Source organism: Rhinolophus sinicus, chromosome 4 (genome assembly GCF_057876585.1).
Source record: "Rhinolophus sinicus isolate RSI-liver-muscle chromosome 4, RSI-T2T, whole genome shotgun sequence".
NCBI lineage: Eukaryota > Metazoa > Chordata > Mammalia > Chiroptera > Rhinolophidae > Rhinolophus > Rhinolophus sinicus.
In genome coordinates this window covers 48,873,982-48,926,278 of record NC_142504.1, presented here as the reverse complement: position 1 = coordinate 48,926,278, position 52,297 = coordinate 48,873,982, and the positions used below count along the sequence as shown (strand labels likewise).

General features: G+C 40.1%; 1 protein-coding gene across 3 annotated transcripts; it reads left to right on the top strand.

Annotated features, from left to right (window-relative positions):
• The first annotated feature begins 254 nt into the window (after positions 1-254).
• On the top strand, positions 255-51,600 carry PUS7 (pseudouridine synthase 7). Of its 3 annotated transcripts, XM_074340599.2 has the most exons (18): positions 362-495; positions 6,217-6,368; positions 8,514-8,946; positions 14,441-14,525; positions 14,657-14,758; positions 17,146-17,290; positions 21,918-21,935; positions 23,418-23,529; positions 25,328-25,405; positions 37,234-37,362; positions 38,031-38,156; positions 42,499-42,560; positions 43,446-43,606; positions 44,593-44,719; positions 46,483-46,584; positions 48,788-48,917; positions 49,818-49,909; positions 50,530-51,600. In XM_074340599.2, exons 2-18 carry the CDS (start codon positions 6,296-6,298, stop codon positions 50,664-50,666), a joined length of 2,112 nt encoding a protein of 703 aa, XP_074196700.2. In that variant the 5' UTR covers positions 362-495; positions 6,217-6,295; the 3' UTR covers positions 50,667-51,600. The 3 variants fall into 3 exon arrangements, with proteins under 3 accessions (XP_019600946.1, XP_019600947.1, XP_074196700.2); XM_019745387.3 differs by lacking the exon at positions 6,217-6,368 and having other exon boundaries at positions 255-495; XM_019745388.3 differs by lacking the exons at positions 6,217-6,368; positions 21,918-21,935 and having other exon boundaries at positions 256-495.
• The last annotated feature ends 697 nt before the right edge of the window (positions 51,601-52,297 follow it).

Sequence of the window (52,297 nt, the reverse complement as noted above, 5' to 3'; positions counted from 1 at the left end):
TGCTTTAGAAGTCGTCTAAAAGACTCCTTGATGCTTGTAAATTCACTTTTTGCCCTCGCCAAAACCCAGACGCGACCGCCTGGCAGGTCCCGGAGTGAAAAAGGTGCCACCTAGAGCTCCCCACCGGGCAGCTGCGCAGGACAGGAGCGCAAGCGCAATGCTTCCTGACACGCCGCTCACTGCACTCCGCGCACAAAGTGGGCGGGGTTTCGCCTCTGGGCAGGGGGCGGGACCGGCGGCAGAGGGTGGGCTCCGCCCCGGGGGAGGGGTCGGCCGACAGCCGCGCGTCGGTGCGCCGCACGTGTGAGAGCCCGGCGGCTGGCGAGTCTGCTCAACGCTGCGGGCCCCAGGCCTGGACAGAGCTGCGTATGTTCGGCTGCCGTCGCAGCTGGTTCTTCCGAGTGACCCTCGCAGCCGCCTCCCTCCAGCGCCCGGAGCAGCGCCCCCGCCCCCTCGCCGCCCGGCCCGCGCCGCGCCCGCGCTCTCAGGCCCTTGGTAAGTGCGCAGCCTCCCGGCAGTTGCCCGGGCTCCGCCACCAGCCCTCGTCCTGGCCTGGCCCGAGCCCCGGCCCCCAGGTCCCGCCCGGAGGAGCAGTGAGAACTGGGAAGGCGTCCAGCAGTGGTCTGAGCCCACGGCGCGCCCGCGGAGCCTCCATTACTAATTGTACCCGCGGGAGCGCGGCTGCAGCCCGGCGGGTCCTGCGCTTCGGTAGTGCCAGCCCCGCCTCCCGCTCCTGGGGTGGGTGGTAACCGGGAGCCGCTACTGCCCTCCTCCCCGCGGCACTGTCAGGCAGAGGGTCCCATTCCCACTCCTCCCTTTCTTTGCCCCAGGCTCTCCCCTAAACAATTCTCTCTCCTGGAAGAGAAAACCAGCCTTTATCCCGAAGCCCTTTACAGTTCCCATGCGTCGCTGGGCCAGTCTAATGCAGGCTCCGACCCACGTGCTTCGTCCTCGTATTCATCCATCATTACTTATTGCAAGCCGGCTACGGGCCAGGCAGACACTCAGGGGACTGCTTGTTTTGTAGACCTTTCCCTGAGTAGGAGCGAACAGGTTGGGGACCAGGAGTGTTTTCTCGAGCCCTCTGCCGGCTCAGTGTTGAACGAGTGGATGGAGGAGGTGCTGCTGTGCGTGTTTAAACTCGTCCGCACGGAGTCCTTACCCGCAGCCTCGTACTGAGGTTAAAGGTACATCCTCATTGCCTAGCGCCTGCCAGGAAATAGGATTTGAAGTTTAGTTTTTCAAATGTTTGGTCCCGTTGTCAGACCACTTTTTTCATTCCGACAATATAGGATTGCTAAGGGTTTTTGTTTCAAATCACTAGTCATCTGTGACTCAGGCATGCCCCATTGGCCCGCGGTTGCTTTGACAATGGAGGGGTCTGTCAAATATCCAACTGTACACTCATACTGAAAAGGGGATGGATAGGCAGTGATTTTGTTCAGTCATTAAGCAAATAGCCAACAGTCTGTATTTATTAATTTAATAAACTCCTTTTGAACATAGTTTTGATAGAGGCTAGGGCCATACAGGTATTAATAAAACATAGCTTTTGCCCCGAGTAGATAAGAGAAATTACAATCCAGCTGGGCTTACTGTTGACTAAGTTTGCACCAGCCTCAGCTCCTTTACACGTGCTTTTTCTGCTGCCTGGAACTCTCCTCATGCACATCTTTTCCGTGTCTAGTTCTTCTTTCAAGTCTTTGCTTAAAAGGCACCTCCTTAGAGAGGTTTCACTAAAGAGCACCCCTCTTACTCATTCCCCTTACTCTACTTTATTTGTAGCTCTTATGCTTGCATGCTTTTTATTCTCCAATGTATCCTTAAATACCGTAGATGTAAGCTCAATGAGGGTGTGGAATTTTCCCTTTTTCCTCAGTGCCTAACACAGTGCCAGACACTTAAAAGGTGCTCAGTAAATACTTGTGGAATGAATGAATGTAATGAACTTAATGATTTTGCATATTAAAGTGTAGTGTGTGCTCTGCCCTGAGAATGTGCTTGTTATTGTGTGCTAGAGGGATTTCTGACAGTTTCCAGGGGGTGGAGGATAGAAGCATTTACAAAGGGGAAGTCATGGAGAGTTTTGAAATATAGATAAGATTAGAACTAATATAGCTCTTTTTTTTAGATGTTTATTTGCAGGAAATAATGGGACGGTCAATGTATTAAAATTTTGAAAATTCTAAATTTTTGTTGTGAGTGGAGAGGAAACTTATTGGTGAATCTAATATCTTAGTGAAAAAGATTTTAAATAGTGTTAAAATTGTAGTATTCCTAATCTCATCTGGCTCATTTAGAGTATAAGAGAAACAAAATCCATTATTTTAATATTCCCTCCAAAGAACTGTGCAGGACTTTAAGTTCATGGGTGAGTATCAGATTTCATTCTCTTCCCAGTCATAGAATCAAGGTTCTGGTGTATAGAGATTTTACTTAACATTTGAGATGCTGTCATTACTATCATGGATAGTGTATTTGTGCAGTGTAACATTTAAAAAATTTTTCTTTAAACATTAAAACAAAAAAGCTCACAAAGCTAGGCTCTTCACGCCGCCCCCCCCAGCCCTGTTTTGTTTTGTTTTCGTTTTAAGCCAGTCACTTTATTACTTTGACGTAGAATGCTTAAATATGTATATTTGGATTTTCCTGAATTTTCCTTAGGAAAAGTTTTGAATTTTCCATAGGGAAATCACATTGGGGCAGTCAGGGTTGTTTTATCTTTCTGATTGAATTTTTTTTGCCCTCTTTCAGCCTCACAGGATCCCCCCATCCCCTCTTCTCATTTAAAAGTTATATTGCATTTCAATCTTCCCTTTTATTTAGTTCCTGCTTATGAAAACGACACTAATTTGAATTCTGCCTCTCCTAGTTCAGAAGTTTGCACAGCTGTTCTAGTTAAGTATGTTCTCAGCTTCTAGGCCAACAGACAGAACTTAGCTCGCTCTCTCTCTATATATATATATGTATATATATGTGTATATATACATATATATATATATATATAGTGATTTATAATTACTGCTGCTATACATACATATACTTTAGTAATTAATGTCTGTGATAGGGCCATCAGCTAAAACGAATGAAAACTATAATTTCATTTGAATCACAAAAGATCAGTTAATAAGATTGTCTTTGCAATTAAATATAACAAGAAGAAGATCAGGCAAGTGTCCACAAGAATCAAGAAAAGGCTGCCAAAAAATACTATAAAGGGCTGTTTATTTGGTGCTGTTGGCAGTGCTTTGAGGGTCTCTTAAAATTAAATGGCATTTGAAGGGAAATACCATGTTTAATCATTAGCCCAGGGAACAAAACAAGCATAAGAAGCTTTGTTTTCCCCCAACTCAGCAATCCAGTTCTGTGTAAACCATCCATAATATTAATGACCAACAGTTGAATAGGAATAATTATTACAGACTTTTTATCACTTTTCAGCTTTTCAAAGAAATAAACTGAAGCTTAGAGAGGCTAAGGGACCTGCTTAGTAAATGGCAAAACCTAGATCCGGTTCCAAGTTACATTCCACAAACTGCCGTTCACCAAGTAAGAGTTGAAACCCATCGTTGATACTTCAGATCCATGGTCTGCTAATATTCTCATTCCATTCCAAGGATGTTAAGTATAACAGTGCTGTCCTAACCTTCTAGAATTTCATTCACAAAATCATTGATGTAGCCATAGCAGAGAGTGAGGCGTTGGGTTCATGCCCATATTCTGACACAGGTGACTGGTAGGTAGTTGGTGTTAACATTTCCTACCATTTAACAGAAGTGCGTTTGTGGTGGGAAATGATGAGATCGATTTAGGGCATGTTGAATTTGAGCATTTGATTTTGCCTTGTACTAGCTGTGTAAACTGAGGCAAGGTACTTTGTCTCTGGGCCTCAGTTTTTTAAGGCTAAGATGGGGATGATAACAACCCTACTGTGATAGGGTTCAAGCAAGACTTGAATGAGCTCACCACATGTGCTGTATCATTGTTTTTCTGTCTTTACGATTGCACCCCGAGTAAACCAGGGAGTTGGAGATGGAGGGGTCTGGGCTGGAAAACTTGGGAGTGAGAAGGGCACAAGACTGGAAAAGGAACCTAGAGAAGCCCAAATTTAAGTGGCAGACAGAGAGGAGGGGAAAAGAGCATCTCGAGGGCAGGAGATAAACAAGGGATAGGAGAGTTTCACGGGAGGAAAGCGGTGAACCATGTCCTGCTGGGTAAAGGTGTCAGGTAGGGCCAGGATTGAATGGCTGTGGTTTTGGCAGGGAAGCCAGTGCTGGCAGGGCGTTTGATTCACTGCGGTGTCTTGTGGCGATACCAGGAATAATGCCTGGCACAGGGGTGCATGGGAGTGTTTGTTGAGGGGATGAAGTGCAGTGCTGAGGAGTGAGTGAGTGTTAAAGTAAGTGTGGACTTCCCATAAGATTTTGCCATATTAACAGGAATGGTTACAATGTGAATATGCTGCAGAGAGGTGTGTCTTGTCAGAAGAGCCCTGTTCTTGTGAATGGCAGACAGGACTGGCAGGAGGCGGCCAGGCTGTGTGGACTGCTGTCAGGAGAGGGACTCCCTTGACTTAACAAGGTTTTCTCCCGCAGCTGCCAGGAGCACAGACGCAGACAGCAGGATAGGCACTTGGTTGATGTTTAACAAGGATCATGGAGCAAATGAACTAGTGAGCAAGAGTGTTGAGTCGTGGCTAAGAGTTGCTGAGGTTTGGGGCACTTGAAGTAAAGGTGCAAGAGGTGGTCACGTCTTGGGACTGGATATCTCACTATGTTTGAAAAACAGGTAATGGAAGAGAGGCAGCAGTAGAACTGAAAAGATTGGTCATTTGATCAGAGTAGAATAGTTTGTATATCATTTTTATACTTTGCACTTTTATTTTTTGTCATAAAAAAATCCAAACATACAAAGTAAAGAGAATGATGTGGTGACCTCCCTGTATTCCTGTCACCCAGTTTCATCAATTACCAACTCATGGCAAATCTTGTTTCAAATCTACACCCGCTCCACTTCCATTCACCACTGGTAAATTATTTTGAAGCAAATTCCAGACTTCCTATCTTTTCAACTATACGTAGCCGAGCTTGTATCTCTACAACATAAGGATTCTGTTTTTAAATGTAACCACAATAACATTATTTTACCTTAAAAAGTTGACAGTACTACCTAATGTCATCAGATATCCCCAGTGTTTCAATATTCCTGATTGTCTCATAAAAGCTTTTTTTTAACAGTTGGTTTGTTTAAATCAGAATCCACCCATTGCATTTCTTTGTAGGTTTCCCCCTTCCTCTTTTTTCCTTTGCTGTTTATTAGTTAAAGGAACTGTGTCTTTGCCATTGTGATTTCCAGTCAGGATTTTGCTGATTGCTTCCCATTGTGCTGTTTAACATCTATGCCTTCTAAACTAGTAGTTAGACGCAGAGTTTCGATCCATAAGAATACTTCATAAATAATAGCATGTGCTTTCAGGGGCACACAGTGTCTGGTTGTCTCTTTTTAGTGATGTTAGTGGCCACTGAGGGTCATTGTCCAGCTCCACTATTCCATTCGGGATTTGCTACTTAGTGTGTCTTTGATCTCTGTAGATGGGGAACCGCTTCAGCACCTATTTCAAGAATTCTGCAAAGTATCTATTGATACCAGTTACACCATGCTGGATTCTCTGGCATGTACAAAAGAAATATCCTCAAAGAATCTGCAGACTTCTTGAAGGAGGAAAGGGGACTAGCATTTATTTAGTTTCTACTGTGCTAGTCACTTGTGTTCGTCATCTCATTTAATCTTCACGACTGTCCTGTGAAGCACATATCATTCCTATTTTACACCTGAAGAACGGGGTTGGAGAAGTTAAGTAATTTACTTGGACCAGTTACACAGCTAGAAAATGGTGGGGGGAAAACACAGTGCTACATGGGTAACATAGAGAAGGGAAGTAAAATGGGAAGACATGGAGTCAATAGAGAGGAAGGCATAGGAGCAGGGCTTGTGGCCCTAAAGGACAAATGAGACCAGGGTAATCTGAGCTGGGTGTAGAGGACCTGCCGTTGGAGAGAGCGTGGGAGCTGTCAGACTGGGAATGCGCGCATGAAAGACCTGAGGCATTGGAAGCCTGCAGAAGATAAGGGTACGTGACACTGGGTGACGGACAGGACTGAGGTGCAAGGATGGAGCAGATTTTCTGCAGAGGAAATAACTGGTGTTTCCATTCAGGCTTCTGGCTGCTATCTGGTTGTTGAGAAGGAGCGCACTGGGGAGGAGGTAGAGCAGGAAGTCCCTGAGCCAAGCGCGGATGTGGCCGTTACTGCTCATGCTTCTCTCCCTGTGGGGCGCTCTGGCTGCTGGAAGGGTATCAGGAGCTCCTGGTAGGTCTTGCCATGCCAGCTGGAGACCTTGTATCATGTTGGGGAGCCATCGTGGGCTGTTGGGGAAGAGTATGTGTGACAGTGTAATGACTGGTTGTGTGACACATCCTCTCGGATGTCCCCCAGGTACCTGCAACACCATAGGATGATAAGTGGGCTTGTCTTCTCCCACCACCTTTTCCTCTTCCTGGGGTTCCCATGTCCTCTCAGATCCCCAAGGCAGAAAACCCAAGTCATCCTGGAGTATTTCTTTTCTTCCGTATTTGTCACCAAGTCTATCCCCACTACCTCCTAATTGTCCCTGAATCCACCCCTCCTTTCTGACACTTTGCCTCAGCCTTAGATCAGGTTGTACTGATCTCTTGCCTCAGTTACGCCTGTATCCTCGCATCTAGTCTTCCAGCCTAACCCCAGTTTCTCTTCAAAGGGTGCCAGGAAGTCTTTCTAACTTACGACTCTAGTGGTGGTTTGATTCTTCAGGACGTCATTCCCTCCATTCAGCCTCATGTGGCTTCCACCCACTCCCCAGCTTAACACTCTCCTGTATGTTATACCCTCCACGATTGTGATGAGTTTCTTGGGGTTCTTCCAGCTGTCCATGCTCTCCCATGCCTTGGCATAGTGGTACCCTCTTCCCCCAAACAGCTTCCTCCCCCTTTTCCATGACTTTATTCACCTCAAATCTTGGCTCGGGTGTTCATTTCTCATCTTCCGTTAGGAAAGGTGTCTTCTCTGACACGGGCCCCTCCGATGCCTTCTGAAGTATTCTGTGTGTTTCCATAGTCCCCAACCAAGTAAGCCCTTTTTTAAAAGAAAACAATTTTTCTTTAATTTTTCTGTCTTTTGAAGGAATTTGTTTTTACTACATTTTTCTATATCTTTTCTCCTGTTTTTTTGTAGCCATCATGATCCTATTTCCTTTCACTTTTTGCATGTCGTACTTGTCTTTTTCTCTACTTTTCTTTACGTTCTTGATTTTTGACACAATTTTAAAAACACAAGACCAAATATGGATTTTTAAAATTTAGTCCATCATTATTATTCTGCTGTACATGTTTCTGTAGGTAGATTTCTTGTTAACCAAGCCTTGGATAATTAGCATATTACTTTCCTGCTCATTTACGTTCTTTATGAATAGTTTAAGTTTGTTAGTATGTTAATTTTAGCATCTCCCTATATAATTAACATAGGAAAAACCTTTATTCTTATTTCACCAAGAGCATCAAATAAGATCAAATTAGACAGGCACTTGTGGTGTTAGATAAAAGCATTGATTTTGATTGCCACATGTCATCCCTCTCTATGCTCTGTACTGGAAAGTATGAGTGGCTTCTTAGGCTTTTCCTTAGTACGTTGTGTGCAGGCCAGTTAAATGATAATCTGTATTTTTTAAAATAGTGGCAAAATGCGCATAACATAACCATATTTCAGTGTACAGTTCAGTAGTGTGAAGTACATTCACATTGCTGTGTGACCGATATTCAGAACTCTTTCATCTTGCAAAATTGCAACTCCATACCCGTTAATCAACTCCACACTCTCCCTGCTTTCTTTTTTTTTTTTAATATGGTGTGGTATGCTTTCATGTCAGTAAATGTATTTACACACTTTTTATGTAATCCACTTCTCAGAAGGATAAAAATATACATGAAACCAAATCCAGATGATACATCCATGGTACTCAGTAAAAACATCAAGTCCCCCTGCTGTCCCCAGCCACCTATACCCTCTCCTAGAAATAACCACCTTTCCCAGTTTCTATTCACATGGTTTCTACATATTGTTCCGTTTATGTACCCAGCATTATTGTTCTTGAGTTTGGGATAATGTAAAAACACTGAGATGAGTATCCTTACTGCTAAAACTTTAACCACTTTCTTAATCATTATCTTACGATACTCCCTGAAAATAGTATTTCTGGGGCAAAGGGCGTACATGTTTTTAAGGCTTTTGATGCACGCTGTCCATGCAGAAGTGTTGTGCCATTTTTCTATGCCACCAAAGGTATACACCAACATCGGGAAGAATTATTTTATAAATGATTTTTAGACCCTAGGAACAAAGTTAACTGTGACTCCGTTGGCTAAAACCCACTTCTTTGTAAAAGTGATTGTCACCTCCCTACTCTCTCTTCCTTCCTAAAAGGTTCTCTTAAATGTTTTCTTGGAGCCTTAAAAATGGAGATAACAGAAATGACTGGTGTGTCACTGAAACGTGGGTCCCTTGCTGTTGAAGATAATGACAGTGTGGCCCCAGCAGAGGCGGCAAAAAGGCAGAAGGTCTCCGAGTGCTGTCTGACCAAAGGTCAAGATGGGCTAGAGAATGACTCTCCACCCAGCAGCGAAAACGTGCCTGGGCTGCCTGAAGCTGTACACACCAGAGAGGGTAAAAAGAATTCTGCTGCTCAGTTGGAAGTAGAGGAAGAGGAGGAGGAAGATGGCCTTTCAGAGGAGGGAGACGAGGAGGAGGAAGCTGAGAGTTTTGCAGCCATGATGAAGCATGGACTCACCGAACTTGATGTAGGCATCACCAAGTTTGTAAGTTCTCATCAAGGATTCTCAGGAATCTTAAAAGAAAGGTATGTCTAGTTTATGTACGAAGTTATTTTAGTTATAGTAGTTCATTTCTTTAAAAGAAATCAGCAATACAGTCTTCCATTTAGCTTTCTATCCCCAAGGGTTGATTACACAGATGGTCACAAAGGAAAAGGATGAAGGAGGGCTGCCTAAATGAGTAAATGGAACCATTTAAAGATAAAATGAGTAAATAAAAATAATTTTCCAGTGGCATGCATTGTTAATATGTGAATGGGTGCTGTTCATTTCTTTAGAGTAAATTCTTTTAAATGGTTTCAAGTTTTCTCCTGAATTAGCCTTAAAATCTTAAACTCACTCACTTGAATGTGCTGCGTCTACAGTAGGAAGGTAGTGGTCTTTGGAGCCGAATGGACCTGGGTGTGAATCCAGTGTGGCCGCTTCATAGTTACTTAACTACTCTGAGCCTCAGTGTCCTCATCTAGAAAATGGGTCGTAACACCACCTTGGGTTGTTGAAACAATTTTAAATAATGTGTGTAAAATACTTAGCATAAAAGTAAGCTTCAGGATGATTCATGGTGGACTTACTGGGTTCTGATTTCATTAACCATTTACTGTATTTTACGATTAGTATGGACTGTCTGTATAATCACAGGGTAACAATAATAAGCTTTGATTTATGCATTTCTCTGGAGGAATATTCTAGAAGCTCAGAGGGTCTTTTCTTATTTTTTCTTTATTTTTGTATTAAGGTAACATTGGTTAATAACATATACATTTCAGGTATACAACATTATAATTCAGTATCTGTATACTGAATTACATGCTCACCACCAAAAGTCTAGTTTCCATCCATTACCATATATTTGACCCCCTTTACCCAGTTTGCCCTCCCCCCCACCTCCGTTCCCCTCTGGTAACCACCATTCTATTCTTTTGTCTATACCTATGAGTTTGTTTTTGTTTTGTTAGTTCATTTGTTAACTTTTGTTTTATAGTCCACATATGAGTCAAACCATATGGTTTTTGTCCTTTTCTGTCTGACTTATTTCGCTTAGCATAATATCATCAAGATCCATCCATGTTGTCACAAATGGCAATATTTCATCTGTTTTTATGGCTGAGTAGTACTCCATTTTGTGTGTGTGAGTGTGTGTGTGTGTCTGTGTGTGTCTGTGTGTGTGTATCACATCTTTATGCATTCATCCATCGATGGTCATGTATGTTTCCATGACTTATCTATTGTAAATAATGCTGCTGTGAACAAAGGGGTACATATATCTCTTCACATTTGTGTTTTCTTATTCTTCAGATGAATACCCAGAAGAGGAATTGTTGGATTATATGGTAGTTATATTCTTAACTTTTTGAGGAACCGGCATACTGTTTTCCATAGTGGCTGCACCAGTTTACATCCTACCAACAGTGTGCTACCGTGTTTCCCTGAAAATAAGACCTAACTGGACCATCAGCTCTACGGCGTCTTTTGGAGCAAAAATTAATATAAAACTCGGTCTTATTTTACTATAATATAAGACCTGGTCTCATATATATAATATATATACTATAATATAAGACCGGGTCTTATATACTATAATATAATAAAAGACCGGGTCTTATATACTGTAATATAATATAAGACTGGGTCTTATATACTATAATATAGTATAAAACCGGGTCTTATATTAATTTTGGCTCCAAAAGATGCATTCGAGCTGATTGTCCTGCTAGGCCTTATTTTCAGGGAAACGTGATAGGGTTTCCTTTTCTCCACATCGTCGCCAGCACTTGTTATTTCCTTTTTTTTCTTTTTTAATTTTATGTTTTTTATTTTTTATTGAGGATGCAGCTCACAGTGACCCATGCGAGGATCGAACCGGCAACATTGGTGCTATCAGCACCACACTCTAACCAACTGAGCTAACCGCCACCCGCATTTCTTGTCTTTGTGATAATAGCCATTCTAACAGGTGTGAGATGATTTATCTCATTATGGGTTTGATTTGCATTTCCCTAATAGTGAAATTGAACATCTTTTCATATGCCTATTGGCCATATGTATGTCTTCCTTGGAAAAATGTCTATTCAGATCCTCTGCCCATTTTTTAATCAGGTTGTTTGATTTTTTTGTTATTGAGTTATATGAGTTCTTTATATATTTTGGATATTAACCCCTTATTGAAAATATCATTTGTAGATATCTCCTTCCATTTTGATGGTTGCCTTTTTGCTTTGTTGATGGTTTCCTTTGCTGTGCAGAAGCCTTTTAGTTTCATGTCCCATTTGTTTACTTTCAGTTTTGTTTCCCTTGCCTTTGGAGTCAAATTCACAAAAACACCACTGAGGCCAATGTCCAGAAGCTTAGTGCCTGTGTTTTCTTCTATGTATTTTATTGGTTTAGGTTTTATATTCCAGACTTTAATCCATTTCTAGTTAATTTTTTGTGTGGTATAAGATAGTGGTCTAGTTTAATCTCTTGCATATGGCTGTCCAGTTTTCCCAGCACCATTTATTAAAGAGACATTCCTTTCGCCATTGTATATTCTTGGCTCATTTGTGATAAGTTAGTTGCCTATATAAGTGTGGGTTTATTTCTGGGTTCTCAATTCTGTTCCGTTGGTCTTGTGTCTGTTTTTGGTCTTGTGTCTGCCAATACCATACTATTATGATTACGGTGGCGTTGTAGTATGTTTGAATCAGAGAGTCTGATAACCTCTGGCTTTGTTTTTTTTCCTCAGGATTGCTTTGGCTAGTCAGGGTTTTTGTGGTTCCACATAAATTTTAAGGGTTTTTTTTGTTGTATTTCTGTGAAAAAAATGCCATTGGGATTTTGATGGGGATTTCACTGAATCTATAGATTGCTTTAGGTAATATGGACATTTTAACAATGTTAATTCTTCCAATCCATGAGCACAGGGTATCTTTCTATTTCTTTGTTTCTTCTTCAATTTCTTCAACAGTGTCTTACAGTTTTCAGTGTACAAGTCTTTCACCTCCTTCTTTGACCTCCCTTGTTAAGTTTATTCCTAGGTATTTTAGTCTTTCTTTATTTTGTAAATGGGGTTGTTTTCTTCATTTCTCTTTCTGGTAGTTTGTTGTTAGTGTATAGAAGCACAACATATTTTTGTATATTGACTTTGTAAACAAATACGTACTGTATTTGTTTATTATTTCTAACAGTTTTTGGTGAAGTCTTTAGGGTTTTCTATATATAAAATATGTCATCCGCAAATAGTGACAGTTTTATTTCTTCCTTTCCAATTCAGATGCGTTTTATTTCTTTTTCGTGCCTAATTGCTCGGCTAGGACTTCCAGTACTACACTGAATAAAAGTGGCAAGAGTGAACATCCTTGTCTTGTTCCTGATTTTAGAGGAAAAGCTTTCAGTTTTTCACTGTTGCATATGATGGTACCTGTGGGTTTGTCATAGATGGCCTTTATTATGTTGAGGTACTTTCCTTCTATATCCATTTTATTGAGACTTTTTTTCATAAATGGATGTTGTATCTTGCCAAACGCTTTTTCTGTATCTGAGATGATCACCTGATTTTTATCCTTCATTTTGTTAATGTGGTATATCATCTTTATTGATTTGCAGATGTTGGACCATCCTTGCATCAGAATAAATCCTATTTCTTTGTGATGTATGATCCTTTTGATGTATAGTATTTGACTTGCTAGTATTTTGTTGAGGATTTTTACATCTATATGGTCATCAGAGATACTGGCCTGTAGTTTTCTTTTGTGTGTGTGTTCTTGCCTGGGTTTGGTATCAGGGTAATGCTGGGCTTATAAAATGAGTTAGGAAGTATTCCCTCCTCTTGTGATCATTTGGTTGAGATCACTAGTAAAGCTATCTGGTTCTGGACTTTTGTTTAATCGGAGGGTTTTGATTGCTGATTCGGTTTCCTTACTAGTGATCAGTTTATTCAGGTTTTCTGTTTCTTCATGATTCAGTCTAAGAAGGTTGTATGATTCTAAGAATTTGTCCATTTCTTCTAGGTTGTCCAAATTGGTGGCACATAGCCTTTTATGTATTCTTGTATGATCCTTTGTAGTTCTGTGGCATTCCTTGTAATTTTTCCACGTGCATTTCTGATTTTATTTACTTGAGTCTTCTCTTTTTTACTTAGTGAATCTAGCTAAAGATTGGTCAGTTTTGTTTATCTTTTCCAAGAACCAGCTCTCCATTGCATTGGTCTTTTTCTATTGTCTTTTTAGTCTCCATTTCATTTATTTCCATTCTAATTTTTATTATTTCCTTCCTTCTGACTTTGGGGTTTACTTGTTCTTCTTTTTCTAGTTCATTCAAGTATAATGTTAGGTGTTTATTCGAGATTTTTCTTGTTTCTTGAGATAGGCCTGTACTGCTATAAACTTTTCTCTTAATACCACTTTTGATGCATCACAAAGATTTTTGGAATGTCATTTTTCATTTGTCTCTATGTATATTTTGATTTCTTCTTTTATGTCTTCATTGGCCCAATAGTTATTTGGTAGCATATTATTTATTTAATCTCCATATAGTTGTTATTTTTTCCAGCTTTCTTCTTGTAATTGATTTCTATACAGCTGTGGTCAGAAAAGATGTTTGACATGATTTTAGTCTTCTTTAATTTATTGAGGTTTTGGTGTCCCAACATATGGTCTGTCCTTGAGTATATTTCCTGTGCACTTGAGAAGAATGTATATTCTGGTTTGGGGATGAAAAGTTCTGTAAATATTAAGTCCATCTGGTCCCGTGTGTCTTTTCTTTTTTTTTTAATTGGGGAAGGGGAACAGGACTTTATTGGGAAACAGTGTGTACTTCCAGAATGTTCTTCCAAGTCAAGTTGTTGTCCTTTCAATCTTAGTTGTGGAGGGTGCCGTTCAGCTTCAAGTTGTTGTCCTTTCAGTCTTAGTTGTGGAGGGTGCAGCTCAGCTCCAGGTCCATTTGCTGTTTTCTAGTTGCAGGGGGCACAGCCCACCATCCCTTGCGGTAGTCGAACAGGCAACCTTGTGGTTGAGAGGGCATGCTCCAACCAACTGACCCATCCGGGAGCTCAGCGGCAGCTCAGCTCAAGATGCCGTGTTCAATCATAGTTGCAGGGGGCTCTGCCCACCATCCCTGTGGGAGTTGAGGAATCGAACTGGCAACCTTGTGGTTGAGAGCCCACTGGCCCATGTGGGAATCGAACCGGCAGCCTTCGGAGTTAGGAGCATGGAGCTCTAACTGCCTGAGCCACCGGGCCGGCCCCCAATATATCTTTTAAGGCTAGTGTTTCCTTGTTGACTTTCCGACTGGATGATCTATCCATTGGTGTAAGTGGGGTGTTAGTCTCGGAAGACATTTTACATACATTCTGATACAAAGCCAGGGTGTGGCTCAGAATTCATTGAGAAACAAGAAACAATAACTCTAAAGACTTTGCACTGAAACTTTTTTTAAGAATCCTTTGTTTTGCACAATAGTAAGGCTTACTATTGATAAAGTTTTTCCTAAAATGCAGGAAACAAAATGGTAATGCTCTGAAAGTTTGTGTTTTCTTTTCATCAGATACTCTGACTTCGTTGTTCATGAAATAGGAAAAGATGGACGGATCAGCCATTTGGATGACTTGTCCGTCCCAGTGGATGACGAGGTAGGAGCCAACACTCCAGCAAAAGTCACCTTCTGTATAAAAATCACATTTCCTAGAGATCATAGAAATATAGAGGTTTAATAGCCTTGAATTCTGTGTGTGATTCACTGGGAGTTCTTATTATTTTAAAGGATCCTTCAGAAGATGTATTTACAGTTTTGACAGATGAAGAAAAGCAGCGTTTAGAAGAGCTCCAGCTTTTTAAAAATAAGGAAACCAGTGTTGCCATTGAGGTAAATAGTACGAAAATACATGAAAAGGTTTTAGTATAGCATTTTGATTGCTTCTTTTTGGGTGGATGTTCATAAGTGTCTATTGGGAAAATTACAGCAGTTAATGAAAGGGTGATGTCCTATTTGATCTAAAATGCCATTACACTAATAAATGTTTTTATAAGTGACAGATAACCAGTATCCAGATAAACTGTGGCCAAAAAAAGTTATGTTTTTATTTTTAAAATGTTTCCTATGACCACAAATCAACAAAGAAATTTGTTGTGTGAACCTCATGGTGACCGTTGTATCATACAATGTGTCCTGGAAAAGGGCTCCGCAGCCTGACTGTCAGACGTGTGGCCCTGATGGCAGGCCCTGGCCCTGGCTCCAACTCTCACAGCCTCTTGGTCTCCAATGGGGCTCTGGGAGGGAAAGGAATGGGGGGAAGGAAGTAAGGGAATGTTTCTTTGCTCAACCTAAGTCTACTTCTAGTCAAGGAAAGGCGAACTCACTACTAAATAGAATCATAAGTGCCTTTTCTACAGCTTTTTGTTATGAAAATTTTATTCTCCATTAATGCTGTCCAGTGGAATTATAATGTGAGCCATGTTTCTAATTTTAAATCTTCTAAAAATTTGAAAGTAAAAAGAAACAAGTGAAACTAATTTTAATATATTTTCTTTATTCTAATCCATTCAAAATATTTCAGTATGTAATCAGTATTTTAAAAATTACTTAGGAGATGTTCTACATTCTATTTTTGCTACTAAGTCCTTAAATCCTTTGTTAAACTGGTAGCACATCTCAGTTTAGACGAGCCACATCGCAAGTGCTCAGTTGCCCATGTGGCCAGTGGCTACTGCATGGGACAGAGCAGCTCTGGGCGATATCTGTGCAAGGTGATGTGTTACAAGATTTTGAGACTGTTGTGGGAGATTTGTAGAATTTTATGTTAAATTCATTTTGTAGCATATTTTAACAACCTACTGGATTTGGGGGGTATCGGAAATTCCCCGTTCCATCACCCCTGTTAAAGTAACAATTTAACTTTTCAGAAATAATCTGCCTCCAATTCTCCTCTCCTTCTGTTTCCCCCACCAAAACTTCCCCAAAGTATGTAATACCACAACAACTTTAGGGATCTCCAATTACTGAATTTCCTCATAGACAAAATCTTCAGCAATGTCAAGGAGAAAATTCCTAAGAATTGGTTTTGAGAGTAGTCCAGAAGGATGGACCAGGTTTCCCTTGCTTGTACAATGCAGTGGTATGTTTCAGCCCCATAATACTCATTTTTCTACCTAGGTGGCAAGATTTATTATCATCTTGCAAACTATAGTTATGCCATGTACTGAAAATGTTTACCTTTAAAGGGCGTAAACCATGGACAAGTGTCCTCATCTGTAAAATGAGGACAGACTTTTTGAATTTTTGAGATCCAAATAAGTATTCACCCATACAGTGTACAAACCATGATTCCAGCTCAGTGCTTTCAGTAAATTCTAGATCTAGACTCACTTTTTATATGAAAATGTCACTTGTCTATAATTGTGACGTAGTTTGTTTTCTTTTACGTTTTTCCTTTTGCTAAAATATTAAGTTTAGCTAGTAGTGGTTGCAGTATATCTCTGTTTTTTAGGTTGCAGTCCATTAATAGGTTATGAAATCAATTTAGTGGATTTTAAGCAACATGTTTTAATGTAGTAAAATAAAATAGAAAATAACAGTACATTGCACATAGTAAGGGTAAGTATTCTTTTGTAAATTTTTTTGGATTTTTAGTAAGATATGTGTGTGTGTGTGTGTGTGTGTGTGTGTGTGTGTGTGTGTGTACACATATATACATATATACAACACATATGTATTTCTGGCTATTGAATCCGGATATGAAATGATTTCTTAGTGTGAGACACATTCAAAAATTGAAAAACAGTCATGTAATTAGTAAGTTTACATTTTCTTGATGTTAGTTTTTTTAAATTGTGAACAGATGTGCTAGAACATCATTATAAAATATTTTAGTATAGAATAGAATTCATCAAGAGGTAGTTGGAGATTGGACTACTCGAGGGAGTTGAGTTTCCGATGTCTCAAAGACCCAGACTGCCTGCATTTCCTTCTGTGAGCCCTGAAGTATTAGTCCAGCAGCATCCCCGAGAGGGGGGCGTTGTGAAGTTCCTGGGCCTGGGCCTGGGCCTGGGCCTGGCCGATAGACATACCCTGCAAACAGGCAAGTCTTAGGGTTTGCGCATTGTGAAGCTCTGAAAGATTTCTAAAATCGTACCCATCTGCTTGTGTTATTTCACATAGTTAATAAGATGAGTAGTGTTTTTACTCATTCATTAGTATGATTTCCCTGTTTAATGTTTGTTAAATTAGTAGTACATTATCTATGTTTTCAATAGGTTGCTGAGGACACCAAAGAGAAAAGAACCGTCATCCATCAAGCGATTAAATCTCTATATCCAGGATTAGAGACAAAAACAGAGGACAGAGAAGGAAAGAAATATATTGTAGCCTACCATGCTGCTGGACAAAAGGCTCTGGCAAGTAAGTGTGTGAGTGACCTGGCATTTATTTCTCGGTTGGGAGGTCGTGAGAAACAGGTCCCACTACTCCTTCTCCTTGCCTGTTCATATTCAAGGGCTACTTTGCTATTGTTCAGAGAAGGATATTGATCATATGTCCTTCAAAGAAGGTGAATAATATTTCAGATGCCAGAGCAATCCTATAGACTGCCTGAGAGGGGGCATCAGGTCTTGTGTGAGTAAAGATTAACTGTAATTATACTGGTGCCTGAGACAGCGCCTTAGGAATTTGATATGTCCCCTGAAGAGCAGAGTGGGCTAAGTGGCAATTCAAGAAGAAAATGCTAGAGTATTGCTCAGTCTTTCTTCTTAATGGCAGAGAGAAAGCTTTCAGGTGAACAGAAAACGCTCGTCACCTGTCCCAGCAGCATGTTTTCTGCAAAGTCCCGAAATTGAAAGAGCTGCTGCTTTCCAACTGTAAATATCTTCTTCACTCACACATAAAAAACATGGACTATATAGAAAAACACCCTTTTGTCCAAGCCTGTCTTTGTTTGTGTATCATTCATTTGAAATGAGTGTGTTGTCGGTGAATCTCTTTGATATTTATGTTCTGATACGTTTTCTACAGCCATGAAAATTTCTATTTGCATATAACCTTAAAGAATATTAATTTTTCTTCTTTTACCTGTCAAATTAGCAGATAAAATTTTAATGAAATGACAGTTGGGAAAAGTTATTTCTTCTCCCTTCTCCCCTACCAGTGATGGCCCCTGTTAATGAAGAGTTATTTCCACATATATTAGAGCAAAACAAGAATGTATAACAAAAGGCTCTTCAAATCAGTAATGCTTTGTCAGTATTCTCTTAGGTTAATGCTGTGAATGGATGAAGCCTTAATTGTTTATAACTGTTCTTCTAGTGAAATGAGAGAGTATAGGAAAAATGGGAGCAGAAGTAAGGTTTAGCTGTGGCTAAGAAAAGATAATGAAATCAGTAAGTCTGGATAGTAACATAGAAACGAGAAACCTTGAGCAGTTAGGGAGAAGGTGGAGATTGGAGGCCACTTCTCAGTGGAAAGCAAAAAGAAAAGAGATATGTTTTAGAACGACCTGAGGGTACGAGTTAATCACTTCTCAATCCACAGACTAATGAATGGCTTGGGTGCTGTATGCTTCTGTGACGTCAGAGTCACAGTATAAACATTACCTTAACAGCCATTCTTCAGCTGGGTTCTTCAAGAGAATTGAGCCCCATGGAAAATGATTGAGTGACTATTTTTTCTATTCTCCCAAGACTGGCACATAACTGGTAACTATTCTGATGTCCAGGAGAGAAGGTGACTTGCTACCTACAGCAAGAAGCCTTGGTGCAGTTTTAATTCTCTCAAGGGAGCCAGGTGGAGAAGGGCTGCTAGGGAGATGTTCTAGAGAGGCCATCCGTGGTAGCCAGCCACCCTCTTGCAAAGACAAGAAGAAAAGGCAGGGTCTTGTTCTGCTAAGTGTGGTCGTGAGGGAACAGATTGAAAGGAGCAAAACCTGTATTGTTTTGACTGGTTACTTCTTGGCAGTGATCATTATTTCTTCTTAGAGGATGCCAGGTTTTACGCTCTGCAGGGAGGGAGTTAGCACACTTACAGGTGGCCGTTACAGTTTTCCTACGCTTTCCCCTCAAGCAAGTGTTGCCAGATCTTTCATGTTCTGTCTTTATCCACATTTTCTGTACTGATGCCACACCCACCTTTCTTTTTTTCAAATAAATTCTCTTTTAAGTATTTCCAAGTGAGATGCCGCGCTCTGTGTGACATGCGGCACTGCTCCCCATTTCCCTTTGCACGTCTTCAGTAAAATATGAATTTCTCGCTTTAAAAAGAGGCACGAAGGCAGGTCATATTGGATCGATGCTTGCATAGAGATCAAACCTCTTGTGCTTGAGGTGTTGTAGCATTTAGTCAAGGATGGACTACAGGTCTGCCATCTGAGCTCTGCTCTCCCACCTCCTCATGGACCCTGACAAGCACTTCAGAGTCTGCATTCATTTTTTTATTGCTCTAGCTCCCCACCTGCAAGCTGAGAGTGGATTAAAGTAAACACCATTGGAAAAGTAGGGAGAGCTGGTATCCAGAAACTCTTGTTCATGCTCCTGCAAATAGAACCAATGACAATGACAACATGTCCTCCTGGGCCCCTTTGCCTAGCATTTGAATTAATCAGCTTTTAAAACTTCATTGCAAATTTACGTTAATAATATTTTTAGTGTCCGTTTACTACCAAACCCTAATGTAAATTGTTATTGGTGGGTCATGCATTATCTAGCAGATTTGCAATATTCTTAACCTAAACTTTTCTCAAATAGAGCCAAACAAATTACCAACTATTTTAACTTAGGCATTGTTTTGTGTGTTAGTCCCATCTGATAGACAGGACACACTGATTTATTAATACCTACCAAAGCATATATATGATATTTATCTGAAACGTTCATATAATTGTTATATGTAATCAGATAAATTGATTAATATTTTGAGATAGATAATCTATATTACAAATACCTCTAAGAACTTTTTAAAGACAAGTAGAAAAAACAGAATTCTGCCATGTGATATGCAGAGCTCCTCCATACTTTCTGAAATGAATGTTTCCCTGTAACTAAGAATCCACAGAAACTCAGATGAAGAGCCAGACAGATAAAAAGGAAACGTCCGCGGAGAAACTAGTGTGTTGGAATCCACAGGAAGAAGGAATTCCAATAGTTAGAGTGGTTAGCATTACAGATACGACAGCAAGACAGAGCTCTGACTCTGAAACATGTCTGTCAGTTTTTAGCAACATAGAAATCATTTTGTGTCTTTGCCAGAGCAGTTTCGGTGGAACAAGATTGGAAACCAGTTTACATAGTAGGTTGAGATGAAAGGCAGTAAATACAGACTGCTTTTTCAAATAAGCTATAAAGAGGAGGAGAAAGGAAAGGAACATGGTTAAGGAGAGGAGACATAGGCTTGACTGTGAAAGGAAAGAGCCACTGCAAAGAGAGGGTGAAAATTCCTGGAGGAGAGTGAGAATGGATGGAGCAGGATCCCTGAGGAAGCTGCAAGGTTGGTGTGCAGGGGTGCAGCAGTGGAAATGGACTTGAATAAGAAGGAAAGAATGTTCTGCATGCCACCCCATCCTGTCATCTTTCTCGAGCTACAAACATTTTTCCCTCCTTATTCATGAGGGTCTCTGTGCGTAGTACATGAATCTTCCAGAATGTGGTTTCTTTTATTTGGGTTTATTTCTACTACATTGGGACTGCTGTATCAGACCATCAGAAGGTTGTTTCCTATTATCTCAGCCTGAGAATTCTTTGCATTAGCATTTAAATCAGAGTGTCTCAAAAGTATCTGAAAATTATTTTAAATTCACTTCAATTTTAAAGCTACATATATTCTACTTAGCATTCTAAGGATTTGGAGTTTTATAAAGTTAAACAGACTGCCCAAAATAAGTTGAGACTCATTGATTTTCTGGTACTCAAAATAGTCCTAGTTCATCAGTGCATACGCTTACTATTTTATATACTGAGTGCACTTAGAAAAAGAATCCTTGTGTCTGTTATTTGTAGAGGAGATAATTGTATGCATGCTCAGTGCTTGGATTTGCTAATAAAAGATGCATGCTTCTGAGCCAAAACTCATACTCGGTTGTCATGGTTTCTCTTAAGGTATAATAACATTTTTGTAAGTCTTGTGGCTTCATTTATTTCTTGCCATTGTAGTTCATTGTGAATGTACTGAAGGGGTAGTTAAGGAAAAATGTAGCTACACTTCATCAACTTTTATCACTAGTAGTTTTGTAAACATTTTATGTACCCATCAACTATCTTTCAAGATTATTAACATTCTGTTGTTTTTGTTTTTTCTATTCCTTCCACTTTTTTTTTTCTTGTTGGAGCAATTTAAAGAAAATTCTATGTAGCACTTCATTTCACTCATTAATGCTTCAATATGAATCTAACAGACATGGACTAAAGCCCGAAACCATTATCACAAAATCAGCAATAATGTCTTAATACCCAGTACCCAGTGCATGTTCAGTTTTTCCCTGATTGTCTCAAAAATGTCTTTTACATCCAAATGACTTGTTCAAATAATGATACAAACAAGGTCAGGACATTGCATTCAATGGATAAGTCTCTTAAATCATCTCTTAAAACTTATTTAATCTGTTAGTTCAAGAACTGTTTTAATTACTTGCAGTCTCACCACCAAAAGTTAATCACAAAGAGCATTTTGGTACATGTCCTCCCATAGTTGAGAAAACAGATCTCTAGATGGGGAAGGATTTTGCATCCAGTCTTAAACCTTGGGCTACATGCAGTGGATACAGACAGTACAGGTTGAGGATGAGCTGACACGCCATTGTGAGGGGATTGAGACAGGGTAGCTTGTACCTATAGGAGCGTTTTCTTCTCATTCACTGTTTGCCTCTGCGACATTCCATTGTTAATGTCTACATGGCTGTTAACCCACCACATTCTACCAGGAGCTGTAGAAGTCCTCGGTAGAAACTTTCCATGCGATCATTTGCATGTTCACCTCGAAAGCACTGGACTATTATTATAAATTAAACACTGCTCTCTTGTGCTCTTTATGCTGTACATTCGGACAGAGGTCAGAACTGCAGCAGGTAAGAGGGGTTGGCGCTTCATGTAGGTAAAAGGAAATGCCAATGATTTTTGTCACAAGTGCCAAGTATAGACAACTTTGTTTAACTGTAGTGAGCTGGAAAGAAAACCCAAAGTAATATTCCTGTTCACAGTGTTGTGAGGAATTCACACCAAGACCCAAAGAAATACATGTAATACTTTTCTGTGCAAGACGGAAAAGAGTCATGTTCATATTTATCAGAAAGGAAAAGCGATTTGCTAAGCATCTGTGCTCGGGCAGTTTTCCCAGATGGTTTATTGATTAATTTGTTCTTTACATTGTGGCTTAAATCGCTAACCTACAAAGCAGTGCTATTGCCTTGACAGAGCCAGGGCTATTTCAGCGCTAGAAGTTTCTTATGTCTGTAAAGATGGATGCATGAGTTAATGCTAAAGGATTATTTTAGGGACAGAGAGAAAGGAACATTTTTAAAAGAAGATTCTTTTCTAGGGATTGTGTGAGATATTTTTTCACAGTTTTTCTTTCATGGAGTTATAGAAATCAAGTGAATGAGATGTATTCAAATAACACCTGCAGCTGTGTCACAAAGACTCACAAATATTAATGTACAACCTCTGGGAAGTGCCGTTGTAACTTACATATTTTCCCAAAGTGTTGATTTTTCAGAACGCCCTTTGGGCAGCTTAAATCTAAATCTGAATATTGTTTAAATATGTTTCTAGATTATAGGATAATTAAAATGTTCATTTAAAAGAACAGTTTTAAAAATCAGGTTCTCTAAAGTCTTGAAATGCTTTATCGGTTTCCAAAAAGTCGAAAGTAGCAGTAACTCAGAAGTTAACATTTAACCTGGCTTAATTTTTAATGTTTCCTTTTCCTCAAGAATGACAATTAGGTCTTGAATGCCAGCTGCTCTCTCTGTCACATAGACATTTGTAAACTGTCTAGGATTAACTAAATTTTCGTGATGGAAGTGGCTTTTGCAAAATCTAACCATGTCACTGAAGCAACTCCTTACAAGTTTTATCCCTATCCCAAGTAAGGCGTCCATCCTATCTGTGTGAACAGCTGGGGATACGGGGCAAGGCTGCAAAGTCCAGCATGACTGCTGTTCCCTCAGGCTGCATGTGTTCAGGAGAGCCAGCAGGCCCACCCGTCAGACATGTGCTTGTCAAGTAGCCCCACCAGGGAGTGGGGGACCCCTCTGCGTTCCTCTCTGTGAGGATTGCTGGTTAGTCTTAGTCATTCGTCACACCACCGGCATTTCGGCTTTTAATTTTAAATCTGGAGAGAGAACATGAAGTATCCAGTCACACACAGTTTAACACCTGTAGGGCACACAGCAGTAACTACTTAACCTGTGTTTCTTGTCAGACTGGATCTGATTTCTCACTCAGAGGTTCTCCAGCAAGAAATGAGCTTGTAGGGTTTCATAAGAAAAAGCTCAGACAAGTCTTATTACAGTGTATATAATGTTTAATTTTGTTTGTTTGTTTTTAAGATCCAAGAAAACATTCTTGGCCAAAATCTAGGGGAAGTTACTGCCACTTTGTACTGTACAAGGAAAACAAAGACACCATGGATGCTATTAATGTGCTTTCCAAATACTTAAGGTTGGTATCTTTGTCTTGTGTCTACACAAAAATAAAATGCAGAAATTTATCTTCCTCTTTCTTTCTTTCTTTTTTTTTAAAGTTTATTGGGGTGACAATTGTTAGTAAAGTTACATAGATTTCAGGTGTACAATTCTGTAATACATCATCTATATATCACATTGTGTGTTCACCACCCAGAGTCAGTTCTCCTTCCATTACCATATATTGGTATTTTCCTCTTTCCATGCTAATGAAAAAGAAGCGGGAAAATAGTCAAACAGATGGAAATATGCCTCCCAATTATAGTTTTCTTCAACAATAGGTGAATTAATTTTTTTAACCGCCTTGTATATTGCCCATGATTTAAGATGGAAATTCTGTAAGTAAATAGTTCACCTATAGTAGAGAGTTAGCAGTCCACCAACTGAACATAAAAACTAACTTTCTTCCCTGAAAGCCTACACTTTGATGTGGTTGCAGAGGTTTGCTTTACTAAACTGTATGTTCTTAATTCTTGGAGATTGACTAGATTGAAAACCTGAGACCTAAGGATGGGCCAGGTGTCAAAGAATTTTTTTTAGAAACAGGTGCAGGCCCCACATAAAATCTGTATGCAATGGAAATTTGCTTTCTAATATATAGTTAACTCAGTTTAAAGATGGAGCACAGTGCCTTAGTTTGCTGTGGCTGCTATAACAAAATACCACAGACTGGGTGGCTTAAAGAACAAACCAGTTTTCTCACAATTCTAGAGGCTAGAAGTCCCAAGATCAGGGTGTTGGTAGGTTTTGTTTTTTCCCGGAGGCCTCTCCTCAGCTTGCAGATGGCCGCCTTCTCTCTGCCTTCACATGGCCTTTCCTGTGTGGTCTGTGCCCCTGGAGTCTCTGTGTGTCTGAATGTCCTCCTCTGACTAGGACACCAGTCAGACTGAAGGAGAGCCCACCCAGACAGCCTCATTTGAACTTCATCGCCCCTTTAAAGGCCCTGTCTTCAAATACAGTCACCTCCTGAAGTAAAGAGGGTCAGGGCTTCAACGTACGAATTTGGAGGGAACACAGTTTAGCGCATAGGACACAGTATCCTATTGGGTAACACTGTGTTTTACTCTGGCCACTAGCTCTTTGGGACAGAGTCGGGGGTGCCTGGTCTGTACCTGAGCCCGGGCGAATAGACTGTTCTTGACAAAAGGGTAGCCAATGGGAAGGGAGTTCCTCTGAGGTCTGGGTCAGGGATTGGAGTTCAAGAAATCCTTCCTGTTTTTTCCCCCGTTAGTGTGGAGCCGTTTTTATAAAATACATCTTGCTAAACTAGCTTACTTAGATCTTCATATCCAGACTATTCAGATCCCTGTTTTAGCATTTGGCTTTTTTATACAAAGAAAAAACAGCATGTATTTATAGGAAGTTCACATCATTAACTTTTTAAAAATTAAAGGTGAAAAATTTCCAAAGTGGTCCATTATAAATCTAGCATAAGTTTTTCTTTACCTTCATAGTTATGTAATATAATAAATTGCATATGATCGATAGGAAGTACATCATTTCGTTCCCATTACTGGCTAGCCACGTCTTTGAATAGCATGTTAGTCACTTAGAGTCACAAACATTCTAAGTTGAGTGCTGCTAAGAAGGTAGTTGTTCAGGCATCATTTACTGTCTTGTCTTGCATAATAATTAACATTTTAAAATAAAGTTTCTCCTTATTCTCCTCTTATTCTATTATGATTTTAAGTATATTTATTTTGAATCTCAAATTATGAGAAATGTGATTTCCTCATGGTATGTGACTTCAGTTGGTTTTGGTTTTGTCTTAACAGAGTCAAGCCAAACATATTCTCCTACATGGGAACCAAAGATAAAAGGGCCATTACTGTTCAAGAAATTGCTGTTCTCAAGTAAGTAGAGTGTACATGTCGGAGTGCCTACTGCAAATATCCTAGCACCAGCTTTCAGAGCTCTCAAATTTGCTTTGTGGGGTTATTTAAACGGTGTCTCTGCCTATTCAAGAAATTATTTTTATACTTGTTTTTTTCTTCTCATCTGTCTTTCCTAATGTTTTTACAGTAAACAGATACTGTTTCTAAGAGATTTTTCTGGTAGAGCCAAGAGAATAAGTGCTTCTTTCTCTCTTTTGTTCATTCATTATTAAATATAAGTTATTTAAAATTTAATTGGAAAACAGTGAGTGAGCGCTTGTTACACACTGGAGACATACAGATGAAAAAGGTGGCTTCTGCTTTTGAAGCAGTTATTTAATGCAGCAGACAAGTAAATCAGAACTAATCACCCAGTAAGATAAATGTTAACATAGAGGTATATTTGGGGTATTAGGTTAGACCTCACAACAAAGCATGAGACTCATTGTGGGGGGCAGACTGGGGAAGGCTTTCACAGAAAATGGGATGTTTTAGTTTTCATCTAGATCAGGGCTTCTCAGTCTCTTCACTATTGACATTTTGGGCTGGATAATCCTCTGTTGTGGGGGTCGTCCTGCTCACAATAGGACATTTAGCAGCAGCCCTCGTCTCTACCCACTAGATATCAGTGGCACTTTTCCCCTTCCCTCTACATGTGACAGCTAAAAGTGTCTCCAGACATTGCCCTTGAAGGGCAGAATTGCCCCTGGTTGAGAACTACTGGTCTAGATTCTAGAAGGATTAGTAGGAGTTCCCTGGGGATGGTCTAGGATTATTTATTGCAAACCAAGAAAACAGCTTGTGGAAAGCCACTGGAAAGGAATTGGGGAGAATAGCACATTTGGTACCTGGCAGGTACTTCAGTTGTGTGGCGCACAGCTAGAAATAAGGCTTGAGGAGTAGGCAGGATTCCGATCCTGGAGGGCCCCGTAGGGCGTGTAAGATAAATGACTGGAGATCCATGCTATTGCCACATTCTGAGGAGGGAGAACAGGGTCTGAACCCAGTGAGTTCAGTGAACGTAAAAGGAAAAGATGAATTTAGTAGCTGTATGGAATCAGACAAACTCACACTTTCATTTTAGTGCCCCCCGGGGAAGGAGTGGTAGGAGGGAGAAATAAAGAGGCAGGAGGAAACTTTGGAGGGAGATGCATTATCTTGAATGTGGTGGTGATTTCATGGGCTTAGTCACATCTTAAAACTTGCACATTTTGAATATGTACAGTTTACTGTATGTTAATTATACTGTAATTAAAAATAATCATCTATGTTTGCTATCCCCACTTAAAATAAATACATATATTTATTTGTAATTCCCCTATCTTTTCAATAAAGAATTTGAAGTGGCATCTCCTCTTCCCCCCACAATCCCCTACAATCTGGTTTCTTTCCCATCACTTTTCGTTTTTTTAAAGAATTATATTGTGTTTTTTTCTTTTTTTTTTTTTTCTATTGGGAACAGGACTTTATTGGGGAACACTGTGTACTTCCAGGCCTTTTTTTTTTTTTTTCCCAAGTCAAGTTGTTGTCCTTTCAATCTCAGTTGTGGAGGGTGCTGTTCAGCTTCAAGTTGTTGTTCTTTCAGTCTTAGTTGTGGAGGGTGCAGCTCAGCTCCAGGTCCAGTTGCCATTGTTAGTTGCAGGGGGCACAGCCCACCATCCCTTGTGGGAGTCGAACCGGCAACCTTGTGGTTGAGAGGATGCGCTCCAATGAACTGAGCCATCCGGGAGCTCAGCGGCAGCTCAGCTCAAGGTGCCATGTTCATTCTTAGTTGCAGGGGGCGCTGCCCACCATCCCTTGCGGGAGTCGAGGAATTGAACTGGCAACCTTGTGGTTGAGAGCCCGCGCTCCAACCAACTGAGCCATCCAGGAGGCAGCTCTGCTCAAGGTTCCGTGTTCAACCTTAGTTGCAGGGGGCAGAGCCCACCATCCCTTGCAGGACTCGTGGAGTTGAACTGGCAACCTTGTGGTTGAGAGCCCACTGGCCCATGTGGGAATCAAACCGGCAGCCTTCGGAGTCAGGAGCATGGAGCTCTAACCACCTGAGCCACCGGGCCAGCCCGCTTTTGTTTTTTTGTTTTTTGTTTTTTTTTTATTTTTTATTGGGGAGTATTTGAGAACAGTATGTTTTTTCCATCAGCTCCAAGTTGTCGTCCTTCAAGCTAGTTGTGGAGGGCACACAGCTCACTGGCCCATGTGGGAATCGAACCGGCAACCCGGTTGTTCAGAGCTTGCGCTCTAACCAACTGAGCCATCTGGCCGCCCCTCCCATCACTTTTCTGATTCACTTGAAATAATGCTGGTATTGAGCTCCTAGTTGCATCCTAGTGGATTTTCCAGTCCTTTTTTCCCTTGACCTTGGGACAGTGGTATGATGTAGAAGTAAAGGCAGAGTGAGAACATCTCTTTGTGACTTTACTATCATTGTGTGCAAAGGTTGATGTGTTTGAAAGAGCAGGAGAAGACCCCAGAAAGAGGTGGTGTTCCTCTGTTCTGACGTGTTCTCGTCGTCTTCCTATGTCACATGGAATGTGGACTCATCTACTGAGAGTGAAGGGGGCAGGAGTTGGGAAGGGACCTTGAAAAGAGTGAAGATTTGAAACAGCCTCTGTGGGAAATGGGCCAGTGAGCTGGCCAGAAATCTGGAGTGGGGGAAGCGACTGGCGTTAGGGCTCAGGCCCTCTTGTGCTCTGTGGATGTGAGGCACGGTGCTTTCTCTTTCGTATCTAAAACATCACCGCAGTCAATTCCTGTGCTTTCTGGCTGGCTCTGTGAAACTTTCCACCTAAAGTAAAATTTAAATTAGTTTGTTTTGTTTTCAGCACAGAAGAAACCAGGTAGAAAATGAAAGTTCGGCCATAATTGTACTCCCTCAGAGATTGCCTTGCTCATGGTTTAGTATATTTTTAGTGGGGAACCCTTTCTTTATAAACCAAAATAGTATTTATATAAAGTGGTTCTTGTGAACAATAAATGATGTATTTCTTTCCCTGCTAGTACATAGCAAAAGATGTTTAAATATGTGGCTTTAGTCTAATTTATGAACTATTACTCTATTTTTTAATGTTTACATTGTTTGCCATTTCTTGCTATTATACGCAATTCCATGACCGACGAGTTGGTAGCTAAATCTTGGCACACATCAGTGATAACCTCATTAAGAAAATCTTAGCACAGGAATTAATGATTTAACGGGAGTGTGAAATTCTAAGTTTTGGGTTTTTGATAGCAAGACCTAATTGCCCTGTAGAAAGGTGGTACCAGTTTATCACCTTTATTCTACTTCTCCAGAATTCTCCCGAACACGTTATGATTGTTTTTTAAAATCACTTGCTAACTTGAGGGTCAGAAAAGATATCTCACTAACTTGTGTTGCATTTATATGATAGGAACTCCTTGACTATGAAGAGTGAAGGTGATTATTTCCCCTCTTGGTCAGCCACCAGGTGTCACACTTGATCACGAAGCTGATCAGTCTTCACAGACTGTTGCTGCCTTTATATCTTCCTGTTGACTTAGTAAGAAACCGTGTCAGGTACCTCAGTGTTGGCCTTTGGAAAGCACAGAGCACTTACCTCACGGATGCAGGCTACGCCCTTGGTTTGCTTAATGGATACGTGGGGCCGGGCAGATTGGCCTTTTCCCATGAGAACTGTTGAACAGGATAAACCCACTCTGCCCTGCAAGAGTTTGAATTATTGCTGAACTGATCAGTCCTAGGGATAAGCTGCATTTCTTTTCAACTTCATGTAATTCTCCAAAGTCACCCAGTAATTTTAATAGGATCTCAGGCAAGAACGGCCTCATTCAGAATAGTGTGTTTCTTTTTCTGCCTCTTCCTGCCAGTCTCCTTTCTGAGCCTGGGCCAGTATTTCCCTGGCGTTCGTAATAAAGGCTTTTTGTACAACATGATGCTTAGGTTGGCTTCTGATGTTTAAAAGTGATATTGTGGTATTCCCAAGTTATTCACAGAATTTGCTATGAATTTACAACCAAAAAGCTTGATCCAGGGTCATCAAAATTCAAAATTGTGAAGGGTTTCATGAAGATATTGTCAGCTCCATTCCGTCGGTTCTCAGGGAGCACCCCCACTAGCAAGAACTGAATAGAGCTCCTGCTTTCTGCTGTGCCCGTGGGATTCAGAAATACATGTCTGTTGTATATTCAAAAATACACGATAGAATATGATTCGGCCTTAAAAAGGAATGAAGTACTGATGCATATTACAACATGGATGAATCTTAAAAACGTATGCTAAGTAAAGGAAGTCAGACACAAAAGGCACATATTATATGATTCCATTTATGCGAAATGTCCAAAATAGGGAAATCTATAGAGATAGAAAGTAGATTAGTGGTTGCAGAGGGAATAGGGTTACTAGATATAGGATTTCTTTTGGGGGTGATGGAAATTTTCTGGAATTAGATAGTGGTGACAGTTGCACAGCATTGTGGATATACCAGAAGCCACTGAATTGTACGTTTTTAATGTTTAAAATGATACAATTTTATCTAAAAAAAAAAGAAAGAAAACACGCAGTCAGGCACTTCTATGGCTGTCAGGGAACAGTCTCCAGAATCTCTCTCCAGAGCTGCCACATTGCCTATCTGATTCCTTTTTACCTCCTGACTCTTAAATATTCTGTTTGTTTCTACAACAGTAGTTACTGACCAAAGAGTTCTGTCCTCCTGTTCATCACTCTGTTCATTCCAGTCTTCTGCTTTCTGGATTCTTTGGGATACAGTTTCTGCATTAATTTACACCGTGTGGTCCACCATTGTCCCCATACATCTGAAGTCAAAAACATGGTGCCTCTGAGCAGCTGCCCCAGGACTGGACCAGACCTGCTTTGCTCCTGTTGGGTCCTCAAGTTGGCCAGGGATTGAGGGCAAGGAGGGAGGGGCAGGAAGTATGAGCTTCCATTTCCCAACTTCTCTGGATAGTTTCCTACATTTTATATTCATTGATGGGGCAGTGACAGATGTTTTTGTCCTCAAGAAATTTGGTCAGGCTGCTTCTGCGCATATTGAACCAGATGTACACATTGAACCAGGCAGAAATGGGCTGATTGATAATGCATCGAGGAATTGAGGGTCTTCAAGAAGTAAAGGGAAATTTCAGCAAAGAAATGAGAATTCTGTGAGATGAACTGGCAAGCTGGTATTACATAGGTGAATCTTAAACAATTTAACCAGCAACAGCATAATTTTAACTAGGGAGTAGGATAAAATTTCCCCATGCAACTTCATGTACTGTTGGGACTTGAGAGGCTGCAGAGCAGGGTGCATACCTCTAGGGCTGCTTCCAGGATGAGCTCCTTTGTTTCCATAGACCAAGCACTTTGGGGCAGAGCCTGCCTTGCAGGCCCAGTGTGCAGGATCCACAGCCAGACCCTCCCCACTCCTATTTTTAGGCAAAGCTGGAACATGGCTCCTGAGAGCATGAGCCAAAAAGCTCAGCAGAAACGAGCTCAAGGACCAACGCTGAAAAACTGGCAGAGTCTAGAGTGGTACAGAGAGAAGTATATTCTTCAACAAAGTGAAGCACAAATACCTTCTGTCTAGTAGTTCTCAGAGTAGCTGTCTTTTCAGAGGAAATCGGAATTTAGAAAAAGTTAAAAGTAGTTTCTTAAACACAGTGATGTACTATGTGACGTTGTTTGTAATTTTTAAAAAATTGTGAAACAACCCAAATGACCCAAATTGGAGCATCTTAAATAAAATGACTGGTTAAATAAATAAGTAAATTCCAACTGACGAATTATTTTTTACCGTATTAGATTACTTCTAATTTTTTTAAAAAGAACCTCTTTCCTAAAATACAGTGAGATGAATGCTGTCATAACAAAATATAAAAATATTATGGGGGCCGGCCCGGTGGCTCAGGCGGTTGGAGCTCCGTGCTCCTAACTCCAAAGGCTGCCGGTTCGATTCCCACATGGGCCAGTGGGCTCTCAACCACAAGGTTGCCAGTTCAATTCCTCGAGTCCCACAAGGGATGGTGGGCTGCGCCCCCTGCAACTAGCAACGGCAACTAGACCTGGAGCTGAGCTGCACCCTCCACAACTAAGACAACAATTTGACTTGGAAAAAAGTCCTGAAAGTACACACTGTTCCCCAATAAAGTCCTGTTCCCCTTCCCCAATAAAAAAATAATAATAATAAAAAAAAAGAGAGACCTTTAAAATTATATATATTTTAACATGACAAAATATGAAAATCTCAAATGAAAAGCCACTGTGTTATTTAATGGTGAAATACTAGAAGCATTTCATTTAGAGCCAGGAACTAAATGAAGATGTCCACACTTATTACTACACTTTATCATTGTTCTGGACATAATATATACAAACAAATAAAATTAAGAAATAAGTGATGTAAAAATTAGAAGGCAGATGGCCAAATTGCAGTTTTGTCAATGATATCATTGTTTCTATTCAATAATATGGTTGACAAATGAGTTATACAAGATAGGAAAGGTTAAAGCACAAAAATCAACGTGCAGGGGCAGCCAGATGGCTCAGTTGGTTAGATCAGGAGCTCTCAACAAAAGGTTGCTGGTTCAATTCCCAAATGGGGTGGTGGGCTGCGCCCCCTACAACTAAAGATTGAAAACAGCAACTGGACTTGGAGCTGAGCTGCGCTGTCCACAACTAGATTGAAGGACAACGACTTGGAGCTGATGGACCCTGGAGAAACACACTGTTAAAAAGTACATCACTACTGTAAGCCCAAAGGAAACAAAATAAAAAGTACCCTTTTACTGTAAACAACAACTGTGAAAGTACTCTACTTACACTTGGGGTAATTTTTTTTTTTTAAGACTTTATTGGGGAAGGGGAATAGGACTTTATTGGGGAACAGTGTGTACTTCCAGGATTTTTTCCAAGTCAAGTTGTTGTCCTTTCAATTGTAGTTGTGGAGGGTGCAGTTCAGCTCCAGGTCTAGTTGCCGTTGTTAGTTGCAGGGGGTGCTGCCCACTATCCCTTGCTGGAAGCGAGGAGTCAAACCAGCAACCTTGTGGCTGAGAGGACGCGCTCCAACCAACTGAGCCATCCGGGAGCTCAGCAGCAGCTCAGCTCAAGGTGCTGTGCTCAATCTTAGTTGCAGGGGGCGGAGCCCACCACCCCTTGCTGGAAGCGAGGAGTCAAACCAGCAACCTTGTGGTTGAGAGCCCGCTGGTTGGGGTAATTTATTTTGAAAAAAATAATCTCTGACTAAGGATTAGGACTTAGGATACCCTTTCTAAGTATGATTTAGATCCCAGGGCTATTAAAAAGAAAAAGACTCCTGACTTTAAAATTTTCCTGTATAGTCCTTATTTACGAAAGAATGCCAACTAATACAGGAGGGATGATCGATATAGAAACACACTCTTTTACACACAGTAATATTTGCTCCAAGCAGCATTATCCTTGGGTACCCAAACAGCTGGATGAAAGACTGGGAGAACGACAGGGTAGTCACACAATTTTAAAAATGTCACCCCACAGATTACTAATTAAAAATAAAGGGAAAGGAGGGAATGGTACGTTTACCATGGAAAAACCTAGCAAATACCATCCTGACCCAATGATTTATCATCATTAGTGATGAACAAACTGAATCTGTTGCCTTTAGCTGTGATACACTGAAAAGGCCACTGCATCAACTAAGTAATATTCCTACTAAAAGGTTTACCTGAGTTCATTATGAGGAAACAGTCAGACAAATCCAAACGGAAAGGCATTGTATAAAACAGCTGGCCTGGATTCTTTCCAAGTCAGATATCGACATAAAACAAAAAGCTAGACAGATCCAGGTGTTAGCTCACGGGAGACATCACAACTGCAATACGTGGTCCTTGATTAGACCCTGAATTTGAGGAGCTTTTAGAAAATCTAAAGGGTGTCATTGGGATAATTGGGCGAGTTTGGATACGGGCTGCGTATAGTAATGTCGAATTCATGTTTGGCTTCCTGAGTTGTCCCCACAGTGGTTCAGCAGCAGACTCGGCTTGTTCTTAGGAGATACACACTGGAGTTACTTAGCGTAAGGTAGCCCGATGTCTGTAACTAGCACTCAAATGGTTCAGTAAAATATGTAGGTTTTACATTTGCCTGTGTATGTATCGGTGTATGTGTAATGTATGGTTCTCGATATATCTAGAGAGAGAGGGATAAAGTAAATCTGGGGAAAATATTAACAACTGGTAAATCTAAATGAGAGGTATAAGGTGGTTCACTATAGTGTTGCCAGTTTACTTCAGTTTTTAATTGTTTTAACAAAGTTGAGAAATTTTCCAAAGTGTAAAATACTATAAATAAAGAAAACTTACATAATGGGAGATAAAATAGGTGGTAAAGGGTAGATTTCCTTAATATATGAAAACAGAAAAATATTACAATCCAATAGAAAAATCGGTAACAGGATGAACAAGCAGTTCAGTCAACAAATGAAGAAATGTCTAACCTCACTCACAATAAGGAGCACACAAGTAAAAACCAAAATAAAATATTTTAACTTACCAGACTGGCAGAGCTCAAAAACATTTATAGTACGCTGGGTAAGGCAACACAGGGACGAGGCCTAGGAGCTTACCTATTCATGGTGTGAGTGTAAATTGATGTAACCTTTTTGGAGGGCAAAAAGGGTTAAAATTTAAAATCCACGCCTTCCACTTCTAGGGATTTATCCCAAAGATACACGTATATAGGTGCACAGAGAAGTATGTATAAGGGTATTTGCTATAGAATTGTTTGTATACGAAAGGTCGGTAGCAATTGAAATGTCTATCGAAGGGGACTGGCCACATAAAGGGTCAGTGTCCATGCAGAGCCGCAGCCATGCTGTGCATCTGTACAAAGAATGAGGCAGCCTCTGAAGTGCTGGATGGACAAGGCGATCTCTGATACATATTTTTAAGTGAAAAAAGCAAGATGCTGAACAATTTATAATATAACAAAATTTGTTTTTTAAAAGGGAGGATCTGGAGGCTGAGTACATGGTTGTGTTCACTTTCATCAAGTAGAGCATTTATGACTTGTGTACTTTTCTGTATATACAACATACAAGGTGTGATAAAAAAAATACAGTGACTATTTAAATTTAAAAACTTTTATTACAGTTAAAGCCACATTGCCATTAATCCCCCTCAAAATACTCTCCCTTGCTTCAAACACACTTATCCCATGGTTTTTGCCACTTTCTGAAGCAGTTCTGGAAGTCCTCTTTCGTGAGTATCTTTAGTTGCTCTGTCATGGCTGCCTTGATGTCCTGAATCTATTCAAAACGTTTACATTTCGTGGTCGTTTTGACTTTGGGGAAGAGCCCAAAGTTGCACAGTACCAGATCCGGTAAATAAAGTGGATGAGGACACACCATAATGTTTTTAATTGACAGACATTGCCGTACCAGACGCGATGTGTGACACAGAGCCTTTCCATTGTGATCAAAAAAAGCCGCCAGTGGGCCATCGGTTGGCTCAGTGGTTGGAGTGCAGTTCTCATAATACTAAGGTCGCCAGTTCGATTCCCACATGGGCCAGTGAGCTGCACCCCGCACAAGTAGATTTAAAACAATGACCTGACTTGGAGCTGAGCTACACACTCCACAACTAGGTTGAAAACAATGACTTGACTTCGGACTGAGCTGCCCGCCTCCCCCCACAACTAGATTGAAAAACAACGACTTGACATGGAGCTGATGGGTCCTGGAAAAACACACTGTTCCCCGATATTCCCCAATTTAAAAAAAAAATTTATATGCTGAATGCTGCTGCCAAGTGCTATCCAACGGAAAGGCAGGGACCTTCAGTATGGGAACCAGCGTGTTGAACCTTAGTAACAGTGTGTGACAACTTGTTCATTGCACTCAGTCGGGTGTGAGCTACGGTTGAGAGGTGTGTTTTAAAGTATGTGGTAAATCATCCTCCATCATGACAGCGCTCTGTGTCACACATCGCTTCTGGTATGGCAATTTCAGTCAAATGAAAACATTATGGTATATCCTCATCCACCTTATTCACCAGATCTGGCACCATGTGACTTCTGGCTCTTCCCCAAAGTCAAAATGATTCAGGACATCGAGGCAGCCATGACAGTGCAATTAAACACACTGACGAAAGAGGACTTCCAGAACTGCTTCAGAAAGTGGCAAGAACGATGTGATAAGTGTGTTCGAAGTGAGGGAGGGAGTATTTGGGGAGGATTAATGGCAATGTGTCTTTTACTATAATTTTTTATAATTTAAACATTCATATTGTTTGATCACACCTCGTATGTGTCTTTATCTAACGTGTGTTTAAGAAAAAAGAACGGGAGGCGATTCAAAGTTAGATGCTAACAGATTATCTTTTCAGGTGATAAAACTATAAGTTGTTTTCTCGATAGTTTTCTGTATTGTTCCAAGTTTTCTGTGGTGAGATCCCCTTGCCCCTCACAAAAAAAGTAGAAAGTTCCACAGATACCATTCCATTCCTAATCAGGAAGCACATAAGTACATGTGGCTTTAAGAATGTTCACATGGCCCAGCTTACATGATTCCAGTAGGACCAGGTACCATTATGCCAGAGGAATGATCCAGAGGGACATGGAAAGTTTGCCCATCCACCCGCTGCACACCTTTCTTTTCCCACCATCATAATTTGGCTTTTTCGGGCTGGCCCGGTGGCTCAGGAGGTTAGAGCTCCGTGCTCCTAACTCCGAAGGCTGCCAGTTCGATTCTCACATGGGCCAGTGGGCTCTCAACCACAAGGTTGCCAGTTCAATTCCTTGACTCCCGCAAGCGATGGTGGGCAGCGCCCCCTCCAACTAAAATTGAACATGGCACCTTGAGCTGAGCTGCCAAGCTCCCGGATGGCTCAGTTGGTTGGAGCGTGTCCTCTCAACCACAAGGTTGCCGGTTCGACTCCCGCAAGGGATGGTGGGCTATGCCACCTGCAACTAGCAACAGCAACTGGACCTGGAGCTGAGCTGCGCCCTCCACAACTAAGACTGAAAGAACAACAACTTAAAGCTGAACAGCACCCTCCACAACTAAGATTGAAAGGACAACAACTTGACTTGGAGAAAAGTCCTGAAAGTGCACACTGTTCCCCAATAAAGTCCTGTTCCCCTTCCCCAATAAAATCTAAAATAAATAAATAAAAATAAATAAATAAAAAAAACATTTAAAAAAAAATAGCAGAGATGAAATAAGAACCCCAATTTTTTTTATTTTTTTTTTTAAAGATTTTATTGGGGAAGGGGAACAGGACTTTATTGGGGAACAATGGTCAAATTGTTGTCCTTTCAATCTTAGTTGTGGAGGGTTCTGTTCGGCTGCAAATTGTTGTTCTTTCAGTCTTAGTTGTGGAGGGCACAGCTCAGCTGCAGGTCCAGTTGCCGTTGCTAGTTGCAGGGGGCACCCCCCACCATCCCTTGCGGGAGTCAAACCGGCAACCTTGTGGTTGAGAGCCCACGCTCCAACCAACAACTGAGCCATCCGGGAGGCAGCTCAGCTCAAGGTGCCGTGTTCAATCTTAGTTGCAGGGGGCAGAGCCCACCATCCCTTGTGGGACTCGAGGAATTGAACTGACAACCTTGTGGTTGAGAGCCCACTGGCCCATGTGGGAATCGAACCGGCAGCCTTCGGAGTTAGGAGCATGGAGCTCTAACCGCCTGAGCCACCGGGCCGGCCCAAGAACCCAAATTTTTTAAAATAATAATAATAATAATTTGGCTTTTTCTGTAGTCAGGTGCTGTTTTCTGTAGTAAGGTGACCTAGATTGTTTCAGTCAAGCAGTATTTCGTGACCTTCTCTCTGCTCCTTTTTTATTATACTTTGTAGAATAACTGCACAAAGACTTGCCCACTTGAACAAGTGCTTAATGAACTTTAAGCTGGGGAATTTCAGCTATCAGAAAAGCCCTCTGAAACTGGGAGAGCTGCAAGGGAATCACTTCACTGTTGTTCTCAGGTAAAGAGCTGTGGGCTGGAACGCAGACCAGGGGTCTTGCTGGGTTACCTCGAGTCTGTACAGAACAGTTACTAATCCAGGTGAGCTGGTACCAGCAGGCGCAGCAGCAAGGCAAGGCTGAGGGGGGCCTGATAGGACTGGGGAGCAAAAACTGCTGGAGTATGTGTACCAACACCCTCACCCCTCTAAAAACTCAGCACCACCTTTAGAAAGATGTTAGCTCCTTAAATAGTGTGTTAAAAAACAGAGACCCTATGATTACACTTTTATGTGATACCTGGAATAGGCAAATCATAGACACAGAAAGTAGAAGAGCTGTTACCTGGGACTGAGGTGGAGGGGGGATGGAGGGTTGTTTGACGGGTGCGAAGTTTCAGTTTGGGAAGATGAAAAAGTTCGGGAAGTAGATAGTGGTGACGGTTGCACAAGATTGTCAGTGTACTTAATGCCACTATATTGCATGCTTAAAAATGGATAAAATGGTCAATTTGATGTTGTGTATATTTTACCACAATTTAAAAAAAGAAATGGCAAAGTTCTTTGGAGGTAGAGCGAAAACTGCAGGGAACAAGAGAAAGGCATGGAAGCCAAGCCGTATCATTTATGATGTGCACCCCTGAATGTGTTTGACTGTAAACTTTTTCCTCGGATAATTTGGACCCCTGAAGAAATATAACAGGAACTGATGACCAAGTACAGCAGGCCATGAACTCTCTCAAGGAGATTGGATTTATTAACTACTACGGAATGCAAAGATTCGGAACTACAGCCGTCCCCACGTATGAAGTTGGAAGGTTTGTGTTTAATTTCTTAATTCTCGCCTAAAAGAGTTCTCTCATAAGAAGAAGCAGGGTTTTTTGTTGGTGGTGTTTTTAATTATTTCTAGATTTCCTCATACCTGGGCCAAATGAACCAGTGTTGTCTCTTCCCTTTGTAAAATCTCCTGATCCACAGCCTCCTACTTTTTGTTCTGTTTTAAGAGAATACATGCACAAGGTAAAATAATAAATGAGGGTTCAAAATATGACCTGAAAAGTAAGTTTTTCTCCCACCCCTGATTGCCCACTCAGGGTGTCATGCAAGGCGGCCTGCGGGGTCTCTGCTCCCGCTCCCCACATAAGAACGCAGGATATGGTGAGGCCAAAAAGAAACACCCACGGAGCCATAAGTAGGGGAGTCATATCACTATATTCTCGCTGGCGGCATCCGCCTCTCTGCAGTCCGCTCGTTAGCTCAGCCACCATCTTCTTGCTAGCTCCCATTTTTCTGCTAGCGTAGCCACAGCAGTTATATTAGTGGCCAATGGCTCACTGGTTACAGCTGACGGCCAACTAGCCACAGCTGATGGCCATCCAATCACAGTTGATGGCCATTTACTACCTGAGCCAACACCTTTCTATGTGAGGCCGAGAGCCTGGAAACTGCTTTCTGGGGCTCTGTCCCCACACAGGGATTCCCTTTTTATTTTCTTTTTTTACGGGTAAATCTTGGCTCAGTGAGTGACCCATCAGTAAGCAGTTGCTGAGAGTTACCTCAGACTCACAGTAGCCTGACGGAGATGACGCAGTTTCTAATCTCTGTTAACAAGCCCTTGCCAATTTATTAAACTGGGATCTGCCCTTCCCCCTCCCTTAAACAAAGTACTGTGGGATGTAATTAGTGAAGTAAAATTTCTTTTAAGAACCCTGATTCACTTTTAGTTAATAGGAAATCCCTCTAGGGTAACCTAGGGTGGCAATCCCATCAATAAATACTTGGGAAAACTAAACAACAACAAAAATAAATACATACATACTTGGGTTCATAAACCTACTTATGTTATACTGTTGTTCCGCAGAGAGTATGTTACATAAGGTAATCATTCACATGGGAGTTAGAATTGTGGAGGTTATGAATTGGAAGTGATCTGAGATTATTTAGTTTATGTTCTTCCTTGTGTTTCAAACCCTTCGTTTTAGTGAAGATGAAATTTAGGCTTAGGGAGGTCTGTCGGAGCTCACTAGTTGGTCAGCTAGTCCTGGGAATAGAGGTGTTTTCTTGACTTCCAGCTGCTGACTACATGAAGTTGCATTTGTTCATGTGTTTTTAAAATGGTAAAAATCTATCATGTAGCATTTCCTCTACCTCTGAGGCAGTGTTGTGAAGGGTACGAGCTCAGGCAGTGAAGTCAGGCTTCAGCTCTGAGCTTTAGATTACTCAGCTGTAAATGGAGATGTTAACACCAACCTCACAGTCTGATGAAACGAGCTGACGTGATGTTTATGCAGCACCTGTCTCTATGCCTGGATTATAGTAAGTGCTCAGTAACTGGAAAGTAGCATTTTAAAATTAAACCTTACCTACTAACCAGAGAAAAAACTGTTGCCAAGAAGAAAACAGTAGTAACTAATACTCACTATTATTAGATAATAAAAGGTAATGTTTTCAATCTTGCTAATGATCAGAGGACGTTGATAAAGATAGTGAAGATACTAATTCTATTATGGGACAGAATATTTATGGGGAGGCTGTATCAACGTTTGTTTACACCAGTGTTTATAAGAGCACTAGTAACAGTAGCCAAAAGGTGGAAGCAACCAAATGTCTATTAACAGATGAATGGATAAACAAAACGTAGTACATAGGTACAATGGAATATTATTCAGCCGTAAAAAGGAAGAAAATTTTGATACATGAATAAACCTTGAATTATTTTGCTAAGTGAAATAAGCCAGTCAAAAAAAGACAAATATTATCTAATTCTTCTTAACAGTATTCAAATTTCTACAGTATTCAAATTCATAGACAAAGTCGAATGGTGGTTGCCAGGAGCTGGGGGTGGGAGGAAATGGGGAGTTATCGTTTGATGTGTACAGCATTTCAGTTGCAGAAGAGCAAACCGTTGTGGAGGCAGGTGGTCCTGACGGTTACACAGCAGTGTGGATGGACTTGATACCACGTATCTGTAATGACACCAGTTTGACCACAGGCTAATTGATATAAATGAGTTAAGTTCTACGGCATATCTCTGGTCACAAAAATATCACCAAACTTTTAAAATAAAGGCCCCAAACACTTCTAATATTAAACTTTGAAATCACTATGAGTTATACATACATTTAAGAAAGATAAATAAAAAGTCAGTTGATGATTTTCCAACCCGCTTATTCCATTTTCGGGTCACGGCTGGCTGGAGCCTCTCCTGGCAGCCCAGGGTACCAGGACGGCACCCACCCTGGACAGTACATCCTTCCATAACTGGGTGCACTCACACACACCCCTGCATTCATTCATTCTGGGGCTCACTCATCCTGGAACAATGTAGACATGCCATGTAACCCATGAGCATATCTTTGGGATGTGGGAGGAAACTGGAAGACCCAGAGAAAACCCACACAGACAGTGGCACCAGCCAGGAAGCAATTTTTTTTTTCTCATCAACATGACAGCGAATTGGCATTGAACAAAACGACATTATTCGAGGACCTGCTGTGCTCATCTGTGCCGTGACAATGCAAAAGCAGCCGTCCACCATATGTAAATGAAGGAACCCAGCTGTTCTCCAGTAAAACTACTTACAAAATCAAGTGGCCTCCAGATCACAAAGGTTTTGGAGCATAGAAGTCTTTTTCCCTGATACCTGGCAGACCAATGCCTAGTCCTGAGTTAGTACTATACTCTTTTTGGAAGTATTGCTGAAGACCTAGCCCACGAAATGCATCACCCAGGAGCATATTTAAAGATCAGTATAGCACAGCTTGTTCCAGGGCTGCCAGAACAGCCAGCACTAGGAAATCTATTCATGTAATGCTATTCGTTGTATTAGTAGATTAAAAACCCATACGATCGCATCAGTAGATATTAAACAGCACTTCCTACAGTTCAATACACAGAAATACCCCCTATAGATTAACTTAAATGTGAAAAATAAAAATCCTAATTAACTAGAAAAACAGAAAAATTAATAGGAGGGATTGCTATACTCGTTTGATAGGGAAGGCCTTTCTAAGCATGACTCCAAGACCAGATATGTTACCTGAAAAAAATTTTCAGATATGATACACAAAATGTAACTTCTGTATGGCGAAAGATAATAAAATAAAAGTTAAAGGGAAAATTCCACACACTTATAGATGAATCAAAAAAGTCTTGAAAAATACACTCTCAAGTGTTAACTATGTGATTTCTTAGAGGTTAGATAGCAGGTAACCTTTCTTATGTACTGTTTACTCTTTAAGAAGCATGCGTAACTTATAATCAGCAAAAAACGAAGATTTTTTCCATTTTGACAAGAATAATAGGGAAAGATAAATTGTATTTATCTGTTTGCCTAGGCAAGAAGGCTTTTAACATGGGGGAGAAATTTTTTTTAGAAATTTCAAATAAGTTTTGGTACATAAAGACTTAACTTTGATTTATACAGGTATTACCATGTATAACAACTTAAAGCATGACTATATAACATTTATACTATTTTTTTTTTAAGATTTTTTTTTGGGGGGAAGGGGAGCAGGACTTTTATTGGGGAACAGTGTGTACTTCCAGGCCTTTTTTTTTTTTTTTTTCCAAGTCAAGTTGTCTTTTCAGTCTTAGTTGTAGAGGGTGCAGCTCAGCTCCAAGTCCAGTTGCTGTTTTTCAGTTGCAGGGGGCACAGCCCACCATCCCTTGTGGGAGTCAACCACAAGGTTGAGAGGACGCATTCCAACCAACTGAGCCATCCAGGAGCTCAGCGGCAGCTCAGCTCAAGGTGCCATGTTCAATTTTAGTTGCAGGGGGCGGAGCCCACCATCCCTTGCAGGAATCGAGGAATTGAACTGGCAACCTTGTGGTTGAGAGCCCACTGGCCCATGTGGGAATCGAACCGGCAGCCTTCAGAGTTAGGAGCATGGAGCTCTAACCGCCTGAGCCACCGGGCCGGCCCCATTTATACTATTTTAATAGAATTTTAAAACTGAAATGATATTAAATGTTATAACAGTTCTTAATTTTCTTTTAAGTTCTTTTAGCATTTAAATTTGAAATCTATATCATATTGGTTTTTCAGCTTTTAAGTTTAATAAAATATATAAAGTTAATATGATTTGTTGACTACAGATTGAGGCATATAAAAGTCTTCTTAATGCAAAATTAAGTAAAATAAATGCTGTTTAATTTTAGAGCTATACTACAAAATTCCTGGGCTGAAGTCATGGATTTAATATTGAAACCCCGTTCTGGAGGTGAGACTTAACATTCATGTTATGAAAAAAATAGAATATATGGCTAGGTATTTATAGAATTGCTTTGAATAAAAATATGTGTGAAAATTAAGGTAGTTACTTCAGAATTTTTAAAAAAATTTATAGTAAAATAAAAAGTATAGTTTATTTTTTCACAGGTTTTTGTGTATATTTAAGATTTATAAATTATATCCTGTTTTCAGCTCTTGGCTCATCTAATTTATTAATTCATAAATGAATACATTCATTCCCCTTTCTCCATGTGCTACTAAATCTCTGAACACATAGGAATCCAAACATATTTTACTTGTGGTAAATTTGTTAAAAAGCGTAGTGTAATAGAACATAAAAACTTGGCAAAACCATGTTGAGAATCTTTAGTTTGAAGAGTTCGTTAAAAACTTTCCAGAAAGTATCTCTAAAATCACATTATTTGAAAAAGGATTTAAGTACTAATTTGCAAATTATAAAAATGACTATGCCTACTTTGGGTAATTATTCATTTGCAAATTAAAAGGAGATAAAATTATCTAATTTTAAAGCAGTCACCCATTAAATTTGACAATACAGTAGGAAAAGCGTGAGAAGGAAGAAAGGACCACCAGGGTTTTGTCATGTGTTGAATCAGCTATGATAATGAACAGTAACCAGCTTTAAATCCTGGGGTGGTAGTACATTGACAAAACCATCTAGTTCTGTAAACTTTCTACATTTCTCATCTTTTCACTTTCTGATGGTGGTTCTCAGATGAGCAGAAGCTTTTCAGAGTACCTGTATTACAAGTGGCATTTTCTAATTTGTGTTCTCTAATGAAGCATTTTAAGTTACAGAAATCTGTCTATTGGATAAATTGTTTAATCACGGCTTTTTTTTTTCACCTCCCAGCTGAAAAGGGGTACTTAGTAAGATGCAGGGAAGAATGGGCGAAGACCAAAGACCCAGCTGCTGCCCTCAGAAAACTACCTGTCAAAAGGTGTGTGGAAGGGCAGCTGCTTCGAGGACTTTCAAAATATGGAATGAAGAATATAGTCTCTGCATTTGGCATAGTGAGTGCGATTTGTGAAGTCAGGCAAATGACTCGAGGTGGTTTAATGCTTTTTAAAGTTTACCTTTAAGTATTTACTAAATTTGGAAAGAGCAAAAGGTAAACAAGGATCCTTTGGTGGTCTCTGAGAGGTGTATTGCCTGAGTGGTCCTTGTTCAGATCTTGGATGGTGCTGGGGTTGGTGATGGGTGCTTGCAGTGTCAGCATAATTGTTAACACTGAGGGAATGAGGAAAGCATTAACGTGGAAAATAGTATCGACAGGGAAATGTAATTTCAATTAACTATCTTGGTGTTTGAGAAACTCAGAATCCATCATAGAGTTCATTTCCTGATCATTTTCCAGCATCAGAACTGTAATCTGCCTCAGTAAGAGGTTTGCACAGTAAGTGGTCTAAATGATTGCGTGTTGATATGGTTTCTTCACGGTGGTACAACATGGTACCCACTCTTGTGCAGCCTGTACTAGTATTTGGGTATGTATGATCCAGAATAGATGAAAGTTTAACTCTTAAACTTACATCTTATTTGCTCTTCCCCAGGATGTACCAAAAAAAGTAGGATTCTTCATGAAATTAGTTGTCAATTCAATCATTTAGATTTTCTCCTTCCATAAAATTATGGGGGAGAAAGCACTGTTAGGTTTATAATTGAAGGGTAAATTTTGGGGATTTGAAGCCTGTGTCGTTGATTAAGGGTGTAAATTCTGTAGCGTTCACTTTGTCTGCATGAATGTTTGCATTGTGGATTCAAAAGGGAACTGCTGCAGCTGCAGCTAATTGAAAACCCATTAGTGTGAGGGGTTCCATCTCTAAAATTGGTTGCTGCATATCAGTCACTATTTCTATAGGCTATTAGAAAAATGGGAGGTTTAAGGTGTGAGTTTCTTATACTAGGCTCACCACTAAAAAAGATGTTTTGGAAAGTACAGTACTTTCGTATTTAGAGGTGTGTTTTTTTCTTGCCTGTTTTTTTCCCTTCCCTCCAGATACCAAGAAATAATCGCTTAATGTATATTCATAGCTATCAAAGCTATGTGTGGAATAACATGGTGAGCAAGAGAATAGAAGAGTACGGGCTGAAACCTGTTCCAGGGGACTTGGCTCTCAAAGGAGGTAAAAAGGCAGACACCATCATTATTCATCCAAACTAGGGTCCAGTGCTTAAAATCCAGCCTGTCTACTAGTTAAGACAGAGAGAGATCTATGTAGTAAGTTTGAAATGGAAAGACTGACTAGTTTAGTAAGTTTGTAAGCTTAGACTGACTAGTTTGGATCTGTATCTCTAATATGACTGATTTGAATAAGTGCCTGACTCTCCATTTTCTCAGCTGGAATAAGATTTGGACCAGGTGTACCTAACATCCCTTTTCAGGCTTTAATCTGGGTCTAGCAAATACTTCTCTGTACTCTGGATGTACGTTAGCCTCTCGGCTGTTGTCAGCCAGTTTTAAAGAGTTTCTTCAAGTCAACACCAGAGTATAGCTCACTTCACACGTGGACCATGATCTGGTAGACACTTAGTGCACACGCTCTCTGTCGGAAACATTCCTCAGTCGTGCAGGCGACTCCCATCTGCTGCTGCGCCAGTACTGTGTGCTGTCCTGTGCTAAGCCCTTCACCCGTGTCTTCTGGCTTCTGGTTCACAAATTACTGCAACGTATTCTCTCCATTCTTCAGATGGGGTTCAGTCACCTGCCCAGGGTTCCACAGATGGGTGAAAAAGAAAGGCTGGGATTCAGCATCAAGTCTATTTGTTTCCAAAGTCCGTGTTTTTCTGGCATACCTAGCTGTCTTCTTCCACCTGAAGACAGCCTGCTTATCTGCAGGTCTGCCTGATAAATCTGTTATTTTTTTCCTGATTTAATATGTTTTCCTCATCCAATATTGATCACATCCAGTGTATTTTTATTTTTTTTTTATTTTTTTTACATCCAGTGTATTTTAATGTCCCATGAGCCACTGTATTTTATCTTCTAAATACCAACTGGTTTTTTTAATTGTTCATTCTTTAGCAAAATGCATTCATTTGTGATAGCTTTCCAAATAGTATTTTTTTTTATTAGTTTCAGGTGTACAGAGCAACATACTAGGTAGACATTGACACCCCTCACCAAGTGATAACCGCCCCCAAGTCTACTACCCCTCTGACATCGTATATAGCTGTTAAAATTCCATTGACTATATTCCCTATGCTGTACTTTACATCCTGTGAAAATACACATAAAGGGTGTCAAAAAAAAATATATACATTTTAAGAAAGGGAAAACAGTATTAAAATTTTAATACTCAATATATACCAATAACAAAAGATGAATACAAGTCATGTGTATACAGTTTTTTGGCACCACCCCCAGTATATTTAATTATAGTTGATCCAAACAGTATTTTTTTGTCATGAAATTGTTTTCTTTTCAGAAATACAGTTATTTTATAACTCTGATCTCAGTATCTCACTGTAGTGCTAATTATGTTAAGGCATTGGTTGTACTTCCAAATAGTATTTTATGGTGTTCTTTAATAAAGAAAAGGAGCTGATTATTAAAAGCAAGGATTCCCACAAAATGAGGGTGCAGCTGAGAAATAAATGGTTTTTTTTGTTTGTTTGTTTTGTTTTTTTTATTAGTTTCAGGTGCACAAGACAAGCAAAACAATAAATGTTTTTTAACTTCCTACTTTTTCTAAGTCAGTGATTTTTATTTCTTGGATAGGACAGAAAGGTATATATTTCAACTTAATTTCTTTAAGCTTCGTGAGCCACTGAACCTGTACCACCTTGCACTTCTGACTACTTAGATGTATAGAATTGTAGAAGATTGAACTCATGAAATTGTCTATTTCCTTAATTTTTCTTAATTTATTCATTTGTGAATTTGTAGCCACAGCCACCTATATTGAGGAAGAAGATGTTCATAGTTACTCCATCCATGATGTGGTAATGCCCTTGCCTGGTTTCGATGTTATCTACCCAAAGCATAAAAGTGAGTACCCTGTATGGGGAAAATAGTTAAAACAGAGTCTAACATAGTTAGGCCACTGGCAGCCAAGATTGGAGAACAGGGAAAACAATTACTATTTTAAATGTAATTTTAGAACTTTGATACTCATCAGACTTGAGAAAGAGATGCGTTCAGATGGATCATTTAAGAAACAAGGTGGTGGTGGCGGTGTAACTGGTATTATTGTTTTTAGTGTTGTCATTATTGGCTTTATTTAAATTTCTGAAATTCACTAGTTCATAATAAGGAGGGAAAGGATTTGGAAGGAGTCATTGAGAAAGTGAATGGATAATTCTTCTTTAACATTTTTTAATCTTTTTTTTTAACTATGTATGTAATATCTGCTCATTGTGTTTTAAAAGTCAGCAAGCACAGAAGTGTATAAAGTGAAAAGTTAGCATTATTTCCCATTCCCCAGAGCCTGTTAAGAATTACTTCTGTTACCGATGCCATTGGAGGTGGGGCAGAATTGGAACTTTTCTTGTTCAACAATTAGAAATTTGAAAAAAGAAAGCAGCTCTGAGCATGGGACCAGCTTGGTGAAATTTACCCCAGAAGTTCTCTCCTAGCACCGGACTGTGGAAGGTGTTTTCCTGTCAGAACATCTTTCCTCTCAATAAGCCAGAATTATTTTACTTACAAATATTATATAAGTTGCAGTTTTACGAATTATAGAATGATTAGCGTTAACACCCTACATTGATAATGCAAATACTTATAAAAGAGTGAAATAGTAATCTGCCAGTTACATGTTGATTAATTTAATCGGATTGCTGTGCTCCTAATGCTTATGTGAGGTTGACTTCACTGAGGGAAGAGGAGGAGAGAAGAGAAGACGAGGGGAGGGGAGAACGCGTAAGAGAGGTAGATGAGGGAGGGGTGTGGTCTGCCTTCCTGGGCTGGTGCACAGTGAGAAGCTGAGACCAGTACCAGGAACTGGCCGAAAGGAAGGCCCTGAGATGCTTAGAGTCACACTTGCCCTCTTTCCAAGAAAGAAAAAGAAAACATTCTTTTCTTCTTTCTTGTACCTCTCAGAAACTTGGGCTAGGACCAGTTAAAATGCAAATTCTGACAAGGCATTCATGAAAACCTTGTGATAAACTGGGATGGGTGGATTCATAACATGTGGACACTTGGTGTCCAGCAAAGCTCAATTTAGAGATCCCTGTTGTCCTGGCAAGTGTGTGGTGAGGGAAGCTTTCCTTGACCCTGGTGTACCTAACATTTCTTATGAATAACTTGAATAAAGAAATCTGCTTATCATTTTTGCAAATAGAGTAACCCAAAATAGTTAATGTTAATTATGTGAAAAATAAGTATTTAAAAAGAACAATAGAGGTCATTTAATAGGGTTAAATATAAATTCTCACGTTTATGCTCAAAGATCAAATGTGTAGATAGAAAAGGCTCAGTTTGATAATAGTCTACATAAAAAGTACCTGGAGTTAGTTACTGTGGGACGTAAGCCTGTTACCCCAAGGCAGATAGGGGTTTGGTAGCGAATGCAGGAATGGCAGGGGAGGCACAGTTCAGGGGACCATGGTTTGGCCTGGGGGGGCTGTGGCTTAGAGGTCCAGTACTTATAGATTCATGTGCAAAGGGCAGTAATCTGCTGTGTTCCAAAGCAGCCAACAGAAGTTACAAGAAGACAGGTTTCAGCTTGCAACAGGAAGCACTTTCTAAGTGCGTATCTCGCAAAAAAGTAGTTCCTGGTAAATGGCAGCGTGCAAGCACAGGTGGGAGGATGTCTATCTTGGGGGTTAAGAGAAAGATGCCAGGGCGAGACAGATGGTTTTCCAAGTCTTTCATTTTTATACATTTATTTATAACTACCTTCTGCCAGAAAGAGTTCTCTATATGGTCTCTCCTTCTCTGAGCATGTATAAATAGTAGTTAGTAACTTCTGATGAAATGGCCTTTTGTAACTAACTTGGGAACCTTACATCCCAGATATTGTAGCTGGCTGCAAAGATAACGTACAAGTTGGCCAAACATAAGCTGGAGACACCTAATCCTAGTTAGTAAGTCACTACGTTTTGATTCCAGAGAATTGGCTGGATTGTAAATTAGAGGCTAATTTTGTTAGGGCAATCCAACTGAATCTACATGTTACTCTATTTGTAGTCTAGTTCAAGGTAGCTTGCTGACATGCTGTATTCCAACTAATTTTTGTATTTTATGTTAGTTAGTGAAGCCTACAGGGAAATGCTCACAGCAGACAATCTTGATATTGACAACATGAGACACAAAATTCGCGATTATTCCTTATCAGGGGCCTACCGAAAGATCATTATTCGTCCTCAGAATGTCAGCTGGTGAGTAACAGCCCAGAATGAAATGGAACTGAATTATGATGTGAGATTTTAAGCTTCTGCATCACATATATTTTCCAGTGCTTACAACCTAGCATGTACGTGTTAGTTATTAGCACTATTATTACTGCTACTTTTGGTATTTTTCAAATCATTAGGAAATGAATGAATGTAAATTTACAGTGAAAGTGGCTTAGTTTATATTTTATTGACATTACTAAATTATTGAAGAAATGTGCAGAAAATGAACTTTTTCCCTGTTTCTGAAAAACTGAGATTTCCTTTCCGAACTATCCTGAGCAAGTTGCGTTACTCAGAGTTAGGGTGAGTTTCGAACACGGCTTTGGTGGTTTTCATATGTTTCTAGAGATAAAAGACACTTGTATTAACCCATTTAAAAATACTTTAATAGCTAGTATTATCTAAAGCTTTATTTGATAATTTTTAAAATTAAATCTTGAACTGGTTGCCCGTTGCCAGGAAATTGTCTCTTCCCTCCTCTTCTGGGCAATTGGGAAAGCGTTGTGAGGCTTGGACTTGGTCCTTCCACCTCCAAAGGGCAGGTCCTCGTGAGTACAGTGTTGTGAGCGGTGATAGCCACTGTGGAGAAAATAGAAATGCTAGGACTCATTCGGTCGCATCTATGCAAAGTGAAGTTTACTACTTACCAAGTACATGTAAAAGAATTTCCATCCTAGGGAAACATTTTCTGTCACCTTGCTAAATAATAATATAAAGGCAATACTTATATATAAAATTGGGCCCTGTTCCATTATTATTTCCACGTAGAATTATTTACAGTAGACCCATGTGCTTTTCCTTGTTAAACAAATGATGATGAGCAACTTAGCACCTTTTATGGAAGTTCACATTCACACTTTTCTTTATTTATATGTTTTGAAGGGAAGTCGTTGCATATGATGATCCTAAAATTCCACTCTTCAACACAGATGTGGACAACCTAGAAGGGAAGCCACCACCAGTTTTTGCTTCTGGTAAGTTTACTCAGCCGTCTGGTCTATGTCTACTTTGAAATATTTTCTAAAAAACCTCTTAGAATCACCACTACCTCTCACCCCCACTGTGATTTCTATTTTGTGTTTTGGCATCTTAGTTTCATGAGTATAGCTGGAGGTCAGTGGTTCAAACAGTAAATCCCACTAAAAATGAATGGCTGTTAGAGAAGGTTTTGATTATAGGTGATTGAATATTTTCTCCCCACCCCCACAGAGAGTTAACAAAGGTGAATAAAAATCCAGGAAGTATCGAAAACATCTTCATTGTCAAATTCTTGTTGCCATTCCTTTGTCTGTCCTCACCCTGTGCTCTAATTTTATTTTATTTATTTACCTTTTTTTGGCATGCTTTTCTCTCCTGTGCTCTTTAGTCGTCTGCCCTTTTTATGACAGATCCAGGTAGAATTAACATGGAGGTTCAGCTGGGTTGAACACTCACAGATCTCTGGCTTCCACTGCTCATTCTCTGAGGTCCCGTGGGAAATAGAATCCTGAGGAATGGAGCACAGTTCTTTTATTTGTAGAGAGATTATGACTTGCCCCAGTTGGTCGACAGCTGCCTTACTTTTCTGACTGTTCTCTTCTTTCTTGCCTGGCAGAAGGCAAATACAGAGCTCTGAAGATGGATTTCTCTCTTCCTCCTTCAACCTACGCTACCATGGCCATTCGCGAAGTGCTAAAAATGGATACCAGCATCAAGAACCAGACCCAGCTGAATACCACCTGGCTCCGCTGAGTCCTGTTCCCCAGACTAGAAAATACAGACAAGTGTTTGATGGCTTCCTGTTCATTTTCCTCTTAGCACAGACCCATACATGGATTTTGGATCTTTGTAGTAAAAGATTATTCGTATTTTTTCAATTTTTTATTAGCTTTATTTGCAATATTTGTACACCTATACAAATCCTGAGGATTCTAATTCTAGCTTAGAGAATACAAATTGGTCAGAATATATTTCAGGGTGCTTAAATCACAGTAAAATGTCAGCTTTACTGGCTTTCTAATAATTCAAAAGGACTTTGGTTTACAGTATCAGTTTTAGGTTTTGCTACATTCTTGAAAGACAACAGGAATTTTTAACGCATCCATGAATGGAGTACACAATAATGCATTTTAAGAGAAAATGCAACAAAATAGATCGTAACTACAAATAAATAATTAGAGCACCCCTCCACTTATGAATATAAATATAATACTCATGCTTATAGATTTATAAACAAAAATGATTGTTGTTATCTAGCTTATGTATCAGGTTCAGGTAAGTGTTTATAGATTTTTCAGTTGCAATTGCCTTTGCATTTATATTGTTGTCTTGCAAGAGAGTTGCATTGATAGGGCCTCTTTTCTTGTAAACATGTGCAACTATTTTTATTAATCAAGGTCTAACTTTTACTCTAGGTGCCTTTTATGTTCAGAACTCTTTCCACTGGACTGGTATTTGCCCCAAAATAAATGACAACAGAGAAAAGAACTTTAAAAATTGTACAAGGGCTCCTCCTATGAGCAGCATTAAGTTTTATCACCACCAGGTATTTCCATTTCTGGCATTGCATAAAACTTCTCTGGTGTGAGGATAAATATACCTTTCCAAGGGTCTGTGACGTAATTGTACCAGTTTTTATTTTCTATCATTTCTAGAACCAAATATAATAAATATTTTTAAAAACTTATTTCTACTGGTTTTATTAATAAATATCTTATCTAAAACTACAAATGTGAATTTTGGCCCTGAATGAAGGCAAGGAGCTAATGAGGGATCCACAGAAATGATGTTGACACCGAGATGTGTCATGCTCGGGTGTGAGGCATCGTGAGATAATATTCTAGAGTATCAACTGCATGACTGACTGACCGGGTTAGACTGAATTCCAGGTCACTCTCACAATAGCACCACTCGCTGGCTTTCCAGTGTGCTTTCTGGAGTGGAAAAGAATGGGATGGCGAAGAGCTACCCTGCAGGAACATCACACATGGAAGGGTGAATGACATTTGTCCCATATCTGGCAGTGGAAACAAGATTGAGAACTGTTTTAGTTGTATTTTAATGACATCTGTCACTGCGGAGGTTAAAAAAAAAAATTTAAATATCATGGTAAATTACCCTTTTAGCTGGCTAGTTTCTGTAGAATCTTTTGTTCTACAAAGACCAAATTTATTAAACGTCTGTTGGTACTTTCCAGTACTAATAAGTTATTCTCTTTCATCAGACTGATTAGTGAAAAGGTTATTTATTAATAGGGACCTAACTCTGCCCATTGCCAGTGCATTCAGTAGTTCTGCATTTATAAATTTGCATTACCAGGAAAAAAGTGAGGCTAAACTTATAAATGTTTTCTTCTGGGAAATACTTCTGGTTCTGTGATGAGT

Bases quoted from the DNA above. Each gene is read 5' to 3' on its own strand.
- PUS7 (XM_019745387.3), top strand. From the start codon at position 369: ATGTTCGGCTGCCGTCGCAGCTGGTTCTTCCGAGTGACCCTCGCAGCC. The intron at 496-8,513 runs GTAAGTGCGCAG...CCTTCCTAAAAG, and splicing joins CCCGCGCTCTCAGGCCCTTG to GTTCTCTTAAATGTTTTCTT. The intron at 8,947-14,440 runs GTATGTCTAGTT...TCTTTTCATCAG, and splicing joins TCAGGAATCTTAAAAGAAAG to ATACTCTGACTTCGTTGTTC.